At 43.6% G+C, this 72089-nt stretch overlaps 2 protein-coding genes and 1 pseudogene across 6 annotated transcripts; all 3 read left to right on the forward strand.

Moving 5' to 3' along the window:
* Positions 1-46349: 46349 nt before the first annotated feature.
* LOC115159842 (protein phosphatase 1 regulatory subunit 26) lies at positions 46350-55854 on the forward strand. 5 transcript variants are annotated; one of them, XM_029709897.1, is made up of 5 exons: positions 46350-46548; positions 48206-51973; positions 54201-54321; positions 55076-55131; positions 55281-55854. In XM_029709897.1, exons 2-5 carry the CDS (start codon positions 48246-48248, stop codon positions 55303-55305), a joined length of 3930 nt encoding a protein of 1309 aa, XP_029565757.1. In that variant the 5' UTR covers positions 46350-46548; positions 48206-48245; the 3' UTR covers positions 55306-55854. The 5 variants fall into 5 exon arrangements, with proteins under 5 accessions (XP_029565757.1, XP_029565756.1, XP_029565758.1 ...); XM_029709896.1 differs by lacking the exon at positions 46350-46548 and adding an exon at positions 46649-46804; XM_029709898.1 differs by lacking the exon at positions 46350-46548 and adding an exon at positions 46649-46804 and having other exon boundaries at positions 55079-55131.
* Positions 55736-58608, forward strand: mrps2 (mitochondrial ribosomal protein S2). The gene is made up of 4 exons (XM_029709901.1): positions 55736-56025; positions 56320-56433; positions 56570-56699; positions 57181-58608. The coding sequence occupies exons 1-4, from the start codon at positions 56001-56003 to the stop codon at positions 57731-57733; spliced, it is 822 nt and encodes a 273-aa protein (XP_029565761.1). The 5' UTR covers positions 55736-56000; the 3' UTR covers positions 57734-58608.
* Positions 58609-69094: 10486 nt separating this feature from the next.
* On the forward strand, positions 69095-69217 carry LOC115160324 (uncharacterized; annotated as a pseudogene).
* The last annotated feature ends 2872 nt before the right edge of the window (positions 69218-72089 follow it).

Here is a 72089-nt window from a genome sequence, read left to right on the forward strand (position 1 = left end):
AAATTGTCAGAGACTCCCGTCACCCAAGTTATAAACTGTTTTCTCTGCTACTGCACGGCAATCGGTACCGGAGCGCCAAGTCTAGGACCAAAAGGCTCCTCAACAACTTCTACCCCCAAGCCATAAGACTTCTGAACAATTAATAAAATCGCAATCGGACAATTGCACATTGACCCCCCCCCCTTTTGTACACTGCTGCAACTCACTGTTTGTTTGTTACCTATGAATAGTCACTTCACCCCTACCTACATGTACAGATTACCTCAACTAGCCTGTACCCCCGCACACTGACTCGGTACCAGTGCCCCCTGTATATAGCCTTGTTATTGTTATTCTTATTGTGTTACTTTTTCTTATTACTTTTTATTTTAGTCTACTTGGTAAATATGTTCTTCTTCTTGAACTGCGCTGTTGGTTAAGGGCTTGTAAGTAAGCATTTCACGATAAAGCCTACACTTGTTGTATTCAGCGCATGTGACAAATAAAATTTGATTTGATTTGATTTCCTGGTTAATAAAAAGCTATAATTAGAGTGTTTCAATAGTGTTCCAATAATGTTTCAATAATGGCCCAGAGTGTTTCAATAATGAGCTATAGCATGTCACGGTAAAGCCTACACTTGTTGCATTCGGCGCATGTGACAAATACATTTCGATTTGATTTGATCTGATTTGATTTACTGGTCAATTAAAAGCTATAACTAGGGCCCAGAGTGTTTCCTGGTCAATAATAATCTATAACAATGGCCCAGAATGTTTCCTGGTCTATAATAAACTATAACTATGGCCCAGAGTTTTCCTGGTCTATAAAAGCTATAACTAGGGCCCAGGGTGTTTCAATAATGAGCTAAAGCTAGGACCCAGAGTGTTTCCTGGTCAATAATAAGCTATAACTAGGGCCCAGAGTGTTTCCTGGTCAATAATAAGCTATAACTAGGGCCCAGAGTGTTTCCTGGTCAATAATAAGATATATCTAGGGCCCAGAGTGTTTCAATAATAAGCTTTAACTAGCACCAAGAGTGTTTCAATAATTAGCTTCAACTAGGGTCCAGAGTGTTTCCTGGTCTATAATAACCTATAACTAGGGCTCAGAGTCTTTCAATTATAATCTATAGCTAGGGCCCAGAGTTCGTCCTGGTCTATAATAAGTTACAGTATAACTAGATCCCAGAGCGTTTCAATAATAAGCTTTAACTACGTCCAAGAGTGTTTCCTGGTCTATGATAAGCTATAACTAGGGACACGATTGTTTTCTGGTCAATAATAAACTATAACTAGGGCTCAGAGTGTTTGAATAATAATCTATAACTAGGGCCCAGAGTGTTTCAATAATAAGCTATAGCTAGGAACCAGAGTGCTTCCGGGTCTATGAAAAGCTGTAACTAGAGCCCAGAGTGTTTCCTGGTCAATATTAAGCTACTACGGTCCAGAATGTTTCAATAATAATCTATTGTTAGTACCCAGAGAGTTTTTACTGGTCTATAATAAGCTATATCTAGGGCCCAGAGTGTTTCCTGGTTAGGACAAAACTCATGGTCCTAAACTATAGGGCCCAGAGTTTCTGGGTGTATCAAGTCCCTAACTATAATCAACGCCACTCCTTCCTAAGGAGGGAGGTGTCTAAATAGGATGGGGAAATGGCAGGGGGTTGATAGCTGCCTCCATGTCTGAAATAAAGAAGGTAATGATAAGGAAATAGATACATGGAGCCACTCCAGCTCAGCCAATTAGCTTACAGATAGAGCTGTATTAGCCAATGAAAACATAACTCTCCAGGTGACTTAAATGAATGAGTTTCAGTGCCAAGTAGTGAGTAAATTCTGCAGTGAAAGTGTTTTTCCCCTTCCTATCTCTTTCTATGTTACTTATAGGGATGCATTATAGGGATGAATCATAATCTGTGAATAGAGGATGTGTATATTGGGGTAATTGTGTATATTGGTAATGTGCCATTTGCCCTTGAGGGATGGTTATAAAACTAGTTTCTAGTTTCTGAAGTTGGGAAGTGAATCAGTCAGTTGCATTCATATTCAGAAACCTCGGTCTACTCTGTTTTGTTTGTATCGGGGGACTTGATACTGTGTGATATGTGTCAGGGCCAGTAAATGAATGGATTGTCATGGTAATCAAACATGACTCCTCAAATACATCCCAAATGCCTTTCTATTCCTTATATAGTGCAATAGTTTTTACCAGAGCCCCTATGGGCCCTGATCGAAAGTAGTGCACTAAATAGGGAATAGGGTTCCATTTGGGACACATCCCTCATTTCAGTTCCACTCAGCCTGCTCCAGGGAGAGAGAGAAGCCATCCCAGCATCCTCTCTTATTTACATATTTTTTAGATGGATCACTGACACACACCATACCTGTATAACAACTGAGAGAATTCTTAAAATGGATGCTGTACACGCCAGGGCTTGGGTTGGATGTTAACAAAATAATGGAGGTTACTATACTGTAGGTCTAGTTTTAAAGGCACTTTTAAAGGGGAAAAGCTCCATAGGGGGTGTCATGTTTTATGTGTGAGGATAAGAAATGGATGTGAAATGGAGGGATATTCTCCTTTTTTGTTCTTCTGAGATTATAGAAGTATATAAAGCAGGAAGACACATTGATGTACAGTATGCCCCAGAAATTGAGAATCGCTGACAACTTTCAACAATTTCCTACTACTCCTTCGACAGGTCACTGACCTTATTAAATCTAAACAACTTAAGTTTTCCGTTGCATATATCGGTATATTAGGGGATTGTTCCTGCATTATCGTTGTGTATGCAGGCCCTGTGAAATAATTGATGCTTGCAGTAAACACATATAGAATACCACCACTACCATCAATGTTGTCTATCTCAGGATCCCTCTTGGATGCAGACATCAGAACGAAGCCACGGGGCAAAACCCATTAACCTTGTCATTACCCTCTCCTCCTCCCTGAGAGAGAGACAGAGACGGGGGAGAAAGAGAGAGATACGCTCTTCTCTCACAGAACAGAAGAGAGAACACATCATCATTCCATCTGTGGATCGGGGGGCCTTCAGGCCAGAGTAGCCTGAGGGAATGAGAGAGGCAAAGGACGAGAGAGGAGAAGAGATTGAGTACAGAGGAGAGCGAGTAGAAAGAATGAGAAATGTGAAAGGGAGAGATGGGAGCAGAAGTGGTGCAGTAATGATGACCATAACTTCACTATGGTTTTCCATTGTAGATTTCAGTAGTTCCCTTTGAATGGTTACTGCCAATTCCACGGTAACGAAATTGCGCTGAGACTTTGATTTTTCACTTAAAAAGTATACCAAGCAAAAACCATTGATTTCAAAGTTTAAGAAATGATACAATATGCACAAGGACTACTTTTAACAATTTACACAGAAAGTTTTACAAAAACACATTTACTGGAAGAACTGTGCTGATACAGAGTTCTGTAAAATCTCCCTCGGTTTGTTATGTGACCACGTGTTAAATATCTGCTCTGAATGAAGATTGAAACATGTCTGCAAAAAGATTGGGGTGTCAGATGTGACATGAAAACTTGAGTTTGAAAAAATCTATTTTGGTTATTGAAGCACAATAAGTGAAGTGGATTTACACCCGGTTACAGAATTGCGGTAACGGAATATTATCATTGGTCCATGATCTGCACAACTCAGAAATGCATCATGATGGATATGAATATCACAGTCTTCATGGTGAAGTATCCTAAATAGGTTCACACAGGTAGAAATATGCAATATCCTACTTTGCATATTTGGGCATTATTCTACATACTGGCAATTATTTTAATGAGATCCACCACCAAAAAAGACCTAATTTGGTTGGTCCGAACCGGACCAAATCTGAAGCAATCACAGTCTATGTTTTCCAAGTTTGGACATCAAAGTACAGCACAGTAGAGCTCAGTAGAGTAGAGTACAGCACAGCACAGTAGAGTAGAGTTCAGTTAAGTATATTACAGTATAGTTTAGTACAATTAAAGTAAAGTACATTATAGTGTACTCAACTCTAGTGTGCTCTACTGTGTACTGAATTAAACTCTACTCCACTCTATTCTATTCTATTGTGCAGTACACTACAGGACTGTACTGTACTGAACTATACCACCTTTATTTACTGTACTGTACTCTACTGTGCTGTACTGTACTATACTGTACTGAATTATACTCCACTTTTCTTTACTGTACTCTACTCTACTGTACTGTGCTGTACTATACTCTACTGTATTGTACTGAAATATGCTCCACTTTTCTTTACAGTACTGTACTGTAGCGTACTGCAGTGTTTTCTACAAGTACATAGAGTAGCCAGCCAAATAAAAGTCGTCAGCCAGGCACCCCCAGGCCAGGGTTAAACTTTTTTTTACCAAAGGAGCTCTATTTTTGTGGCCTTTAGTACATTCTAACGCCTTGATTCCATCTGAAATAGCGAAATGACTGAGTACTTTATCGAGTTTCCCTCCCAGGTTGGAAAAATGCGTTGTTGTATTGTGTAGTAAGACATGTGTACAATTTAAATTACAGAAAATATATTAATTCAGTGTATTGTTAGTTATTTTGGATATTGTCTAGGTCTAGGCCTATGTGATCAGGACTATTTTCTAAGAGAGCATTATACCTTTAACCTGTCTTCTCTTGAGATTCAATTCTTATTTACTGTTTTAGTGCAAGATATGAATTGCCAAAATTATGTTTGAAGTAAATAGCCCAATGAAGTAAACATTCCACATTATCTTGAAAAAAATTATTTTGTTTTTCCAGGTTTAATTTTTTCAGTTTTTCACACTTTTTTTTAATAGAAAAACAATCAAATGTGATATTCTAAGTTCACAACAATGCTTAAAGGAAAACTCCACCCAAAAACGACATATTTGTTTTTATTTCATTAGTCCATTATTGATATAGTGCCAAAATCTTTTGCATGTCAGCAATCTAGTTTTCAAGAAATATAACTTTTAATATACAGAAATAAAGCCTTTATGATGCATTTTGTCTTTAGGTACTGTAACAATGTACGCTGAGAGTCGGGAAGCAAGTTCAGGGAGTGAGTGTTTTAGTAAATAAACACAACATAATACAAAATAAGAAACACGAACAACGCACAGACATGACACAGGAACAGAAACAATAACGCTTGGGGAAGGAACCAAAGGGAGTGACATATATAGGGAAGGTAATCAGGGAGGTGATGGAGTCCAGGTGAGTCTGGTGACGCGCAGGTGCTCGTAACGATGGTGACAGGTGTGTGCCATAACGAGCAGTCTGGTGACCTAGAGGCCGGAGAGGGAGCACACGTGACAGTACCCCGTCCCCAACCCGCGGCTCCAGCCGCAGAACACCAACCAAAATGATGAACCCGGGGATCAGGAGTGGACCGGGCACCTCTGCTGAGGGGCGGGAAACCTGTCAGTCTGGCTGAGACGTGGGAGCATGGCGACCTAGAGCGCCGGAGAGAGAGCATACGTGACGGTACCTCCTCCCCGGTGCGTTCGGCTCCAGCAGCAGGACGCCAACCAAAGGGATGAACCCGGGGATCAGGAGCGAACCGGTCTCCCCTGCTGATGCGCGGGAACCTGTCGCCAGCTGGGGCGCGGGAACCTGACAGACCGGCTGAGGCAGGGGAGCATGGCGATCCGGCTGAGTCAAGGTAGCCTGACGAGCCGGTGGAAGCAAAGGAGCCTGGCGATCCGGCGAAGGCATGTAAGCCCGACGAGCCGGCTGAGGCAGGGGAGCTTGGCGATCCGACGGAGGCAGGGGAGCCTGGTGCTCTGTCTGAGGCTTGAGAGCCTGTAGCAGTTCCCGGACCCGACGTCATTCCCACCGAGCGTGCATAACTATTCACACCCCCAAAAGTCAATACTTTGTAGAGCCACCTTTTGCAGCAATTACAGCTGCAAGTCTCTTGGGGTATGTCTCTATAAGCTTGGCACATCTATCTACTGGGATTTTTGCCCATTCTTCAAGGCAAAACTGCTCCAGCTCCTTCAAGTTGGATGGGTTCCGCTGATGTACAGCAATCTTTAAGTCATACCACAGATTCTCAATTGGATTGAGGTCTGGACTTTGACTAGGCTATTCCAAAACATTTAAATGTTTCCCCTTAAACCAGTCGAGTGTTGCTTTAGTAGTATGCTTAGGGGCATTGTCCTGCTGGAACCTCCATCCCAGTCTCAAATCTCTGGAAAACTGAAACAGTGTCACGTCCTGACCAGCAGATGGAGCTATTGTTTTAGTTTTGGGGTCAGGACGTGGCAGTTTTGTGTATGGGAATGTTTGTATTGTTAATTGGGACTTCCAATTGAAGGCAGGTGTGTTGAGTTGCCTTTGATTGGAAGTCCTATATAGGTGTGTGTGTTTTTCTTTGGAGTTGTGGGTGGTTGTTTTGCACTGCGTTTGATTAGCCTGCAAACTGTTGCTGTCGTGTTATTTGTTTTGTCAGTGGATACTTTACTACTTTTTTTTTAATTAAATATGAGTATTCACATACCTGCTGCGCCTTGGTCTTCTCTCCATGACAACATATGTTACAGAACCACCCAACAAAGGACCAAGCAGCAGAAGAGGAGGAAGCCACGGGAGAAAAAAATGGAGGAATGGACCTGGCAGGACGAAAGACAATTCTGGGAGGACAAGTTAAGGGAGCTAAGGGAACCCGAGAGGCAGCCCCAAGATTTTTTTTGGGGGGGGCACACGGGTAGCTTGGCCAGGCCAGGGAAGAGCCGTAAGCCAGCTACCCGTGACTACAGGGAGGTGCGTATGAGGTGGAGGGCGCCATGTTACGCTGAGGTACGCACCATCTCGCCTATATGGACGCACAGCCCAGTCCGCCCGGTACCAGCCCCACGCATCAGGAGTCTAGTGCGTCAGCCCAGCCTCGCCAGGCGTAAGACGCCAGAGCTGCCCGCCAGTCAACAGTCACCAGAGCTGCCCGCCAGTCAACAGTCACCAGAGCTGCCCGCCAGTCAACAGTCGCCAGAGCTGCCCGCCAGTCAACAGTCACCAGAGCTGCCCGCCAGTCAACAGTCACCAGAGCTGCCCGCCAGTCAACAGTCACCAGAGCTGCCCGCCAGTCAACAGTCGCCAGAGCTGCCCGTCAGTCGTACGTCGCCAGAGCTGCCCGCCAGTCGTATGTCACCAGAGCTGCCCGCCAGTCAGGAGTCACCAGAGCCGCCCGCTAGTCAGGAGCCGCCAGAGCCGCCCGCTAGTCAGGAGCCGCCAGAGCCGCCCGCTAGTCAGGAGCCGCCAGAGCCGCCCGCTAGTCAGGAGCCGCCAGAGCCGCCCGCTAGTCAGGAGCCGCCAGAGCCGCCCGCTAGTCAGGAGCCGCCAGAGCCGCCCGCTAGTCAGAAGCTGCCAGAGTGGCCCGACTGCCCGGTTCTGCCAGAGTGGCCCGACTTCCCGGTTCTGCCAGAGTGGCCCGACTGCCCTGTTCTGCCAGAGTGGCCCGACTGCCCGGTTCTGCCAGAGTGGCCCGACTGCCCGGTTCTGCCAGAGTGGCCAGACTGCCCGGTTCTGCCAGAGTGGCCAGACTGCCCGGTTCTGCCAGAGTGGCCCGACTGCCCGGTTCTGCCAGAGTGGCCCGACTGCCCGGTTCTGCCAGAGGTGCCCGCCTGCCCGGATCTGCCAGGGTGCCCTGCCTGTCAGGATCTGCCAGTGTGGCCCTCCTGTCCTCCGGTCCAGCCCGAGTGGCCCTCCTGTCCTCCGGCCCAGCCCGAGTGGCCCTCCTGCCCTCCGGCCCAGCCCGAGTGGCCCGACTGCCCTCCGGCCCAGCCCGAGTGGCCCTCCTGCCCTCCGGCCCAGCCCTAGTGGCCCTCCTGCCCAGCCCGAGTGGCCCTCCTGCCCAGCCCGAGTGGCCCTCCTGCCCTCCGGTCCAGCCCGAGTGGCCCTCCTGCCCTCCGGCCCAGCCCGAGTGGCCCTCCTGTCCTCCGGCCCAGCCCGAGTGGCCCGCATGTCTTCCGACCCAGCCCGAGTGGTCCGTCTGCCAGGGTCAGCCCGAGTGGCCCGTCTGCCCGGCGCAGCTGTCGACACTACCAAAGTGGGCGACGCCGAAGGTGGAGCGAGGTCCACGTCCTGCACCTGAGCCACCTCCAGGATAGGTGGGTTGGGGAGGGAGGGTGTAGCACAGTGCCGTCGGTGACGGCAGCCACCCTCCCTTCCCTCCCTTATTGTTTAGGGGTTATTGTTTATGGGGTTTTTGTTGGTGTTTTCTGTTGGTATGTGCATTCCGGGGTCTGCACCTTGAGGGGGGGTACTGTCACGTCCTGACCAGCAGATGGAGCTATTGTTTTAGTTTTGGGGTCAGGACGTGGCAGTTTTGTGCATGGGAATGTTTGTATTGTTGATTGGGACTTCCAATTGAAGGCAGGTGTGTTGAGTTTCCTTTGATTGGAAGTCCTATATAGGTGTGTGTGTTTTTCTTTGGGGTTGTGGGTGGTTGTCTTGCACTACGTTTGATTAGCCTGCAAACTGTTGCTGTCGTGTTTTTTGTTTTGTCAGTGGATACTTTACTACTTTTTTTAAATTAAATTTGAGTATTCACATACCTGCTGCGCCTTGGTCTTCTCTCCATGACAACATACGTTACAAACAGGTTTCCCTCAAGAATTTCCCTGTATTTAGCGCCATCCATCAATCCTTCAATTCTAACCAGTTTCCCAGTCCCTGCCAATGAAAAACATCCCCACAGCATGATGCTGCCACCACCATGCTTCACTGTGGGGATGGTGTTCTCGGGGTGATGAGAGGTGTTGGGTTTGCGACAGACATAGTGTTTTCCTAGATGGCCGAAAAGCTACATTTTAGTCTCATCTAATCAGAGTACCTTCTTCCATGTGTTTGGGGAGTCTCCCACATGCGTTTTTGCGAACACGAAACGTGTTTGCTTATTTTTCTCTTTGCAGCTCCTTCAGGGTTAGCTTTGGTCTCTTTGTTGCCTCTCTGATTAATGCCCTCCTTGCCTGGTCCGTGAGTTTTGGTGGGCGGCCCTCTCTTGGCAGGTTTGTTGTGGTGCCATATTCTTTCCATTTTTTAATAATGGATTTCATGGTGCTCTGTGGGATGTTCAAAGTTTTGGATATTTTTATAACCCAACCCTGATCTGTACTTCTCCACAACTTTATCCCTGACCTGTTTGAAGAACTCTTTGGTCTTCAGGGTGCCTCTTGCTTGGTGGTGGCCCTTGCTTAGTGGTGTTGCAGACTCTGGGGCCTTTCAGAACAGGTGTATATATACTGAGATCATGTGACAGATCATGTGACACTTAGATTGCACACAGGTGGACTTTATTTAACTAATTATGTGACTTCTGAAGGTAATTGGTTGCACCATATCTTATTTAGGGGCTTCATAGCAAAGGGGGTGAATACATATGCACGGACCACTTTTCCGTAATTTTTTTCATTTCACTTCACCAATTTGGACTATTTTGTGTTTGTCCATTACATGAAATCCAAATAAAAATCCATTTAAATTACAGGTTGTAATGCAACAACATAGGAAAAACGCCAAGGGGGATGAATATTTTTGCAAGGCACTGTATCCCAGCAGGGGAAAATCTGATGTTTTTAGATAGAATTCAAGCTATATTAGATCAAATCCAGACAGGAACTATGATTTTAGCATGCAACCTAAATCATACATTCAATAAGATTGATAGACAATAGCAATAAAAAAGGCAAATTCAAAGAACCTTGAAAGATGATGAAATTTGAAATATCTACAAATAATTCCCAACTACAAAAGACTTAATTTGTTTCTTAAAGTAAGAAAAGCTATTCAAGAATTGACTACATTTTTATTTTAATGCTCTCAACAATTCATTGCGTTCAAAAATCCATGACATAGTGATGTTGGATCATTCTATGGTATCATGCTTAATTACGCCAATAGAAAATACACTTAGCGACAGAATATGGAGAATGAACTGAGTGCATCTTCAGGACCCAACATTTATTAAATGCTTCAAAAAATACACTCTACCATTACAGATGTAGACATAGAGGACAGAGAAAAGCCGTCCCCAGATATCATTTGAGATGCTTTTAAGGCTTATGTTAGGGGGATGATAATCTCATACTCTGCAAAAATGTTATCTGAGTTAGAAATTATAACTCAATAAAAATAAATCCCTATTTTAGAAAAAGTCCATAAAAAAAATCTTTACAAGGTAAAGAAGAAAATAAAATGATTGACCAGGAACATTATATTTTCCTTTTGAACAGAGTCAACAACTTTAGGTTAAACTCAAATTAAGCATTCTACTTAACGGCAAATAAATATGGTAAACATCTCGCAGCACTCACAAAAGGAATACACGACAAACCAGTTCTAATTTTAGAAGATAAAGATACAAATACACAAATGACAATTTTAAAGACTTCTATGAAATCAAAATTAAATCAGAATTAAACAAAAATTGGACTGATCCTATAGCCTTGTTAGCCTCAACAACCCTGAGGCAATTATCAGCAGACAAAAAAGAATGACTAAAAACAGAAATATGAGATACTGTTAAAACATTTGTGCAGAGAAAAGCAACAGTAATGGACAGCTTTCCCATATAATTATATTTAACATTTTATGCATATCAATCAAACAGGGTTCACTAAAAATAGACACAAATATAAGAACATTTTCACTAAAAAATAAGATATAGATTTATCAATAATGGTTGTTGATCTCGAAAAGCCTTTTGATCGCCTTAAATGGCCTTTTCTATTCAAAACTGGAAGCTTTCAAATTTCCATCTGAAATAATACATTTAATACAAATATTATAGAAATGTCATGAAGCAAAAATATACACACATAATACATTATCTGAGGAAATTGCTTTAGAAAGAGGCACAAGTCTGGGATTAAAGCTATGATCCCTTATTGAAGGGGAGGAGACAAGTTAAAGAAGGATATTTAAGCCTTCAGACAATGGAGACATGGATTGTGTATCTGTGCCATTCAGGGGGTGAATGGGCAAGACAAAAGATTTACGTGCCTTTGAACGGTGTATTGTAGTAGGAGCCAGGCACACCAGTTTGTGTCAAGAACTGCAACACTGCTGGGTTTTTCACACTCAACAGTTTCCCGTGTGTCTCAAGAATGGTCCACCACCCAAAAGACATCCAGCCGACTTGACACAACCAGCATCCCTGTGGAACGGGGATAATAAGAAAGCAGATCCAATTAAATGGAACGATCTTCCCATAATTTTTACAGGTAGAATAAACCTCTTCAGAATGGCATGGCTCCCAAAGTTTTCATATTTCGTCTCGGTAATACCAATTACCCCACCGAAGACATTAAAAATGTATACTCGGTCCTAACAGACTTTATATGGTTAAACAAAGCTCCTAGAATAAAAATGAACATTTTACGTCTTCCTAAGTCTGATGGTGGTTTTATCAACTCGCCACCCAAGTATTTTGCTTTTACTTGCGACGTATAGTTAACCTTTTACTGCAGTGGGCTAAATCAGGGTCACACAGAGTAGTCTTAAACAAATCTACTTTGAAATCCAGGGTATACACCTTACACACATGGCTATGGGCTTTCAAAAAATTGTTGAAATGTGTTAAATTTTGAGTTTGCATCCCAATATTACACTTTATATACATCACAGAAGACTGAAATATAACAAAACCGTTTGACATAGAAACACAAGATTTTTAAATAATGTTTATTAATGATGAAATTATGAAAAAATATGAATAACATTCCACCCATGAAGCCATTAGTCATTTGACTACAGAAAAGAGGTACATGGACTAAAGAGCAACAATTGGTACATATTCAATTGTCTATTTTCAAGGATAAAGAACATTAAGAACCTCATAGTTAAGAACACTGTAACAATATGGGAGAAAATGAAACGTATTCTACAAGAACCAATATCACTCCCTAAAAACACAACCCATGGAACATTCCTTGTATATGTAGGTGTATATGAAAGGTGATATATATAAAACCTTGCAGAAAGACTATCCAACTGACAATCTCTTATAAAAAAATATAAACTATTGGGACCAAGACTTAAAAATAACTAATATTGGCACAAGATGGAGGGAATGTTGGAACATAACTAACAAATTACAATTATCTGAAATGTATGCTTAATCCAATATAAACTAATGTATGGAATTTATTACACAAGAGACACAATTCTCAAATTTTACAGTACAGTAAAATAACAGTATTTTTATAGATATCATTCTGACCAACCTGTCCTCTAAATACACCTCTGCTGTTTTCAACCAGCATCTCAGCAATCACTGCCTCATTGCCTGCATCCGTAATGGGTCTGCGGTCAAATGACCACCCCTCATCACTGTCAAACGCTCCCTAAAACACTTCAGCGAGCAGGCCGATCTAATCGACCTGGCCAAGGTATCCTGGAAGGATATTGACCTCATCCCGTCAGTAGAGGATAACTGTTTATTCTTTAAAAGTGCTTTCCTCACCATCTTAAATAAGCATGCATAAGACTGTAAAGTCCATGGAGAATAAGAGCACCTCCTCCCAGCTGCCCACTGCACTGAGGCTAGTAAACACTGTCACCACCAATAAATCTACGATAATCGAGAATTTCAATAAGCATTTCTCTACGGCTGGCCTTGCTTTCCACCTGGCTACCCCTACCCCGGCCAACAGCTCTGCACCCCCCACAACAACTTGCCCAAGCCCCCCTACCCCCATTTCTTCTTCACCCAAATCCAGATAGCTGATGTTCTGAAAGAGCTGCAAAATCTGGACCCCTACAAATCAGCTGGGCTAGACAATCTGGACCCTCTCTTTCTAAAATTATCCGCTGCAACAATTGCAACAACCCCTATTACTAGCCTGTTCAACTTCTCTTTCGTATCATCTGAGATCCCTAAAGAATGGAAAGCTGCCGCGGTCATCCCCCTCTTACAGACCCATAGCTATCCTGCCCTGCCTTTCTAAAGTCTTCGAAAGCCAAGTAAACAAACAGATCACTGACCATTTCGAATCCCACCGTACCTTCTCCCCAATGCAATCTAGTTTCCGAGCTGGTCATGGGTGCACCTCAGCAACGCTCAAGGTCCTAAATGATATCATAACCGCCATTGGTAAAAGACAGTACTGTGCAGCCATCTTCATCGACCTGGCCAAGGCTTTCGACTCTGTCAATCACCGCATTCTTATCGGCAGACTCAACATCCTTGGTTTCTCAAATGACTGCCTCGCCTGGTTCACCAACTACTTCTCAGATAGAGTTCAGTGTGTCAAATTGGAGGGCCTGTTGTCCGGACCTCTGCCAGTCTCTATTGGGGTGCCACAGGGTTCAGTTCTCAGGCCGACTCTTTTCTCTGTATATATCAATGATGTCGCTCTTGCTGCTGGTGATTCTCTGATCCACCTCTACGCAGACAACACCATTCTGTATACTTCTGGCCCTTCTTTTGACACTGTGTTAAAACCTGTTGGGGATAGGGGGCAGTATTTGCACGGCCGGATAAAAAACGTACCCGATTTAATCTGGTTACTACACCTGCCCAGTAACTAGAATATGCATATAATTGTTTGATTTGGATAGAAAACACCCTAAAGTTTCTAAAACTGTTTGAATGGTGTCTGTGAGTATAACAGAACTCATATGGCAGTCAAAACCCTGAGACAAATCCTGACAGGAAACTGAAATCTGATGTGTGGATATCACTTCAAACATTTGCCATTGAAACACACAGGGGCTTATGAATTATTTAGCACTTCCTAAGGCTTCCACTAGATGTCCCCAGTCTTTACAAAGTGGTTTGAGTCTCCTATTATCAAAACTGACTGAAAGAGAGGCTGTGGAAAGTGGTCACAGGTGGAGGGCCATTTACCATTATGACGCGGCCGCCCATGGCTACCCTCCCCTTTCGAAACGTTTTGAAAGACAATGCAAACGTCCCCATGGAATATTACTGAAGCTCTGGTTGAAAAAGGCTCTAAAGATTTATGTTATACAACGTTTGACATGTTTGAACGAACTTAAATATTTTTTTTTTGTACATTCGTGACGACCAGTCCTACTCAGCACGGTACATTTTTAGTAGCCTTCGGAGCACGCTAACAATTGGGACATAAATTATTATTTTCGAACAAAACTACATTTGTTATGGACCTGGGATTCCTGGAAGTGCTTTCTGATAAAGATAATCAAAGGTACGGTTTTATTTACAATAGTATTTTTGATGGTTGATCATTCCAAGATGGCTCCAACATGTATAGCCTAGCCTATTTTGCTGGGTATACCACGTCGTTTATTGCAAAGTGTGATTTCCCAGTAAAGTTATTTTTAAATCTGGCAAAGCAGTGGCATTCAAGACATGTTAATCTATAAGTCTTTGAATGACAATATTACATTTTAACAATGTTTTTCGAATAGCAATTTTGTAAATTGTAACGCTGATTCATCGGAAGCATTTGAGGGAAAAGATATTCTGAATGTCACGCGCCGATGTAAAATGCTGTTTTTATATATAAATATGAACTTGATCGAACAAAAAATGCATGTATTGTGTAACATGATGTCCTAAGATTGTCATCTGATGAAGATTGTCGAAGGTTAGTGCTGCATTTAGCTGTGTTTTGGGTATTTGTGATGCATGCTAGTTGCTTTGAAAATGGCTGTGTGATTATTTCTGGCTGGGTTCTCTCCTAACATAATCTAATGTTTTGCTTTTGCTGTAAAGCCTTTTTGAAATCGGACAACGTGGTTCGATTCAGGAGAGGTGTATCTATAAAACGGTGTAAAATAGTCATATGTTTGAGAAATTGAAGTTATAGCATTTATGAGGTTTTGCATTTCGCGCGACACGATTCCACTGGCTGTTGATTAGGGTGGGACGCAAGCGTCCCACTGGCCCAGACAGGTTAACAAACCTCCAAACGAGCTTCAATGCCATGCAACACTCCTTCCGTGGCCTCCAACTGCTCTTAAATGCTAGTAAAACTAAATGCATTCTCTTCAACTGATCGCTGCCCGCACCCGCCAGCCCTACTAGCATCACTACTCTGGACGGTTCTGACTTAGAATATGTGGACAACTACAAATACCTAGGTGTCTGGTTAGACTGTAAACTCTCCTTCCAGACTCACATCAAGCATCTCCAATCCAAAATTAAATCTAGAATCAGCTTCCTATTTTGCAACAAAGCCTCCTTCACTCATGCTGCTAAACATAACCTCGTAAAACGGACTATCCTACCGATCCTTGACTTCAGTGATGTAATTTACAAAATAGCCTCCAACACTCTACTCAGCAAATTGGATGTAGTCTATCACAGTGCCATCCTTTTTGTCACCAAAGCCCCATATTTTACCCACCACTGCGACCTGTATGCTCTCGTCAGCTGGCCCTCGCTTCATAATTGTCGCCAAACCCACTGGCTCCAAGTCATCTATAAGTCTTTGCTAGGTAAAGCCCCGCCTTCTATCAGCTCACTGGTCACCATAGCAACATCCACCCGTAGCATGCGCTCCAGCAGGTATATTTCACTGGTCATCCCCAAAGCCAACAGCTCCTTTGGCCGCCTTTCCTTCCAGTTCTCTGCTGCCGGTGACTGGAACGAATTGCAAAAATCACTGAAGCTGGAGACTCATATCTCCTTCACTAACTTTAAGCATCAGCTGTCAGAGCAGCTTACCGATCCCTGCACCTGTACACAGCCCATCTGTAAATAGCCACCCAACTACCTCATCCACATAATGTTATTTATTTTTGCTCTTTTGCACCCCAGTATCCCTACTTGCACATCATCATCTGCACATCTATCACTCCAGTGTTAAATTGCTAAATTGTAATTATTATCGCCACTATGGCCTATTTATTGCCTTTACCTCCCTAATCTTACTACATTTGCATACACTGTATATAGATTTTTCTTTTGTGTTATTGACTGTATGTTTGTTTACTCCATGTGTAACTCTGTGTTGTTGTTTTTATCGCACTGCTTTGCTTTATCTTGGCCAGGTCGCAGTTGTAAATGAGAACTTGTTCTCAACTGGCCTAACTGGTTAAATAAAGGTGAAATAAAAAAAATTATTTAAAAAAGTACAAAAGCAGCGTCATGTCTTAAGTGTCAAACTAACAATGACTCAATAATCCATGCCTTCTTGGAACGCTATAAAGTCCAAAAGTTATGGGCGGAGTTAGAAAGTTGGCTGTCAAAAGTATTACAATGTATATTAACTTTTAACACATCTGTCTGCACATTGCAAATCAAATCAAATGTTATTGGTTGCATACACATATTTAGCAGTTGTTATTGCAGGTGTAGCGAGATGCTTGTGTTCCTAACTCCAACAGTGCAATAATATCTAACAATACACAACAATACACACAAATCTAAAAGTAAAAGAAAGGCATTAAGAATTATAGAAATATTAGGATGATTGAAAATGTATATATGCCTTAATGTCAGCAACAACAATATAGCATTGTAGCTTTCATTTGACACCCAATGTGTCATGCTCCTATGAACTTCACATGTTTGTGCTCATGGGTCCTTTAACATGGAAATGTTACTACTTTATTTCTGTTTGTGCTCCAATGCTATTCATAAAACCATTCATGGATATCTTGAGCCCATAGCTCTGGTCCAGAGTGTTAGTGCAGCTTGAGCCCAACGTTAGCAAGCTGCACTAACGCCCTGGACCAGAGCTGTTGAGCCAGGTGGTTCACAAACTAGGTTGCATACCCCAATGATCAGCCAGCTCTCTTTCGAGGTACTCCTCGAACTTATGTTTGGGTTTCAATCATGTGTTTTTGTTACGTGTTTATTTGGTCCTCGTCCCCGTGCATCTACACGGCACGCCGTAATTTGGGCTAAATAAAAAACCCTATTACGCATTCCAGCGTCTGTCTCCCGATCCTTCATGCCAACATGACATCGAGTACAGTATATTGCAGGGGTAGAGAATCGTTAATCTGAACAGAAAAGCCCTGCAGGATCAATTGTATCCAAGAACAATTAAAACCGAGAAGCAGTTCACAGTACTGAAGTGGAGTGTTGCTGTACAGCTGCTTAGCTACACAGAGAAAAGGCTTAGAACAGTGTTATTGGAACAGAAGTGCACAGGCAGAAGTCCACTGTGGCTAGTGAACTCTATTGAACTGCGCAAAGGTGTCATCAGCACAGGAGACATATATTTGTCAAGGGGGTATAGATGGAGAGAGCTGGCGTGCCGTGTAGATGCACGGGGACGAGGACCAAACAAACACGTAACAAAAACACATGGTTGAAACCCAAACATAAGTTCGAGGAGTACCTCGAATAAAAAACACTAGCGCACAATGATTAACACATGGGATGAGACCCGTCATCATCTGCGCAATCCAGAAGGGCACAAAAGGCCAAAACACAGGTACTCACACGCACCAACGGACATAGGGGACAGGTGTGCGTGATGAAAATTCCGGAAGGATCCGTGACACTCTACTTCTTACTTGCTAAGCCTGTGACGTAATGCAGTGGATCTTCAAGGGTGTCTTTTTAAGAAAGTACTGCATTCAGTGTAAAAAAATATGTAGATATTAGGTTACACATTAATGTAGAATTTTGACTTCTTCACTAAGTCGTTGAAATAAGTGTCTGTATTTCTATCTGATCGGTGTGTCAGTGAGGACTGTAAATATTTTTACTCAGTGCCACAATTATACATAGTACTAATTATACATACAGTTGAAGTCGGAAGTTTACATACACTTAGGTTGGAGTCATTAAAACTTGTTTTTCAACCACTCCACAAATTTCTCATTAACAAACTATAGTTTTGGCAAGTCGGTTAGGACATCTACTTTGTGCAAGACACAAGTCATTTTTCCAACGATTGTTTACAGACAGATTATTTCACTTATCATTCACTGTATCACAATTCCAGTGGGTCAGAAGTTTACATACACTAAGTTGACTGTGCCTTTAAACAGCTTGGAAAATTCCAGAAAATGATGTAATGGCTATAGAAGCTTCTGATAGGCTAATTAACATCATTTGAATCAATTGGAGGTGTACCTGTGGATGTATTTCAAGGCCTACCTTCAAACTCACTGCCTCTTTGCTTGACATCATGGGAAAATCAAAAGAAATTAGCCAAGACCTCAGAAAAAAAATTGTAGACCTCCACAAGTCTGGTTCATCCTTGGGAGCAATTTCCAAATGTTTGGATGTACACTGTTCATCTGTACAAACAATAGTACGCAAGTATAAACACCATGGGACCACACAGCCGTCATACCCCTCAGGAAGGAGACGCATTCTGCCTCCTAGAGATGAACGAAAAGTGGTGCGAAAAGTGCAAATCAATCCCAGAACAACAGCAAAGGACCTCGTGAAGATGCTGGAGGAAACAGGCACAAAAGTATCAATATCCACAGTAAAACGAGTCCTATATCGACATAAACTGAAAGCCCACTCATTAAGGAAGAAGCCTCTGCTCCAAAACTGCCATAAAAATGCCAGACTACGGTTTGCAACTGCACATGGGGACAAAGATCGTACTTTTGGAGAAATGTCCTCTGGTCTGATGAAACAAAAATAGAACTGTTTGGCCATAATCACCATCGTTATGTTTGGAGGAAAAAGGGGGATGCTTGCAAGCCGAAGAACACCATCCCAACCGTGAAGCACGGGGCTGGCAGCATCATGTTGTGGGGATGCTTGCTGCAGGAGGGACTGGTGCACTTCACAAAATAGATGACATCTTGAGGAAGGAAAACTATGTGGATATATTGAAGCAACATCTCAAGACATCAGTCAAGAAGTTAAAGCTTGGTCACAAATGGGTGTTCCAAATGGACAATGACCCCAAGCATACTTCCAAAGTTGTGGCAAAATGGCTTAAGGACAACAAAGTCAAGGTATTGGAGTGGCCATCACAAAGCCATGACCTCAATCCTATAGAAAATGTGTTGGCAGAACTGAAAAAGTGTGTGCAAGCAAGGAGGCCTACAAACCTGTCTCAGTTACGCCAGCTCTGTCAGGAAGAATTGGCCAAAATTCACCCAGCTTATTGTGGGAAGCTTGTGGAAGGCTACCCGAAACGTTTGACTACCCGAAAGGTTTAACGTTTGGGAATGTGATGAAAGAAATAAAAGCTGAAAGAAATCATTCTCTCTACTATTATTCTGACATTTCACATTCATAAAATAAATTGGTGATCCTAACTGACAGGGAACTTTTACTAGGATTAAATGTCAGTGATTGTGAAACATTTTGTTTAAATGTATTTGGCTAAGGTGTATGTAAACTTCCGACTTCAACTGTAGTACTAATTTCTCCCAATAAGTCTATTTCTAACTGAGAGTTGTGTGAGGCCTAGATGTAGAACACTGTTATATTGTCGATGGGCTAGCCCTATGTGAGCGGTGTGGGGCTCAGAGTAGCAGTAGAATGGGGTCCCTTGCTAGCCCTATGTGAGCGATGTGGGGCTCAGAGTAGCAGTAGGATGGGGTCCCTTGCTAGCCCTATGTGAGCGGTGTGGGGCTCAGAGTAGCGGTAGAATGGGGTCCCTTGCTAGCCCTATGTGAGCGGTGTGGGGCTCAGAGTAGTGGTAGAATGGTGTCCCTTACTAGCCCTATGTGAGCGGTGTGGGGCTCAGAGTAGCGGTAGGATGGTGTCCCTTGCTAGCCCTATGTGAGCGGTGTGGGGCTCAGAGTAGCGGTAGGATGGTGTCCCTTACTAGCCCTATGTGAGCGGTGTGGGGCTCAGAGTAGCGGTAGGATGGTGTCCCTTGCTAGCCCTATGTGAGCGGTGTGGGGCTCAGAGTAGTGGTAGGATGGTGTCCCTTTCGGGGCGCTGTGTTGAGTGCTATCTCTGACAGGGCCATGACAGGTGCAGGCAGGTAACATGCTGCTTTACTCTGCTGTGTTTGACAGCTCAGCCTCCCCCTGACCCCTTCATCAGCAATAAGGCTGCCTCAACTCAGAGAGACACACAGCTTCACACAGACAAGTCATTAAGACACAAACCACTACAATGACATAATGCTGACATATTATACCACAAAAACCCTACTACGCTGAAATATACAGAGATAATACAACACGGGAAATACTATACCACAGTGATAGTTACATACAGGAGTATTATATGGCTAGTGTAAACCCACTAGACTGACATACAATATGGAGGATTATTATACCACAGCCAGGGATAGTGTGGTTCCCGTAGACCAAGCCTGGGCAAAGGCCGGCCCGGGGGCCGTATGTGTCACGGTCGTGATAATGGACAGACCAAGGCGCAGCGTGTGTTGAGTTCCACATCTTTATTTGCAGTGAAACTTCCAAAAAACAATAAACCAACAACGAAACATGACATCAGTGATGCAACATGCACATACACAAAACAATATCCCACAAATGCAGGTGGGAACAGGGACACCTTAAGTATGATCCCCAATTAGAGACAACGATAATAAGCTGCCTCTAATTGGGAACCATACTCAAACCCAAAACTAGAAATTATTGACTAGAACACCCCCTAGTCACGCCCTGACCTAACACACCATAGAGAACCCCGAGGGCTCTCTATGGTCAGGGCATGACAGTACCCCCCCCCCCCCCCCCCCCCCCCCCCCCACAAAGGTGCAGACTCCGGCCGCAAAACCTGAAACCAAATGGGAAGGGCAGGGGGGGTGACTAGTGTCGGTGGCGGCTCCGGTGCGGGTCATAGCCCCCGCCCAGACCACGGATCCACCATGGAGCCGGGCAGAACGCCATGCCCGGACTGGGCATCGGCGCAGAGGAGGGCCCCGGCCATGGAGCTAGGTTGGACTCCCTGCCCGGACTGGGCACCGGCACCTAGGAAGGCTCCAGCCATGGAGCTGAGTTGGCCGCCGTGCCTGGACTGGGCATCGGCACAGAGGAAGGCTCCGGCCATGGAGCTGGGTTGGACGCCATGCCCGGACTGGGCACCGGCGCCGAGGAAGGCTCCGGCCATGGAGCTGGGTTGGACACCGTGCCTGGACTGGGCACCGGCGCAGAGGAAGGCTCCTGCCCTGGAGCGGGACTGGACACCGTGCCTGGACTAGGCACCGGCGCAGAGGAAGGCTCCTGCCATGGAGCGGGACTGGACACCGTGCCTGGACTGGGCACCGGCGCAGAGGAAGACTCCGGGCTGGGGAGGCGCACTGGAGGCCTCTTGCGTGGAGCCGGTACAGGTTTCCTTGGTGTCTCCTTCCAAGGAAGGGTCTCATATCCTCCCAGGATTTCTTCCCATGTCCAACTCACTTTATCCTCCCTGGCACGCTGCTTGGTCCTTGTGTGGTGGGATATTCTGTCACGGTCGTGATAATGGACGGACCAAGGCGCAGCGTGTGTTGAGTTCCACATCTTTATTTGCGGACTCCGGCCGCAAAACCTGAAACCAAATGGGGATGGTCAGGGCGTGACAGTATGGGGCCCGCGTCCTGATTCAATACGGCCCACGGAATCATGCTCAGATCACATGAAGAATATGCGATAGTAAAGTTTTGAAAAACGTATTTGCTAAAAATGAGTTTTTCAAAAATGTCTAAGAAAAGGAAGGTAGACAATGAATGTAGGGTGTTCCAGCAAGAGTGGACAAGAAATATGTCTTTATTGAGATATCAGGGAAAGCTGTGTGCTTAGTGTGCAAAGAGAGCATGGCTGTCTTGAAAGACTACAACTTGTCCCGACACCTCCAGATGAAGCATGCAGGAGAAATATAGGAATATCTCTTCTGAGCAGAGGGTAAGTGCATCGAAAGAGTTGCTTTCTCAGTTGCAAAAGCAGCAAGGACTTTCACAAAACTATATTCAGCAAACAACGGAATTGTGAGAGCTAGCTATGTACTGTTCCACAAAATTGCTAAACATAACAAGCCATTCGCTGAGGGCGAATTCATTAAAGAATGTTTCATTGAGTCTGCAGTAATACTTTGACCTCGACGAGAAAGGGCCGTTTGAAAATGTTTCCCTGTCAAGACGAACAGTGACACGGCGTGTTGAGGACATTGCAGAGAATATGGAACAACAGTTGAAAGACAAGGTAAAGGATTTCACCTATTTCTCCTTGGCCCTGGATGACAGCAGTGATGCATGTGACACGGCGCAGTTGTTGATATTCTTACAAGGCATAACCCCAGACTTTGACATTACAGAGGAGCTTGCTTCAGCACAGTCAATGAAGAGCACAACCACAGGGAAATAATTATTGGAGGAGGTTAATAAGTGTGTTGCAAAGTTGGGACTGAGTTTTGAAAAGTTATCCAGTGTGACCACTGATGGGTGCCCAAACTTGACAGGAAAAAACGTTGGCCTTTTGAAAAGGATACAAGATCAAGTAGCTGGGCTGAACGCAGATCAGAAAAGTATTTTCCTGCATTGCATTATTCATCAGGAGGTGCTCTGTAAATGTGTTCTGAAAATGAGCCATGTTGTGGATACAGTCACTAAAGTGGTAAACTTCATAAGAGCAAAATCTTTAAACCACAGGCTGTTTGTCTCACTGTTGGAAGAGACAGAGTCGGGTCATGCAGATCTCTCCTACCACACAAACATGAGATGGCTGAGTTCGGGGAAAGTGCTTGAAAGGGTGTGGGGCCTGAAGTCGGAGATTGCTGAGTTTTAGCAAATGAAAGGCAAATATGTGGATTTCCCTCAACTGCAAGATAAAGAATGGTTGGCTGATTTTGCCTTCACAGGGGACATCATGGCCCTCATGAATGAACTGAATTCTATACTACAAGGGAAGGGCCTTTTTGCACATCAGATGTACAGCCTTGTCAAAGCTTTCAAGGGAAAATGACTCCCAACCCGCCAAGTAGAAGCCAACAATCTCACGCACCGTCCATACTACTAGTCTGTTTCCTATCAGATGACCAGCGGGAGAAGCATACATCGCTGCTGCGTGCTTTGAACGGTGAGTTTTGTCGTCGTTTTGAGGATTTTAAAAGTGTTGGAAAATGACATGCTGTTGGTTTCCTCTCCTTTCACCTTCAATGTGGATAACGCTCCCACTGACCTGCAACTGACGAGGTTCTATGCATCTCTCGATGAACAAAACTTTCCAAAGACTAGGAGCCATGCTCAGAAGATGTTTGTGCTGTTTGTGTCAACATATGTATGTGAACAGACATTTTCACTGATGAAATATAACAAGTCAAGGCGCAGATCATCTCTTACTGACTCACCTCTCAGCAATCCTGCAGCATAGCGATGTCAGAAACTATACCTGACTTCACTGCTTTAGTCAATGCCCATAAGAGACTTCCCTCCTCACACTGATTGAGCAGTTTAAATGTAATGTTGAGCTCTCTCTGTTTCTTGTGTTTTTGTGCATACCCGTTAACCAGAGTTCTGTCCGTGGTGCTGAATGCACTTTTCCCTCCGTGTAGTTCATTGATGTTTAATAATGAAAATACCTACTAAAAGGAGAACATGGATGTGGTTTATTTCTGTGCATGTTACAAAGTAAAATAAGTAGCATATCTGGACGTGATTTACAGTAGAAATATCTGTCAACACAGTTATACACATGATGTATAATCCTGTAATATGATTCTGGCCCGCGATGGCAAAAATATATTCTAATGTGGCCCTCCATGGAAAATAATTGCCCAGGCCTGCCGTAGATATATATCAGGATGTCAAGGTGAAACTTCTCACAGATTGTACATTTACACAAACCCACTATGCAAAAATGCACAGGAAACACATTCGCATACTACACATATAGTATAGTTGTGTACATATGTCATGAGCATCATGTGGAAAGTACACGTGGCATATGAGAAAGTGCACGTGGCATATGGGCTATTATACTGAACATATGCTGTGCTGTATATTCATGTGGATGTTGTTCTATACATTAGTTCTGCCTCTCACATGACGCCTACACAGCTTCCTTCTGGGACGCTACCGTAAGCCAAGCTCTGCCAGAGGTTGATTAATACATACCTACAGTAAATACACTCGATTTCTGGCTTCTACCTAGCAAGTTCATCATAGACATACATTCCATAGCCGTATTCAGCTCAGTAGATGTTCAGGGACAACGTATAGGTGAATCATTTCCATAAAGGTAAAGCAGCACCAGCAGGCCCCACAGAACTAAACGAGCCCAGATGGTCACAGTCCAGGCACACTCCCTCTGCCTGTCACCACAAAATGAAAAAGGTCATTAGCTCAGAGCTGCTTTTTCACCTCACAAAATGGTGCCACTGCTAGAAAGTCTCCTCTAGCAAGTCCCACCACAGCAGAGGGAACAAGAGGTGCCTTAGAACCATAGAGAGAGAGTGAGTGAGTGAGTGAGTGAGTGAGTGAGTGATTGAGTGAGTGAGTGAGTGAGTGAGTGAGTGAGTGAGTGAGTGAGTGAGTGAGTGAGTGAGTGAGTGAGTGAGTGAGTGAGTGAGTGAGTGAGTGAGTGAGTGAGGAAGAGAGAGACACAGAAGAGGAGTGTCTTAATCCTCTCTCTGTCTTTTGGACATCCCGTACACTGTCTGTTTCACAGGTTTCAATCCTACCACCAAATCCAGGGTTATTACAGTTTTTCGCAATTGTTTACACACCTGAACTGGCCCATGAGGCACAACGACCCAAACCTGTAACTCATTTAGCAGAATCATACACCAAATTTGCAATACTACTAGCACATGTTTTGCTTTACACTCAGATTACAATTCTATAACAAACATTTGGCAAAACACAACACAAAATTCTCTACCTTTGGCACAACCTTCACATCTACAATATCTTGTGTGCAAATTAAAATAAACACTCTTCAACAAGCTAAGCTCAATTACCAACTAATCACTTTCACTCTTCACATGTGCAAACACTAATTGCGTAAATGTTCACTATGAAATCAGACTTTTGGTATGGATAAAAAGGCTATAGGGGAGTACTCCTGTGTTTGAAAAACAATGGAAGCAAACTTAGTAGGGAGAGGTAGAGGTGGAGGTAGAGGTGGAGGTAGAGGTGGAGGTGGAGGTGGAGGTAGAGGTGGAGGTAGAGGTGGAGGTAGACGTGGAGGTGGAGGTAGAGGTAGAGGTAGAGGTGGAGGTAGAGGTGGAGGTGGAGGTAGAGGTGGAGGTAGAGGTAGAGGTAGAGGTGGAGATGGAGGTGGAGGTGGAGGTAGAGGTGGAGGTGGAGGTAGAGGTGGAGGTAGAGGTGGAGGTGGAGGTAGACGTGGAGGTGGAGGTAGAGGTGGAGGTAGAGGTGGAGGTAGAGGTAGAGGTAGAGGTAGAGGTGGAGATGGAGGTGGAGGTAGACGTGGAGGTGGAGGAAGAGGTAGAGGTAGAGGTGGAGGTAGAGGTGGAGGTGGTGGAAGACCAAGTGAGAGTAGTCTCTGATTAAATTTAGGCGACTGTGGTGGACCATGTTGTCAACCATGTTTTGACCTTGAGAGAGGCTGGGCAGAGAGTGCAGCCCAATTTGAGCCGCTTCGTCGTAGCATCCATTATCTGAACGTTCCAAAATTAGAATAGGTATGTACTGCAGACATTGGACCTATCTGCTATTTTTACTACTTGATAGTAGTACAACATAAAGCTCAGTAAAGACTGTAGATTCCAATACATACTGTAAGGGGAAACAAAGTCAATGTTTCATGTATTAATGTATGTATGAAATTGGGAGCTATGTTTATCTTGTATGCTGTATAACTGTAGTGTTTACTGTACTGTATGCTGTTTTGTTTTTGTAGAACTGAAAGACGACCACAACGTGCTGGTAGAACTCGTCTATTTACAGTCGAAAAGGAGGCTGCCATTGTGCAAATGGTAGGTGAAAATAATTCCATAAGACTGCTGGAAATCCAACAACAGATTATTGAAAACCCTGCCATTTTCCATAACATCATAGTGAGCTTATCAATCATAGCCCACATCCTTAAGAAACACCATTTCAGGATGAAGCAAATCTACAAAGTCCCATTTGAAAGGAATTCCCAGAGAGTGAAGGATAAATGATACAAATATGTGCAAGTAAGTAATGTACTAGCGTTACACTCCTAAAACATTAGCAATTGCAGTATTTATTGTCATTTCAGAGACTCATGGAGTTGGATGCAAGTCCCATCCCCCAGGAACTCATATTCATAGATGAGGCTGGATTAAATGTATCGAAGATGAGGAGGAGAGGAATGAACATCATTGGTCAACCCGCCATCATTGAGGTACCAGGCCACATTGGGAGAAATGTCACCATATGTCCAGCTATGAGCCAGAATGGGGTCCTCCACTGCCAATCCACCCTTGGACCATACAACACTGCCAATCTCCTTCATTTCCTGAACACTTTAAATTACAATCTTTTCAGCCAGAGCAGAGAGGGCCAGGTGATCCTGAGCAGCAAATGTATGTTCTAATTTGGGACAACGTGAGTTTCCATCGGGCTGCTCAGGTCCGCAACATGTTCCATGACCATCCCAGGTTTACAATTCTCTATCTCCCACCATATTCCCCATTTCTCAACCCCATTGAGGTGTTCTTTTTATTATGGCAGTGGAACGTATGGCCCTTCTCCAGGCAATGGAGGAGGCCTGTGGTGACATTCCAGCAGGGTCCTGTCAGGGGTGGACGCGTCATGCCAGAAGATATTTCCCCCGCTGTCTGGCCAAGGAGAATACCGCATGTGATGTTGATGAAAATCTGTAGCCGGATCAAAACACAAGACATGACTGATTTGGTTTTCACAATTGAGTATTTGTTTCTTGATTTTACTGTATTTTGACAGTTTCTTTATCTGTTCCGTATAATTAATCTAACATACAGTACTGTAGTACAAATAGGCCTATTTTTCTTCCTTTGCACATGCAAAATATATTTACTGTATGTTTAGATTTTTGCTGTATGTGTGCATACAGTATGCTGTTTGACATGTATTGAGTCATATTGAAATATAAAACATAATTTTTTGCATTTGTGTTCTTTTCTTGTTTGAGTACACACAAACAATATACAGTATAACAACACAATCTTAGTCTTACACTAAAATAGGTTCTGATAGTAGTGTTTTGAATACGTCACATAAGTGTGATCTTGATTGTCACTAAGTTAGATTCATTTGATGTGTGAGTGTATTTCATTTGTATGCGTTGTTTAATTTTGAGCAGGGAGTACATTATTTAGATTTCTGTGTTTCATTTTGCAAGATGTCTGTGGGGTTTGGGGAAATTGGCTAACTGTATTGTGTTTTGTACATTATTTAGAGTTTTGAGTACTTGAGATGTAGTTTCAGCAAATGTGTGTTAACAATTGGGAAAAATTGTAATGAACGAAGCAAAGGCCTTTTTGCAGAGCGAAGGAGTCTGGGGTCGATGGGACCGGCGTGTCGGCTAATCTACACAAGCACTACAAATCAATTTCACTGATGCTCTCGCTCTGCACCCCTCCTCTCTTCCCCTCCTTCCTCACCTCCTAACCCTTCTCAGGTGAGCCCCTTCACCAGAAGCAACAAATCCATTTCAGTGACGCTCTAGCTCGGCACCACCCCAACCCTCTCCCCTCCTCGCTCTCCTTCTCTTCCCCTCCTCCTCTCAGGTGAGCCCAGAGACCCCTCTCCAGAAGCTCATTTCAGTAAATCACCCCAGACTCCCCCCTCCACTCCTCCTTGCCCCCTCCCTTCCTCCCTCCCCTCTCCAGCTAGCCGGGCGCCCTCTCCAGAAGCTCATTTCAGAGAGTCACCCCAGAGCCGTGTCCTTGGCTGGCATGAGTCTTTCTCATTATTGTTGTCTGGTGTGGATAACACATGTACCACTATGTTATTGTGTTGACACAGCTAGTCTGGAGACAATATGCTATTGAATACATGCTATTGGAATACATGCTATTGGACTACATGCTACTGTTGCATAATTCACTGTTGTGCTACAACTAGTGTCTTTGTCTTACTTGTTCTACTGCATTGTTTGAGCTACAGTGATGTAATATTAAATTCCAGAAGTACTGCTATACTTTTGGAAATACATTATTTAGGATTATGTATGGGGTAAAAATGAACTGTCATACTTTTTTTTTAGCAATGACTGGAGTGAGGTTAAATCGTCTTTGTTCACAGATGAGGAAACATTATAACAAGAGAGAGAGGAGAATAGGAGAAATGAAAAAAGAGAAGAAAAGATAGAAGGGATAGAAGAAGAGAGGCAAGGGTAATTCAGTACACAATGAGGGCAACATGAGAGACAGACCACTACTGTCCCCATCTGGCTGAGATCTGAACTGCTGTGACACAATAGACCTGGCAAATCTCATATCTTTCATTTTATTTCGTTTTTTTAGCATTTCTTTTTTTATATATATAGAAGAACTTATCTTACAATAACCCAGCCTGTCTGTCAGCCTGCAACTCTTCTCTCTATTCATTATTTACTCACTCAATCTTCTCTTTACATCTCCATCTTTTAGCCTAAAACTCTTCTTCTCTTCTTTTTCTCAAACTACTAACCAAATGTTCATATGTTCAGGTGTAAAATCTAAATAACACAGAAATAAATTACATTTTCTTGAATCAAATAATGTTATTGTGGTAAATTCCCTGAAGCCCTCCTCAAATAAGCATCCAGCGGCTGCACATATTTGACGGAAAGCTTGCAGCTCAATTTTGGAATCAGTCCTTACAATACAACATTCAGACTTCTAGCTATACATCCCCCAGTGAAGTCAGGAGGACTCCAGACCGATACACCAGACCGATACAAAGTAGATCCTAGAGCTACCTGTGGCCCTGTAGTCTCTTAGCAACCATGGTAAGGCACAGCTACAGCTACAGCTTCCACAAACAAGACTTCCCTAGTAGAATGATTTAGTCTGGAATGGTGAAATAGGTGTGCCCCTAGAATCCCTGCTGGCAAGCAATTACAAAATCTTGTTCTGTTTGTGGCAATACCTTAAAAAGTAACATTTTACCATTTTTGTTTCTCTCTTTGGGTTTGTTGTAAGTTCTGTTTCTGAGAAAATTGGGTTGCTGGCAGTGGCACAATCCTACTATGGGTTCAATAATGGATTATCTGATAGGGTACAGTCTGCTGGTTTCTGTTGACACATTTGTTTAGCAGTCAAAAGGATATAATAGAGGCATTCAATTCCCCCTCCAATTGCAGACATGAACTTGTTTCTCATGGCCAGATAGAGAATACAAAAGGAAAATGGATTTGTCAGCATAAAAGCATTTTCTGTATGTACTGCACGTGGCCTACTACTCCACTCTTCTTTATCTCTTTAGCTCCCTCTCTCTCCCCTCTCCTCCATCCCCCTCTCTCTCTCTCTCTCTCGCCCTCTCGCTGCCTCTCTCACTCTGCCTCTCTCTCTCTCTGCCTCTCCCCCCACCCCTCTCTCTCCCCCTGTCTAATACAATTCTACAATCATAAGTATTCTTACAACCATTACTCTTTCCTTGTAGATTCTATTATATTTGCATTTTCATTTCCCCTGTATGTTACCACTTTGTCAAATCGTGAGAGCCACAGATTTGTGTTTCAAGTCAAGTCAGATTAGGATCTCTCCTTTTCCCTGTAAGAACCTTCCTGTCAGTGATGTTTGGGGTTCTGCTAAAAGACTGTGTTATATTGTAGTTCCAGGGGCCAATTATAGATTACAGAAGCAGTAGGCTCTCAGGAAGTGCAACCCTGAAAGCCCTTTTAAAGCAGTGTCATAGCATAACTTGGAAGTTATTGAGGTCCCCTCTCCCCTCACACACACGCTAATACATACACTTTTAGAAACACACACACACTCAGACCCCCTCCTCCCCACACACTCAGACCCCCCCCACACACACACACACTCACTCTACCTCAACCCCTCCCTCCCGTAGCATGCATATTTTATAGACAACCTTTCACTCTGATCTCATCTCTTAACCCCATGGGTTACTCTGGGTAAAAGTCACATTGACTAGGCAAACATTTTTTTCCTGGCTGCCAAGAACACAGCAGGATCTGCCATAAGCTCCCATCAATGTTAATCCTGCCATTTATACACTGTCATAAAGGAGGTATTGGACCATCGCTGGGTGTGAAATGCCACACCAGCAGAGGGTTGATATTCTCACTGACTTCTGAAATTGAATATTGACCTTGAGATGTCAATCAACATGGGAAAATGAGGAAAGATTGAAAGAAAGAGAGTTTTATAGTGCAGCTATGAAACTAGCTATGAAACTAGTTGGAGGGAGTTTTAGAAACTAGTTGGAGGGAGTTTTAGAAACTGGAGCGAGGGGAGTTTTGTAATTTATGAAGTTTTTTATCACCCCTTGACCTCCCAATCCAGATATTGGATGCTTTTCTCTCTTGAACAATAAGAGAGGGATGGGACAAATATGTATGTAATAAAGGAGACAGGTGAGATCTGAGGACACACACACTACACACACTACACACTACACACAGAAAAGGGCTGCCGCAGGCTAAGAGAAGCTACAGACTATAGCCTACTACAGTGGAGATGACTGAAACAGGTGTGCGTGTGCTTCACCTGGAGTAGGAATGGAGTGGATGTAAGCTGCTGATGCTTGACAAGCTGCAACACACTCTGCTGACAGAAACTTCGCCTTCCCTTCTTCTCCAACTCCACTCTTCCTCTCTGTTAAACCACGGCATTGTTGAATACTATATTCTGACTGGCTAGAAGGCCATTGGACCACCTCTTAAGAAGTTCCAACAATAAGTGCCTTAATACTGTTCAAAATCACTGCCGCAAGTGGACGTCATACTTGCTAGTGACGAAACTAAACCATCAACCTGTCACGTCCTGACCCTAGTAAGATGTCATTTTCTATAGTAGTGTAGGGCAGGGCGTGACAGGGGGTGTTTTTGGTTTATCTATGTTTTCTATTTCTATGTTTAGGTTCTAGTTTGTCTATTTCTATGTTGGGATTGTTTGGGGTTGATCTCTAATTGGAGGCAGCTGATCCTCATTGCCTCTGATTAGAGATCATATTTAAGTAGGGGTTTTTCTCATTGTGGTTTGTGGGTTATTGTCTTTAGAGTAGTGTGTTGTCCTCGCTGTGTCACGGTTTGTTGGTTTCCCTATTTTTCAAGTTATTAGTGTATTGCATTGAGTTTCACTTTTAATAAACATGTGGAACTAAGAAAACGCTGCATCTTGGTCCGCTCCTTCAAACAGCCGTGACACAACCACACAAACTGAAATTGGATACATTGAAAACGCTGGAAAACATAGCTATCTAAACGCAGGAAAAATCTAGCAAACATTCATTTATTTTAGCAGAGATGACTTTTTTGCAGCATCTGATGTTTCAGTCTAAACACAAGTAGTTCTAGTGCTGTCAAATCCCACATTTCTCCTTTGACCAGTTGTTTTCGGCAAATAGTATTGGTTATATTTTGTTGTCATATTGGCAGATTCCTCACAATCTCTTACTTTCAGGGCCAAGGCTTGGATATCCCTATACCAGATTCTAATTGGTTATTAGTATGGTGGCCAACCAAGAGTACATTGTGTGGAGTGAGACAAGGAAGATAATCATCATGGGTCATCCCATGCCTCTGTTCTTCTCTGAAACTCTTTCCTACCACGAACCTGAGGAGAGGGGGTGGAAGGATGCCTGGTGTTCAGGAAACATCAATGTTTCCCTGTAAGATGGTGTTTTGACATATATTTTGGCATTTTAGTCATTTAGCAGACATTCTTATCCAGAGAAATTAGGGTTAAGTTCCTTGCACAAGGGCACATCAACAGACTTTTCCCCTAGTTGACTCTGGGATTCAAACAAGTGACGTTTCGGTTACGGGCCAAACACTCTTAACCGCTAGGCTACCTGCTGCCCCTGTGTAGAACAGAGGCCTCAGACTGCCATTGTGAGTCACAGAGGACGAGGATGCTACAGTATCTTTGTATCTAAAGAGCTATCTATTGCAGCGCAAACTCAAACTGACAAAATATGTTTGTTTGTGAGGGAACGTTTATGGATCTTCAACATTTAAAAAAACTTGTGATTAAACTACTACTAGTCACCCAAAATAACCAGGCTACTACTACTAATTATAAACAGAAGCCGACAGATGCTTTTTCATAAGTACTACTTTACAACTGCCACGTGTTTGACAACAGACATTTCTTGTCTACCTCAGCTGTGAGCAGAGGACAGGATCCCCTAGAGGGCAACTATAACTCTAACTCTCCAGGGTTTTCAGGTGTTCCACAAAGAAACTATAGAGGCACAGAAATGACCCTCGGTGATGTCATCCTCTTTCTCTAATGAGGTATGATGTTCCAGCTGGAACCCTGGGGAGAGGGGTTGCCAGGGGAAAGGGGTTGCCAAGGACATGTGGGGGACATATGAGGGCCAAAGCCCCGCTGGGAACCCTGTTTCTGGGCTTTGGAAACTCACAAACACTCCCACAGGCACTGAGAGACAACTGTTATGCAAAGCTCTAAGGACTAAGTGTACTTTTAAGTTTTCTCACTTTTCTTTTAAATTAAGCACCTAATAATTATATATCTGATATTAAATTATGTGTCTATCTAGGTGTTACTACTGATGCACATCAGGAATGAACATTTCCCTGCAAAGGCTCTTGATAAGGTTACTTATCATGTAGTAAAGTGCTTTGAGAGCACTAGTTGACGTAAAGCAATGCAGAGGATTAATTATAAGCATAATATGCTCGAGCCTGTTATTTTAGTTATTGACAGCATCTGGATGACATCTTGGATACACTCCAAAGTGCATATTTTTCTGACAAAACCCCATCAACTCAATAGTCCCTTTGGAGAGCAGAGGTTAGAGAGGGCATCTCTCTCTCTTTCTTTCGCTCTCTCTTTCCCTCTCGCCCTCCCTCTCTCTCTCTCTCTCCTTCCCTCTATCTCTATCTATCTCTCCCCTTCTCTCTCCCTCTCACACACACACTACCCCCTTTCTCTCTCTCTATTGCTCTCTCTTTCTTTCTCCCTCCCTCCCTCTCCATCCCTCTTTCACTCTCTCTCCCTCTTTCTCTGTAATATTCCATTAAAATAAGTCAAACTGAGGCCTCAAGGACATTTGTCCACAGCAGCCAACCTGCTGCGGGAGATATTAAATGGATTTCTTCTACAATCAATATCACATTGTGGGGCAGGGAGAGGACCGAAGAGGAACAGCAAGGAGAGGACCGTGGGGTGAAACTGCCCTCTTGTCTCTAACATGACACTGTCCTCACAGCCAGCCAAGGGTCACTTTGTGTGCGTGTGTGCGGTAATTTGTTTCTGCAAACTTTGACCAAATAAAGGGAACTTCACTAAATCAGCCCTTCTCACATCTGTCTCTAGGTGACCTACAACGAAGTCATCTGTCCACCAGAGAGGAAAATAAATGTATATTTTTTTGCTCGATGTGCGAACTCATTAATTCACTCACTAATGGCCATCAAGCCTCTTCAAGGACGTCCTTGTCAACGAAAGATGATAAGTCCACAGCAGCAAGAATTGTATCATTAATCATTATGTCACTTATACTTTGAATGAATAAATGATTCATTAATTATTAATACTGGAGGCATGCGATCATAGTAAATATTCTTCCTGTGGTGTCACACTAACAAAGAATAGAAGTCAGAACAATTTGTGTGTTGCATTCTTATAAACACTGCAACTTAGCTGCTTTCAGCGTTATGAACATGCTTTTCAGTATTGGCAACAGTGCCATCCTGATCTATTGTTCTGTTTATATTGAAAGGAAAATTATGAACTAGAGCACACCAAGGATCTTTCCTTGACATCTTAACCCTACAAACTTTGACATTTCCTCCAAGGCTCCACTCCTACTCAAGGCCCCACTCTCATTCCCACACTCCATCTCTCCCCTGCCCTTCACACTTCTTCCTCTTCTTATATCACATCTCTCTCTCTCCCCCTCTCCATTCTCTCTCTCTATCTCTCTCTCTCTCTATCAGTTTGTGACATATCTTCCCCCTCCCTCCAAAGGTTCTCGCCATCATATCTCTCTTTCCCTCTTTCCATCCTCCCTCTATCCCCACCCCTCTCAGGCTGTTGTCTCTCCCTCTCTCCCCTCTCCTCCCTCGCTTCCGTGTGTTCTCATTACATGTCATTCTCTTGGCTCCACCACCAGCCAACCACAGCCAACCTTGAGACAGAGCCATATTATTCACAACGTTACAACTGAAAACACAGTTATTAGCATGTACAGACTGTAGTGACCGACTGACTCCTTACAACCTCATCTCCACAGCCAGAGCAGGGGAAAATTCTAATTTGACTCAAATCATCATCGTGCTGCTCGAGGTGCAAGAAAGCAAGGCCTTTATATCCTGGCCAAAGACAACTATCAATTATGAATTCATATAAGTTGCCAAACAAAACACATTTGTTTGAATAGTGAAGACTGAGCATCTGTTCCTATTCTGTGTAACTGTCAGGCAATAAAAATAGAAATACACTTTGCAGCAATGTTTGCAGATATTTTGATTGTGAGAAAAGACGTGTATGAAAATGTATGGTCACACCAATTAATTAGATGTTTAGGCCAAACTTTTGTTAGCGGCTCCAGACTAATTACTGTTCCATATATGCATGTGTTAATTGACATTATAACTACAAAGTGTATTAATAAGGAAAGTGATAATGTTTAAGAATTAACGCTAAAGTTAAGCTAAAGAAATGTGAATGCTTACTTTATTTGTCCTAATTATTGAGGTGTTTTCATGTTTCCTGGTTGGAGATTTTTTAAACTGTTTAGTGGTTCGTACACCTGTTAATTGTCCCAGGGCCAGGGGGAGAATAATTGGAAAATATTGAAATGTGTAACTATTAGGGGAACCCTGGACCCGCTGATTAGGCCAATTTATGGGGGCTTGCTCCTCAAGAAATGCTGGCGGCCATGACAGAAGCCAAACGTGAGTTGGATTGGGGGTGTGGTTTAATGTGTGTTTCTTGCGTCTGTCCTTGCCACCATCAAGACACCCCCATCTGTCAGAACCTTGCCCTCAACTGTTTCCCCCCACCCAGCCACAACAAACAAACCTTGTGCAGGTTGAGTTCAATAACTACAGGCAGATGTAATGTGAGATGACGATGGAAGCTTTGAATAGGTCAGTAGCCTACAGAGTAATATGAGAAGAATGCAATTGCTGAATTTATGTAGATATTCTAAACTAAGTGTTTTGATAACTTTCATGTCAGAGTGGTCATACCTTCCTGTGTGGTGTCCCGTATACAACAGGATTTCCTTTATCCTGGTGCAGAATACACTGTGTTTCTCCCTCCCCATATTGACTGATAACATTCAATTCAATAATAAAAAAGGCAATACAATTAAAAGCTTTGTCTAGTAAAATGTTAATGCCGAGTTCCATGTCTCTCTCCATTCAGAGACATCCGTATCAAGCCCGTCTATCATTCTGGACTTCATCACATCATCTTGCAATCTCCATGTGCTGGCTCCATACATGTTTCTGTGAACACATACACACATAGTCACTATTCTATTACCAATGGCAGTTAGGATAGGTAATATCTGAAACACAAATAGGTACTATGTTGAAGTTTGAATAGATCAGACAAAACCTACCCAATCATGGTCTCCCCATTAAACGACTGAGGCTGCCGTCTGGCAAAAGCATCTCCAGTCATTCTGTAGAAACAGGCAGAGTTGAGGCAGAGCTCATCAGTGACACATGGAATGAAAAGGTTGTTGCTATTACTGGACATTTGTGCGGTACTGTATTATAGGTACTCACTTCATTGTGGATGTGTTGAGTGGATGTGTTGAGTGGATGTGTTGAGTGCCAGGTCTCTCATATCATGCATCGGGGAACACATACTCACAGTCACTGTTATATTAGCAATGGCAGTTGGTATTTGACCCACAAACATATACTATGTTGAAGTTTGAACAAGTCAGATTAAACCTACCTAATTCTGTTCTCCCCATCGACAACCATTGGTGAGCAGGCAGGAGGTGGGGCTGGAGGTGAGGTCTTTGCCAGAGCCCCATTGATGGGCATAGCAGTATAGATCAGCTCCTGGCCCCTCATCAAAGATACTGGTCGGTCACACATAAACACACATAAACACACACACACACACAGCCCAAATCCTAACCCCATCCATTTTTGACAACAGGCTGCGTACATTTAAATGAAAAATACCAAGACCAGATCTTGATTTAAAATCAGAGGGGGTTTGGAGACATTGCATATCAGGGCCAGGGTTAGGCTGCACGTTACCTGATATCAACAATAAAATAATAACTAGGCACCTCTGTTTAATAACGTTGCACGGCTTCTCTTTTTTAAGAGACCTACTGCAAGCGAAGTCCACAAGTGAGTTTCCAGACAATACAAAACAGTCATTTAAAACCATTAGACTTTGGTAGTGACACAAATTCGTAATGTTCACATCATGCCACAAATACATCGGCACTTGGACGAGTGGAACGAGTGAAAAAGAGCGAGTTCCGGCAAACAAAATGTCCAATGGACGGGAGAGCACATTGTCAGATGTACTCACCCAGCGACAATGTTCGTTTTCTCCAGATCTCGTTAAAGTCAGTGCACAAAGCAATACCACGAAAATTGTAATTTTCTCTGACAAATGTAAATAATAGAGCCCAATGAAGGTAAGGGGAGAGAGGGACAGCGTATATGTAAGTCTGAATGTGTGTATTTCACGTGTGAGTAGATTGGGTGTCGAGGTCGATTGAGAGAGCGGGTTGGGGATTGTTGAGCTGCCACTGACAGCCAGACGAAGAGCAAAAAGGAGCGGCTTAGACGAGACACTCCGTGGATGAAGAAGGAACTCAGGCCAGCCAGAGATGGGGTTACTTTGGTAAACTTCAATGCCGAGTTGAAGTGCCAAGTTGCGGAAGACCCGTAATCTTTACAGCAGCCAAAATAACATTAGTTTGCACTACACAACAAGGAAGTTACTCAGCCATAAATAAATAGGTTATTAGTAGGTTAAAATGTACTAGTCACAGACAAACGACTTGACATGCTACCATCTTGGATGCCATCTACCATCTGATTACATTATCAATGGTGGTTATGATTAGGCTGGTGGAACCAACCCAATCACTGATTCACCTTTCTATTTCACTTCAGATATCATAAAATGTGACGTGAAATAGAGTGGTGAACAAAGCGATTGGACTGGTTCCACCAGGCTAGGTTATGCCCTGGACATTATATGCATCTAAGAAGTAGAAAATAAACAACAAATGTCAGTTGTATCAAAGTAATGAAGTTGGTTACCTTCTGTATTTGTACTAATGACGAACCTGTGAAAGCTGTTGCCGGCGATAGGTGAAGGTTGCTGGTCGGATACTTGCCAAGATGTAGCTGACTGTTCCATTCATAGGAATACTCACAGCGAGGGCATGTCTGCATGATGCTGAGAAGGGCCCCCTTGCTGGTATTCTCTATATTGCATGTTTGGTTGCAAACTGGACATCTCTCGAACAATTGCAGCAGGCAATCTTATGAGGTGGTGTTGATTGGGAGGCCCTGTGACAGGGTGATACAATTGACAGGCAAGTGGTAAATTGCATTTTCTTCTCAAGAAAGGAGAAAGGATTTTGCTAATGCACTTCTCAACCAACATGACTCTACTAGTTGTATCTGCTTGGCTGGGGAATAAGCCTACTAGTTTATCAAGCCAGGTATTTTTTCACACAACACACATTACCTGTCATTGTTGATGAAGCCATCTGTGTCCTCAGGGCAGTAACTTGGGTCACTATCAGAGGCCTCATGATGGTGTGTCCTTTTCATTGGAGTCGAGGGAGATTGTGTCAACAACGGAGGTGTCACAAGGGTACCTGTGTCGCATGACACACCTTTATTCTGAGGTCTTGCCTGACAAGCTGTGAAAATAGCAAGTGAACTGTGAATGAAATTATTTTTGTAGGTCGCTAAACATGTTATGATACCCACCTTTGCTCCTACTGGTAGGTCCTGGCATCCATTCACAACCAGGGGATCAGTCTGGCAACCAGGGGATCAGTCTGACAACCAGGGGATCAGTCTGACAACCAGGGGATCAGTCTGACAACCAGGGGATCAGTCTGACAACCAGGGGATCAGTCTGGCACCCAACTGCACACTTTATCAAACAGAAAAACAGGGTCAACGATCGTCATCATCCCGTTTGGAATCAAATGTTATGCTTTAGAGATGTAAACTGACTGGCTCCAGATTGGATTTGATTCAGGTCGGTGACAGTTACACTATGCAACTGGACAATCTGGACCCTCTCTTTCTAAAATTATCCGCCGCCATTGTTGCAACCCCTATTACTAGTCTGTTCAACCTCTCTTTCATATCGCCCAAGATTCCCAAAGATTGGAAAGCTACCGCGGTCATCCCCGGTCATCCCCCTCTCCAAACTGTTACAGACCTATATCCCTCCTGCCCTGCCTTTCTAAAGTCTTCGAAAGTCTTCGAAAGCCAAGTTAACAAACAGATCACTGACCATTTCGAATCCCACCGTGACTTCTCTGCTGTGCAATCCCGCTTTCGACTCTGTCAATCACCACATTCATATCGGCAGACTCAACAGCCTTGGTTTCTCAAATGACTGCCTGCCTGGTTCACCAACTACTTCTCAGATAGAGTTCAGTGTGTCAAATCGGAGGGCCTGTTGTCCGGACCTCTGGCAGTCTCTATGGGGGTGCCACAGGGTTCAATTCTCAGGCCGACTGTTTTCTCTGTATATATCAACAATGTCGCTCTTGTTGCAGGTGATTCCTTGATCCACCTCTACGCAGACGACACCATTCTGTATACTTCTGGCCCTTCTTTGGACACTGTGTTAACAAACCTCCAAACGAGCTTCAATGCCATTCAACACTCCTGCCGTGGCCTCCAACTGCTCTTAAACGCTAGTAAAATGAAATGCATGGTTTTCAACCGATCGCTGCCCACACCCGCCCGCCCTACTAGCATAACTACTCTGGACGGTCCTGACTTAGAATATGTGGACAACTACAAATACCTAGGTGTCTGGCTAGACTGTAAACTCTCCTTCCAGACTTACATTAAGCATCTCCAATCCAAAATTAAATCTAGAATCGGCTTCCTATTTCGCAACAAAGCCTCCTTCACTCATGCTGCCAAACATACCCTCGTAAAACTGACTATCCTTCCGATCCTCGACTTTGGCGATGTCATTTACAAAATAGCCTCCAACACTCTACTCAGCAAACTGGATGCAGTCTATCACAGTGCCATCCGTTTTGTCACCAAAGCCCCATATACCACCCACCACTGCGACCTGTATACTCTCGTTGGCTGGCCCTCGTTACATATTCATCGCCAGACCCACTGGCTCCAGGTCATCTATAAGTCTTTGCTAGGTAAAGCTCCGCCTTATCTCAGCTCACTGGTCACGATAACAACACCCACCCGTAGCACGCACTCCAGCAGGTATATCTCACTGGTCATCCCCAATGCCAACAGCTCCTTTGGCCGCCGTTCCTTCCAGTTCTCTGCTGCCAATGACTGGAACGAATTGCAAAATCGCTGAAGTTGGAGACATATCTCACTCACTAACTTTAAGCGTCAGCTGTCAGAACAGCTTACAGATCGCTGCAGCTGTACACAGCCCATCTGTAAATAGCCCATCCAACTACCTACCTCATCCCCATGTTTTTATTTACTTTTTTTGCTCTTTTGCACACCAGTATTTCTACTTGCACATCATCATCTGCACATCTATCACTCCAGTGTTAATTTGCTAAATTGTAATTAATTCGCTACTATGGCCTATTTATTGCCTTACCTCCTTACACCATTTGCACACACTGTATATAGATTTTCCAATTGTGTTATTGACTGTACTTTTGTTTATCCCACGTGTAACTCTGTGTTGTTGTTTTATGTCGCGCTGCTTTGCTTTATCTTGGCCAGGTTGCAGTTGTAAATGAGAACTTGTTCTCAACTGGCCTACCTGGTTAAATAAAGGTGAAATAAAAATAAATAAGTAAATAAATAACTATGACATGTTTTGCTATGGCCCTGGGTTGGTTTGAGTTTGTTTCCGCTAGTTAGTAGACTGTTGTAGGCAGACATGAGTTAGCTAGTACCACCATAGCTGCATACAATATTTAAGCAAATAATTAATACGAAACAACTTTGCCATATTATGATGTAGTAAAATGAACCTTGGGAGAAGGCAATGTTGCCATTACTGTTACAAGCGAAGTTTGTAAAAAATAGCTAGAAATGCTAATGTTAGCCTGCTAAAATTTGGGGTTTCCCTCAATCTTAGTTAGCTGGCTAAAGTTATAATGAATATTTTTATAACTAACCCAACATAGACCACAGCCTTTCATTTACAATTGGAGCAAATTAATCATAGTGGGCAGAACTAACAAGGAGGTGGGCAGAGCCAAGCACGGGCTAGCGAGATCTTGTTGGCACGTTCTAGCACGTATTTGCATATTTCCGTTAGAAAAGCGTACTCTATGTAGTGCGCATCTGTAATAACTCAATTCGTCCTAACCCTTGCATTCCTTCTAAACAATGCAATTGTTTGAAACTTTGGCAAAGGGTAAAGTCTACAAAAAGTTATGATCCTTTGAACGTGTATGGGGCGATGAAACAATGGAACCCCATTAAATGAAATGAAGCAAAGTGGGCTGAGGGGTGATTTGCATGTGGAGCTTGGCAAAAGGGGGCACGATTTGTTGACATAATTGTAATCCAAACCTAACCTTCATTTACTCGTTGTGACAAACAGAGGTTCCAAACTCCGTTTTAGATGAGACCGACTTTATGAGCAAAATGATCCTACTTCGTAGTCAATTTTAACACTAGAAAAAATGTTTCTGACTCGTATCGATACCACATAGCTCGTTTCAAAAGGGATGAGCTGGTTTTTAGGGGCAGTCGCTCTTTAAGGCATTGTTTTGCACCTTGATGGAAGTGTGTGCTATCGGTAAAATGTTTATTGCCCGAATATGTGCCAGTCATGCTCTTTATGGTGTTAATTGCTCATTCATGTCTAATGGGATATCCCATGGTGAAATGCATTATGTGTCAAATGAATTATTAAGGTTAGGTCAGTGCTTTTACTTATCTTGCTCTTTGTCCTGTTTATTAATTTGTAAATATTGTAAGTATCCTACTTTTGGTGCCTATTTATTCTCCACTTTTGCTAAAAACAGTAGATGTTTAAATTTTTATATCCTTCTCTGCCTCCTCACTGCTACATCCAATGTGATGGCCTACCTCACATTGTATTTGTCACGTCCTGACCAGTAAAGGGGTCATTTTGTTATTGTAGTTAGTCAGGACGTGGCAGGGGTGTGTTTGTTTTTTTGTGTTTTGGGGTTTTTGGTTTATTTTCTATGTTTTCCATTTCTATGTGGGTTTTCTAGTTTGTCTATTTCTATGTTCGTTTTGGGAACGACCTCCAATTAGAAGCAGCTGGTTGTCGTTGCTTCTAATTGGAGGCCATATTTAAGTGGGTTTATGTTCTCTTGTGTTTGTGGGTGTTTTTTTGTTTTTTTGTGTATAGCTGTGTAGCATTACAGGACTGTTGTTCGTTTTCTTGTTGTGTTTAGTGTTCACGTTTAAAAAGTATAAGTATGGACACTTACCACGCTGCGTATGGGTCCGATATTTCTTACTCCTCAGAAGACGAAGATTATGACAGTATTGATGCAGCCCTCAATAACAAATGGGTATTCTAACACTAAGGCTCATTCTCCTGAACCTCAATGTTTTCGGGATGGAGTTCACACACATAGTTAGGGGAAATATAAAGGGGGGGGGGGTTGGTGCAGTTATAGACATTGAGAAGTTTGTCATGACTGCATGTGCTGACAGTGAAACTTTTTTATTTTATTTAACCTTTATTTAACTAGGCAAGTCAGTTAATTAAGAACAAATGACGACCTTACAATGACTTGCTTACAATGACGACCTACCCAGGCCAAACCCTAACCCAGATGAAGCTGGGCCAATTGTGCACCGCCCTATTCTTTGGACACTGTGTTAACAAACCTCCAAATGAGCTTCAATGCCATACAACACTCCTTCATGGATGGATCCCGGTTTCAACTGTACTAGGCAGATGTCAGACAGTGTGTATGGCATTGTGTGGGCGAGCAGTTAACTGATGTCAACGTTGTGAACAGAGTGCCCCATGGTGGGGGTGGGGTTACGGTATGGGCAGGCATAAACTACGGACAATGAACACAATTGCATTTTATTGATGGCAATTTGAATGCACAGAGATACCGTGAGGAGATCCTGAGGCCCATTGTCATGCCATTCATCCGCCGCCATCACCTCATATTTTAGCATGATAATGCACGGGCCCCATGGATCTGTACACAATTCCTGGATCTGTACACAAAGTTCTGTACACAAGCTGAAAATGTCCCAGTTCTTCCATAGCCTGTATACTCCCCAGTCATGTCACCTATTGAGCATGTTTGGGATGCTCTCGATCGACGATAACCAGCAACTTCACACAGCCATTGAGGAGTGGAACAACATTTCACAATCAACAGCCTGATCAACTCTACGCAAAGGAGATACTTTGTGCTGCATGAGGAAAATAGTGGTCACACCAGATAGTGACTGGTTTTCTGATCCATGCCCCTACCTTTTTTTAAGGGTATATGTGACCAACAGATGCATATCTGTATTCCCAGTCATGTGAAGTCCATAGATTAGGGACTAATGTATTTATTTCAATTGACTTATTTTCTTATATGAGCTGTAACTCAGTAACATTTTTGAAATTGTTGCATGTTGAGTTTATATGTTTGTTCAGTTAGATGTTCAATGTTTCTTTAAAAATATATATATTTTAAAAGGAATAGTTTCACCATATTAAATGAGAGATATGTTCACATAACAGGGTTGACCTTAAAATGAGGGACAGACGTAAATGAACCACTAATCACATTAAATAAATACTAATTTTCAAAAAAGACTTTGTCAAAGCAACAAAATAACTAGGTCTTCACAATGATGGTGAAACTTTTGGGATTCAATTTGTTAAAATCTTTCTAGAAATGACACAAGGTTGATCGATGGGGCATGTCAAAATGCTGAAATTGTGTATTTTAGAAAGCTTTTTTTCATATTCAAAATCTAATTTATTGAATTATCTATGTGGTCTGTATTAAAAGGCACTTCATAACAGGCTTCAAAATGCAATATTGGTGTACAATTTCTACTTAAATATCAAAGAGACACAAAATACACTAATTTCGTGGAAAGACCCATGGAATAGGGTTCCATTTGGGACACAGGCACTCACTACTGTGATAGAATGTTGTCAATAGAGCTGCAATCTGGGATTCATGTTTCAACCAAATGGCAGCCCCTCCATTTGTTTTGGTAGTCATTTAAGGGAAGGGGCTCAGGGGGAAATGAGACCCCTCTCAAATTCATAGACAGTGCTCTAGATCCAAGGGCAGTGCAAGCTCATGAGTCATGAGGCATGTTATATTATTGAAGAATTTAAAAGACCATTAAACAGATTCCCATAACCCAGACTGTAGCTTTAAGATATTTTAAGCCTGTGTGTGAGATAGTGTCTATATCCCAAATGGCACCCTATTCCCTACAAAGTGCACTACTTGATCAGAGGGCTAGGTAGTGCACTTTGTAGGGAATAGGGTCTCATTTTGGACACAGCCATCATCTCACACACAGGCTTAACATATCTTAAAGTTACAGTCTGGGATATAGGAGTCTAATGGTCTTTTAAATTAATTAGAGAGAAAGAGAGAAATGAACTGACTCCACTGAGAAGCACTGTGATAGAAGCCTGTTAGGGTGAATCATAATAAAGATGGAGGGAGGAAGGAGACAGGGGGAGAGAAGGTTTGTGTCCCCATAACTACTTCTATCCCCATAATATCTATTTTCTCCTGAAGTTTGCACTTGTTCACTTCCCTTGAAAGGAAATGACTGGCATGGGAAACTTCCTCTAGCCCATGCCTACACCAATCCAAGTTGAAGAAATTGAGACAAAAAGTATCAGTATTTTGAACCTGGGGTGTAACTGCACCTGAGGGAAAGAGAGAAAAGAGGTGATGAGAGGGGAAAGAGGGTGAGAGAAGAGGGAGAGGTTAGGAAATGAGAAAAGAGATGGTTTGTGTTTGCATACAGCATCATCTTGTGGTATTTGAAACAACTACAGATACAGCATATGTAGTATAGCTCACTTTATGTATAGTATTTATATTGCTACTGTCACGTTCACCAACCTACAGTAAATGCATGGAACATAGTAGACAATTGGTGTCCATTTTTAAGTGAATTCCCATTACTTTCTATAAGGCTACTATTAATAATTTGAGCTGCACTACATGTATATTTGTAACTGCATTGTCTGGACCTGTAGCTTTGTATTAAACATATTTGTTGGAATAAGTGGCATCAACTTATAATACTATTATGGTTATTTACTTGCAACTCATTTAAGGTCTAATTATTGCAATATGTCATTAGGCCTCAATATTTCATAATATGTAATGACATGTGTAATATTATTTCTATCATAGGCTACTTTAAAATAATTAGGCCTGATTTCTAATATGCCTGGCTGTCCATATCAATATTTTATTCATATAAAATGATTTGTAGGTTAGTTTTTTCCAACTGCTTACACGTTTTCAAAACTCTCCTTTTTCGAAACTCTACACACAAAATGCAAGATGCCACATCTCCTTCAAAGTGTAACACTGCATTCAAAATGCCATAAACACATGTCAGAATTAAGCATTTGCATCAAATGGCAAACACTGCTTTCATAATAGTACATTTTTGGATATACCATGTAAACACTGTTGTTCTAAATCTAAAGCTCTTTGGTCTTTCATAGGCTCATATCTTCATTTCAATACAATGTTCTACTTTGAAAGTAATCTGCTGAGAGGGGTAACAAAGGTGAATATGAGGGTAGGTACAAAACTACAAATTGTGGATGGGTGGCAAACCAGTTTTGGGCCAGAAGAGCCCGTTGAAAACGAACATTGTCCCATAAAACCACAAATCTAGCAGGCTCCTGATCTGGATCAGGGACAAGCATTGTTTAAATTGCATCCAGAAAAGTGAGCATATGGCCAGTGTGGCATTGTGATGGAGGACCCCGTTTTGAGTGATGGCAGCACAGTTATATTACCCCCACGCTGTCCAGGGACATTGGTAATTGCCCTCTGTCCTATTACATTTCTTCCGCAGCGCCTGGTTTTGGTGAGGTTGAAGCCAACCTCATCCACATAAATAAATTAATGGCGAATTACATGGGCATCCAGCTCCAATACTCTCTGTAACAGACAAAAGGATATACAGATGAGTAAATATGGTATGCCTGAAGTACTGGAAGTGGTGTTGCATCTACAAAGTCATGTCGCATATTCTTGACTCTGTCAGAGTTTCTCTCAAATGGCACCTTGTAAAGTTGTTTCATCGTCACTCGGTGCCGTTGGAGGATGCGTTGTATGGTCGACAGGCTTACAAAATTGATGTTGTTAAATATGGTGTTATTATTCAAGATATGCTCTCTTATCTCTCGAATCCTAATTGCATTGTTGGCCAAAACCATATTTAATTGCAGTCTCTTGTACATCTGTAAAGAAGCGTCCTCGTCCTCCATGATGTCTTTGCCTTTCCACGTTGTACAGAATTCAAACACAGTATGTGTTCAGCATAGGAACTGTAAACAATGTACAAAAAAAAGGTAGTACAGCATGATAACCAACCTTATTCATTCAATGCAGTGCAGTAAATGGATGGCTTAGAGTTACAAGTGTTTATGCAATCATACGTATTTTACAGTACATTACTGTAATGCTAAAATAGTCATTAGATAGTTGCACGCCTGTTCTCATTTCTGAAGGTTTGAATTATGGATGCCACTGTAAATCGACTCAAGTTGGGCTGGACTCTCAGTCCAGCCTCTCTCATGGTCAAACCGTGGTTGATCACATGATCAACAAGTGTTGCCCTAATCTCATCAGAGATGGCTCTCCTTCCTTCACTTCTTTGTCCTTGTACTCCTCCAACTCTCCGTCTTTGAATTTGTCCTCGTTGTTGTTGTTGCCCCCCCTGCCTCTCCCTCCTACTCCTCCTCTTGCTCTCTATCCATTGTTCGCATCCATTGTTCAAAACAGGTAATCTGACCTTTGACCTATTTATAGGCCTGTACTACAGTAAAGCAGTGATTGGTTAGTGATCAGTTAAGCAATTAGTGTTTGCACATGTGAGGAGTGTGTGTGTGTGACCTGGTGAGTAAGTGTAGCATTTTGATTGGTTGTGTTTGGAAAAGGAAAGCAAGTCACTTCCTGTTAGATTTTTGTGTTTTAGGTAGAGAATTATGTGTAGTGTTTTGAAAAAAGTGTTTTATGCAATTGACAACTGAGTCAAAGGCTGAGAAATAGCTTATGGTTTTGGATATTTGGTGTGTAGTTTTGCACTTTAAGTGAGAGGTTTCAAAAAGATTTTGTGTGTAAGCAGTTGGAAAAAACCTCCTCCTTGTATTACAGTTAACATCAGGAGGAGCTGTTACACAAAGCTAACATAGTCCTTACTGAAAGTCAGTGGTGGTCAACTTTGAGAGAGTCTATATGATATTTTACTGTTCCTTTAAAGAAGATGGCCAATGTGTCGCACGGACAACTGGTAAAGTATGCCAAAATATAATTGTATTCAACATTCTGGCATGTAGAGGTCGTGAGAGAATTTTCCTGATTCAAACGCTAATTTCGCCCTGAAAGAATTCAATGCAATTTAATACCGCGTTTCCTGTCAAGCGGAGGTGCTCGACATCGTGCACTGTTTGCGCGTGTCTGTTCTGTGTGTGGATGTTAAAATCTGAAGAATTGCCAGGGAAATTAAGTTAACGTGTAGGCCCTACGAGTAATTCAACCATAACCAGGTAAATTGAACTAAGTAGATATGCCGATATGTCTTGTGCCGTGTGTATGAATATTTAGAGATTGTCGAGGTACACAATACAAATGTTTTCTTCGCAGAAAAATGCCTGTTCTACAGCAGGCCCGCCACTATCTTATTTCTCAATACAGCGAATAGGTTCAGTGGGATATCCCTTATTCCGCCTATACCTTTCTATTAATATCGTTATTAGTGAGAAAAATGTTGTCGAATTACCGGTGTCCTTTGAGAATAGGACAACGTAAAGAGAGGGTTTGATGGAGCAGTGGCCAAGTAGCGGAGGAACATGGTTGCTCTGCGGTGTCTCCTAGTGACACACACCGGGCATAAGTGCAGCCCGAGCCGCTAGAGGGATACGGGCCTGCCGGGGGTGGCGTTGCGACAACCAGGGCATTGAGGTTCGGAGACAATGTCCTCAACATACGATTTTGTTGGAAAGCAAACGTTCCTATTTATCAGCTATAGCCATATGCAGACGATGTTACTGTTACCACAGGTAAAGTTAAATGTTTGTATGGATGGTAACAAATTATTTTTGGATTCAGTGTTAAAAGTCGTTCTCGGCTATTATGTATGATGACGGCAAATCGCGTTTGGACATGGATTGTCGTCTATTTTAACTGGCTATACAGTAAGTTACATTGACTCATCTGTCCACGTTGTATTCGTGACCAAATGATATCTGCGTTTTTGTGGTATATTATTTGATTAAACAGTAGCCTAGGCTTGGTCTTCTCTGGGCTTTTAGCCCTCCCTTCTTTCTCATCTGACTACTGCAGCCTGGGATGTCGGCAACGTTGTTTATCCCTCTACTTGGTTGGTATAGAATGGCGGGTTTGAGTATCGCGCTACACATGACCGCCCCTTACACCTGCTACTTTGATGCAGTGCATTCGTGCATGACGTAGTCTTTGTAGAATACCCTAATTTGGTTGAGTGTTAAATTAATAAAACGTTCATATTCTGGCAGATTTTGTCTTTTTTTTAACCAATTTAGGCCAATGCCCTTACTGCATTGCTGTAGCTATACCCTGTACCTATACCCTGGTCTCAATTGGGATTCCCTGTATAAATAGAGGTTAAATTAAAGCATTGTAATTATCATGATACTCAGTAAAGGACCATTTCAGCAGTAATGTCATGTACTTTTCGAAGGTTTTCTATTCCTTTCTAGGTGCATAATCAGAAATACAAGACCAATATGAGGCATTGTGCCCATAGGGGGCACACATTTTTCAAACACCTGAAACATCCCAAAATTCTCCAACTTACTTTGTGCCCTCTCATCCTTTGTGCCTACAGTAAAAATCTGAACAATAAAAAGAATGTATGATATGAATACAAAAGCTGTATTTTGACTCTCTTGTTTCCTTTTTTGTTTCAGATGTAAAGATGTGAGTGTGGTCTGAGGCAGCTGTGATCCCATGCTCCAGCCCCCACACCCACCCCAGCACCACACTAGAATGTACTTGAACTTGCCTCCAGTCGCGGCTTTGCACACAGAATGGAGGTCATCGTGCGGTGGTCTGCCCAGAGGCTTTAGCGGTCTGCCCCTGTGCTTCAATGACTCTGACAGCGACTTGTCCACCACTGGAACACCCATCTCAGAGAAGGTCCAGATGATCATAGAGAGCCTAAGGAGCACCCAGTCCTCACTCAACATGGGCGACGAGACAGAGGGGAACCAAGTGCTATCAGGGCAACCGGTACAGGAGGCTGGAGCCCGGGGCTCCCAGGGCCAAGGCTTCAAGGTCCGGAGGGGGCCTCCTGTGGTTATGGGACCCAAGCCCAAATTCAGAGGCCCTCTTCCTCTCACTCACACTGATAACTTGCTGGCACTGCCAGAAGTTTCCTATAATGTTGATTCGGAGAGTTCTGACGGCGATGACTCTGTAGATAGAGGCATCGAGGAGGCCATTCAGGAGTACCTGAAGGAAAAGGATGACCACAAACGCAAGGCTGAACCAGAACCAGCCACTAATATTTTACAGCCACCCAAGATTCCCCGGAGGGAGGCTGCGCCAACCTTTCCAGAACCTACTAAACAACATTCCGACAGCAATAAGGTTTTAACTGCCAGCAACCAGGTTCCGAGAAGTGTCAAAACAGAGACACACAACACTGCACTACCCATGAAAAAATGTTTGAAAAGTAAGATACCCACCTGTAAAGAGAATCCCTTTAAGAAACTGGACACAATAAGTAACGCAGCGGTGATAAAAAAACGATCTTCTTCGGAACAGAAGAGAGGCCCCTCTAATTCCAACCCTCTCTCTGACAAACGGAAGAGTCCTGTACTGAAAGCATTGAAGTTGGAGGAACACTTGTCTGACAGTGACAGCAGCAGCAGTAGTGATGACGGTATTGAGGAGGCTATTCAACGCTACCAGCAGGAGAAGAAGAAAGAGAGACATGAAGGAGGCAGACAGTCCTCCAAACCCCTTCTCATCCTCAAAGAGGAGTCCGACTCCAGCAGCAGTGATGACGGAATAGAGGAGGCCATCCGCCACTACCAGCTGGAGAAGCAGAAAGAGAAGGGTGTACCTAAGATCTCTCTATTTCTACCCAAACAAAAGCAAGTGGGTAAAGCAGCGGCTCCCCTGCACTGTCCAGAGAGCACAAGCACTCAGGCAGCGGCCATGAAAAAACACAAACTGTCTAAAAAGAAGAAACCTGAGACTAGGGATTTAAAATCATCTCTACCTTCTCAAACTCCTGGTTCCTCACTCTCTCTTATCAAGAAGAGATTAGCAGCTAGCAGCCCCAAAGGGAATGGCCTCCTCCTGTCGACTAAAGTGGAGCCGCTGCGAGAGAGGGGGCAAGAGCAGTACACCACCCCATTCCCAGCCACTCTGAAGGTGAACACCACCACCACAGCTGAGCTGATGTGTGCTGAGGCCATTCTGGACATTTCTAAAGCTGTCATTAAAATGCCAGGGGCCTTTAACCCTAACATAGCATCAGCAGGCCATATCAATATTAACAGTAGCTCCACGGAGTCCACCGCCACCACTTCTCTTCTCATCTCCACAAACTGCCATGATGATGATAATAATAATACAAGTGATGATGAGAGCTCCATTGATAGTGAGGATGGGATCGAACAGGAAATCCGGAAGTTTCTTGAGGAGAAAGCCCAAATGCACAAACTGCCACCTGGGCCCGGCTCAGATGTTGGTACTACAAGTCCAGGTGGAACCAACACAATAACAGAACCAGAGAAAAACACCAAACTGAATCCGGCCCAGAAGAAAACACTGAGGCTGTCTGTGACGCAGAAAAGAAAGCGCATAGAGGAAGGTGGCAGCAGGAGGGGTTCCAAGGAAGGAGAAAGTGATCTCAAAATGAAAGAAGAGGCACTCCCAAAGCATTTGACCAAGTATGACTCAAGATCATCTGTTTCCTCCCTGAAAAAAGCCCCACTGAAATCAGTGAGGGGCTCAGAGAGGAGGGGGGAACCTAAGAGTGGAGACAAGAGTAGCTCACTGGACAGTGACGAAGACCTGGACACTGCAATAAAAGACTTGCTCAAGACTAAGAAGAAGTTGAAAAAGAAGACTAGAGATGTGAAGTTGAAGTCAAGGAAGGGCCTTGAGGATGAGGAGCCTTTGTCTAGAAAAACAGAGTTAAAGAAGCTGGGTATGGACCATGTGCCCAAGACTACCAGTCTTTTGAAAACGAGCCTTAAAGTCACTACTACTACTGCCCAGAGTAGTAACAACAACAGAAAAAAAGGCACATTTAGTAAGCATGTGTCACAGTATCCACAGAGCAATGAGAAGAAAGAGCCCCTCAACCAGACAGATGAGATGGACCGATCTCAAGGGAACAGGGATGTAGAAGGCCTGTCAAGAGAGACTAACCCAGTTGTGGTTCAGATCAAGGAAGAGAGCAGTTCAGTGGACAGCGACGACAGCATCGAACAGGAGATCAGAAAGTTCCTGGCAGAAAAGGCCAAGGTTTCTACTACCACAGTGAAAACAGATGATCGAGAGGAGATCAGGAATGGCAAGGGCAAAACTACAGTCCCTCTCACTGAGAAATGCATCAAATTGGAAAATCAGCTGGCTGAAATTCCAAGGATAGACGTTACTCAATTCCCTGACCTGCCTCGTCAGAGCAGTTGTGAGCAGAGAGGAGTTCCGGACAGAGGAATCTTTCCAAACACCCCCCCTATCCAGCCAGTGCCAGGAAACCACACCCCAGAAACAGCCAGTGGGTCGTGCCTCCTCTCAGCCCTCACCCCCAGCTCCTATCCTCCAGTGCTGGAGCCTGCCAATGGCACTGTGTCTGGGGCTGCCAGATCAGAGAAGAGGAGGAGCTCTAGTTCAGATTCAGGAAGCGGTGATACCCACCAGAGTGCCAACTCTGAGATGGCAATGGGTCACAGCTACAGGTCATTTCCCAGCACCAGCTACCCCTTGCCCAGGACTGACTCGGAGCAGTGGTGTAAGAGCCAAGTGATCCCCACCACTGAGACAAAAGAGAAGATCCATAACAGGAACCCATTCCAGTACAGCTCACCTAGTTTCGGTGAGAAGACAGCCACCACTCCAGCGTATCAGTGTGTAGTACCAGCCAGTATCTATCCGCGTAGGAGGAATATTGAGCCTGCACCGGATACACCTGTCTCCACCCGTCCTGCTGCTGTACGGACTGGGAGCAGCATCAGATCACCACTGGTTCCATTCCACCGCCCCTCCTCAGAGACCACATCGACATCGACTGCCGTCTTCAGCTCCCCGTTCCCCAGCCTGACCAGGAGACCTACGGAGACAGGACCATCAGGGAGGTACTTCCTTCAGGGTCATGAGTCAGGCAGCCGCTGGGGTCAATCCCCAACCCTGACCCCGGGGCTGACGGAGAGCAGCGTGGTACACGTGGCCAAGGACAAGACAATGTTTGTTGAACTGTCCACGAACAAGACCAACCACGTTCAGGTCAGAAGCAGGGAGGTGAAAGTGAGTGAGGGAAAGGAGGAAAGGAGGAGAGACTTGCCAGGAGGAGAGAGTGAGAGAGAAAGGGAGTGCAGGAAGACAGAGGAGAGAGGAGAAGAGCAGATAGGAAGACGAGGAGAGGAGTGTGTAGATGAGACCGACGTCAGCGAGTCAGATGAGAGGTCGAGCCCAGAGCAGCAGGGCTTTCCCACTTTGTAAGTGCAGGCTTTTTCCTTGTTTGTTAGGTCACATAGCAGCATCACATAACCTTTTTTTTATGTTAGTTAGCCTATTGAGTGAGCCCTCCTTCCTGGATGTCATGTCAATTCAAGTACATTTGTTAGTTTGTAGGTTCCAATGGATTGTTTGTTGTTAATACACACACAAAGCCTCTTTTTATATGTTTGTACATTTTATACATCTATTTAAATACTGTAACGCAATGTCATTGAGAATTTAAGACTAAAATGTTCCTTTTTTAATTTGTGCTCTTAGATTATTATTTTAAATTCTTATCATTGAAACCCTTAAAAGCAATATCAGCCACTGCCCTGAAACATCAAGCAGAGTGCATGAATGTTAGTACCACCCAATGCACAGCTGTGTGTCTGGTTGTTTCTTACAGGAAATAAGATGGTTATTTTTGTCTCACCAATGTTTCACTGACTGTTTTTGTAAAGATACAACATATGAAAACCCTATCAAAGCCCTCTAAAGTTATCAGGCCAAAGATATAGGCCTAACCACCCAAATATACTATATGAGTAATTGGTACAATAACATATTGGGTCAAAAATGAACAATTGAAGACGTCATTTTACAGGGAGCAGTGAGTTAGTGTTTTGAAGCTCTATGGATGAGTGACTGAAGGGACTTATTTTTATCATGCAAATACGTCAGACTGTATTCAACTAATATGCTTGTGTGTGTGTTTGTTCCCTTACCCTCCTTGTAATTTGTCCATTGGCCAAAATCTTCCCTTTGCATTCTAATATAGTCTTCCTCTTTTTTTAGTGGCATTAACACATTTAAACAAAAAAGTATCATATTGTATTCTCATGACAAGCCAGTTTAAACCTTGTCATAAAGGAGGCATATATTTATGTTTGTTCTCTTTCAAGGGTTCTGTCAGCAGTGGTTAAAATAGCAAAAGCAACTAACCCCAGTCACAAATGCTGTTTTTACGTGTGGTTTTTGTATATTTGCTCTGTTCTAACGCTGAAAATATACAAATACTTTTTGAAACATGAAGAGATTTTCCTCTACAATCATAGGCACATTGCCCATATCAATGGTTGATTTCCCTCTGACAAACTGTCAAAAGCACACAAATCATCAAGGCTCTTTGTATTTCTTGACTTGCAGTTTGGTTGTTTTTTTGTTTGATGTTCTAGTAGTTTTCTTGAATTTTGTTATGTGAAAATATTATTTATTTTTGTTTATGGAAAAAAGGAGGAAAAAAAGAATTGTACTGAACATGCTGTGCATTGCCAGTTTCATAAATATTTAGCAAAAATTAAACTTTCTCCTTTTTCGCCCGTCAAAGGAAAAAACAACTTTGACTGTATCTTTTAAAGTGCAACCGTGTAATAAAGAGTGAATTTCATCAATAGTGATGCATCTCTTATCTAATTCAATTCAAATGTATCCTCAACAATATTATAAACACCTTGATATTCCTCAACAAAGATGGGCCGTACATACATCACAGCTCTTCAAGGTGTTCTTATCAGCTGCTACTCTTCAGAAGGACACTTGCCACTGGAGAAATGTGCATTTCTGTTAAACAACTGTCTAACTCTTGATATATTATCCCTGTATATGACTCATTTAGCTAACGTTAAAGGCCTTCGTGTCCTCTGACCTCATCATATTACCAAATCAGAATTACTCAGCAGTGAGGGGTTCAGCAGTACCTTGGGCCACAATACATGGCTTCTCTCTCCTTGATCTCTCAACATCTCCCTCTGGTAACCGCATGTAAAAGTCTGGTCTGCGGCCAGCCGGCCCACACCATTTACATTTCTCTACTGTTGAGAGTGATATGATCGTACTGGCTTCATGGTTATCATGATGTTCATAATGTCTAGTGCATAAGCAGAGTGAGGATAGGAGTCTGTGTTCGACATCAATTTTGCTCAGTCGCTGATTGCCGACCCCAAATTATAGGGCGTGTTCCTCTGTCCAGGCTTAGCTGACGCATGCCAGATCTTACAATGCCTGGATAGGTATTTTACAGCATGTGAACCACATGTTATAGCTATCTGGTGTATGACGGAACAGTCGATGACGTGGCATGCAACCGTTGGTTGATGCATGCAACGTCTGAGCAGGGGAATGCGACCATAATGAGTAGTCATTCATAATGCAAGGTGATGTGTAGATCAGTCTGACTACATAAACATGCACTGATGTTTCCTCCCCTACTCTGCCTTGCCCCAGGTCTCTGTCCAGCTCCATTGACCCTGGTATCACCCTCAGCCCTTACATAGCATTGAACACAGAGGAAAGGAGCAAGAGGTTCAGATGGATGTGTAAAGCTGTTGCTGTAAATCAGCCAAAGGTACAGTGACGTACAGGGGCCAGTTAAGCACGTTGCGCACTGCCCATACAATGCCAATCAAACACCAACTAAAAACAGATGGATAGGTGTGCCTAGTGCTTAATTTGAGCCAGCACCTCTCTGTTTTGTTCTGGGAGCTGTTTGGCCGGATCCGGTACCTCTCATGGCATGAAAGATAATTGTCACTTTTTACAATATAAGAATTCAAATGAAAGAGATCAAAGTTAATTTGAGTTACCTCTTTGTTTATTGTCCTGCCCCAACCCACCCAAAAAAACGTAATGTGAAAAAGTAGATTTTCAGCCTGGGCCTGATATTCTAAGAGTTGATTCGGGTTGGGCCAACCCAGACTTATGGTTTGCGTAACATTGTAACCTATGTTTGAGACCAATGCATGGCCATGGCTGTGTGAGTAGCACACCTGTATCTCTCACAGAACTAACATTTTCCCAATGTGTAAGTGCCTCTACTCTCCTGCTCTATGCTACTACGCAAATACAATTATTTTTTCTTATGTGTTCCAGTACCTCAGGCACCCCTCTCTCCCGCTCACATTTTGTTCCGGCACCTCCCGATTTACAAATTAAGTACTGGGTGTGCCCCTATGTTTTTGTTGGAGTTTATTAGGCATTGTAATGGGCAGTGTGCAAGGGGCTTTACAGTGTGTTCCAATCTGTCTGGAATAGGTTTGTGATGAATTGGGGTTTGTTGGCTTGGTTTGTTAACAATCGATTCTTTCTGGGCTCTTTTTCAGAAGACCAAGTTTGAGAAACCTGTGAAGAGAAAGCTCCAATTTCTACCTCTATCCAGGTACATTTTGTGGGCAAATCTTGTCATATTTAACCTACTTGATAACACAATAGTACAACACATAGATAAATAAAGGATTAGGCACAGACATGGTTAAATTAGAAGATAAGGAGGGTTCATTGAGTGTAATGAATTGTTTTTCTTTGCAGGAAAAATAAATCAACTGGGAAGTAAAGCAACAGAAGCACAGATGTTTTTTTTACAGGAAGATCTTTCAAGATTTATTATCAAACATTTAAATGAGTATATGCCATTTAGCAAATGCTTATATCCAAAGCAACTTAGTCATGCGGATGAAAACTGTTATTGTTGGTGAAGAGGGTTTGTCTGTTGTATGTGAGTTGTTTGATTCTGAATTATGTTGGTTATGTTGAAATTGCACTTGTTATTGCTCAACAATGTTTTAATTATTTATATTTGTTTCATATTTGGATAACATTTATTTTTAATTAGGCTATGGTTTCTCAATATTCAAATTGACAGTTGTTGAAGAACGTTTTCAATTTCAATACATTTTATAGATTGACTTCTACATCACATTCATATTAATGTTCAAATATCATTTATTGGGAAAAAAACACAATTCTGAAAATCAATATATCCCCAAAAATGTTGATGCTACAGTATTTGGCTAGAATTTGACAATGAATTATGTAGGCTACAAGAATATACAGTATGGTACAGTAACTGTGGTATTACAATTCAATAAAGTTTTTGAATGAGCATTCAACTACATGCGTGCTCCTGGGAGTTGTGGTCCAATGGAAATTATTGACACGTGATCTAGTGCGTACAACACATCCAATGGACTTCAACTACCAGTCGCATATTTCTTTGACCTTCAGTGGGAGGGGACAGCACGAGCAAGCATGGCAGCTGGAGTTCTTACCAAAGGTACATTTTTATTTACATTATACAATCAATTCATATATTTTGGTTATGATTATGACATGAAATATATTTAGCATCTCTTTTGCTACCTTGCAAGACTGTACAACCTATCCTCGTTTTTAATTGTCCGACAATTCAATTGCACAACCATTGCTAACGTTAGCTAGCAGTAGCATCACACATCCAAATCAACTTGGATGGTCAACGTTACAATGTAATGTTTTATATGTTATAGCTAGCTGCTGTCTTTATCGTCTGACTGCTAGCTAACTGACTATGCTGGTGGGTTTCTTGTAGGTTTGTGCGGGTTCCGCCAGCCCCGGATTGTTGCAGCCGGATACTCCTGTAGTGGACCTCTCTATGCAACTGCTACCGCAGTCAAAACACTCCCTTTGCGAACGGACAGCACGGGTAGGCAGAGTTGTCAGTGACACGTACAGTTTGGTATCTTACAGTAGTTAATGCTATGGATATTTAACACGAATTCATAAAGCTTCTCTACAATCACAAAGAACTAACCACTTCTCGATTATTATTTTTTTAATAGCTGTCACTGACACGATCCAGAACTTGCCTCTTGAAACGCCAGATTTCTTTCGCTTGTCAGAACTCTTCTCCTTGAAAGATCTATTCGATGCCAGAGTGCACCTTGGACACAAGAAAGGCTGCAGACACAGGTTGGATGGCTGATTTTCATAGTTCATCTGACAGTTATGTTCTCATTGTAGTTCGTATTGACTTTATCTACCATATTTACTCTTGCATCAGCGTAAAGTAAAACCAGCTGGATTATCTTCATAGGGCAACATTAAAACATATAAAAAAAAAATTATTAACCTTTTATTTAACTAGGCAAGTCAGTTAAGAACAAATTCTTATTTTACAATGACTGCCTACCAGGCAACAGTGGGTTAACTGCCTTGTTCTGGGGCAGAACTACCGATTATTATTATTTTTTAACTTGTCAGCTCAGGGATTCGATCCAGCAACCTTTCGGTTCCTGGCCCAACGCTCTAACCGCTAGGCTACCTGCCATCCCAAAACATGCCTTGCAGATTTCATATACAGAGACAGACAGCATACTGTAGGTATGAACAGGAGCACATTGTCACACAAACATTGATCTTGATTCTCTCTCCCTCCATCCCTCTCTACTAGGCTGATGGAGCCCTATCTGTTTGGCAGTCGTCTGGACCAGGACATCATCGACCTGGACCAGACAATGGAGCACCTCCAGAGCGCCCTGAACTTCACCGCCCACATCGCCTACCGCGGCGGCGTCATCCTCTTCGTCTCCCGCCGCCGACAGTTCGGCCACCTGGTGGAAAGCACGGCAGGGGACTGCGGAGAATATGCCCACACACGCTACTGGCAGGGTGGTCTGCTCACCAATGCCCCAATCCAGTACGGCCCGGGGGTCAGGCTGCCTGACCTCATCGTCTTTCTCTCAACGCTCAACAACGTCTTCCAGCAGCATGTGGGGGTCCGCGATGCGGCCAAGATGAATATACCCACGGTGGGGGTGGTGGACTCTAACTGCAACCCCAGCCTGGTGACATACCCGGTGCCTGGGAACGATGACACACCAGCCGCAATGGAGCTGTACTGCCGCCTCTTCAAGATGACCATCAACAGGGCCAAGGACAAGAGGAGGCAGATAGAGCTGCTCCAGGGTCTATCGCCAGCGGGCCTCACACCGGGCTCCCCGTGAGAGGCACTGGTGGAATTAATGAAGGGCCCCTTTTTGAGTTCTTTGAAAATGCATTCTTCAATTTTACTCCCTTGAAGTTAACCCTGATCTGAAATGATAGGATAGGTGAAATCTCTGCCTTTTGGCGAAGATCAAGTGTAGTATTTGAAAGCAAGTGTTCCACTTCATTGTTTACACCAACATAACAAATTGTTATTTGTCGGGTGTATCGAAATGCATGTGTTCCTAGCTCCAACAGTGCGGTAGTATCTAACAGTTCACTGCAAAACACACATCTCAAAGTAAAATAATGGAATTAAGAACTATATAAATATTATGTTCATGTCAGATTAGGGATTTATACCAAGGAAGGGTGGGTAAAGCATGCATTTAGGTGCGGCAGGTAGCCTTGTGGTTCGTGTTGGGCCAGTAACCGGAAGGTTGCTAGATCAAATCCCCGAGCTGACAAGGTAAAAATCTGTCGTTCTGACCCTGAACTAGGCATTTAACCCACTGTTCCTAGGCCCGTCATTGTAAATAAGAATTTGTTCTTAACTGACTTGCCTAGTTAAATAAAGGTAAAAAAATATGTATATATTCAAACATGGCCAAGGACTGTACTGCTAAAATGCTATATGAAGCACCGTTTTTCAGCAACATATTTGGTGCATTTGTACAGAGTTGTTGCTATTTGTCTAGATTTATCTGTGGAGAAACTGAGGTTTACAAAGTATGTAATTGCAATGTTTGCTCCATCAAACTGATCATGTTTCCAGATTATTTCTAACATTCAGCTTGACATTGTCTGGTCAAATAAAATTAAAAAAAGGTATTTCTGTATCAAATGACATGAATGCACTCATACTATTTGTCAAGTAAACTTTCTTTTCACTAAATATGTGTGGTCTCGTGTGCTTTTTCTACATTCCAACTATTTCCTTGAATTGTACTGGGCTAAAATCTTAGTGTACCCAGTCATGAAAAAGCAATGACTGAATTCGTCTAAAATCCTTATCATTGTAGCAATAAAATACGAAATGGCGCTGGCATGTATAGTGGCTGTTTTATGGTTTCCTGACCAATTATACTATTTTCCACTGATCTTAACTTTTTTTTTTGTACATCATGTTTCTGCCATCGTTTCATATGACCGAAAAGAGCTTCTGGACATCAAAACGGTGATCACACCTCGATTTGGGTGAAGAATTATACTTCAATGACTCAGCCGCTCAAGACATACTGCTCACCCGGGACCAGGTCCTAATCCCCGACACTCGGAAGAGGAAAAGACAGAGATATAGAGGCTGACGTGGGGGCAGCCTGATGAAACTACCTCTACCCCCTGTTCTATTGGCGAATGTACAATCACTGGAGAACAAATGAGACAGGCTCCGTTTGAGAATGTCCTATCAACGGGACCTGAAGAATTGTAATATCCTATGCTTTGTGGAGTCGTGGCTGAACAAGGACATGGTTAATATGAATCTAGCTGTTTTTTCTATACATCGGCAGGACAGAACGTCAGTGTCTCGTAAACTCGAGCAGGGGTGTGTGTCTCTGTTAACAACAGCTGGTGCACAATCTCGAGGTTCTGCTTGCCTGAGTTAGAATACCTCATGATAAGCTGTAGACCATACTATTTACCAAGAGAGTTTTCATCAATATTTTTCGTAGCCGTATACTTACCACCACAAACCGATGCTGGCACTAAGACCGCACTCAACGTACTGTATAGGGCCGTAAGCCAACAAGAAAATGCTCATCCAATGGCAGTGCTCCTAGTTGGCAATGATTTTAATGCAGGAAAACTGAAATCCGTTTTACCTCATTTCTACCAGCATGTCACCTGTGCAACTAGCGGGAAAAAACTAGATCATCTTTACTCCACACACGCATACAAAGCTCTCCCTCACTGTCCATTTGGCAAATCAGACCAGAACTCTATACTCCTGATTCCTGCTTAAGTAAGGATCCGCCCCTTTTTTTCAATTTTTGCCTAAAATGGCCTACCCAAATCTAACTGCCTGAAGCTCAGGCCCTGAAGCAAGGATATGCATATTCTTGGTATCATTTGAAAGGAAACACTGACGTTTGTGGAAATGTGAAAGGAATGTAGGAGAATTTAACACAATAGATCTGGTAAAAGATAATACAAAGAAAAAACTGTTTTATTTGTGTTTTTTTTGGTTCCATCGACTTTGAAATGCAAGAGAAAGGCCATAATGTATTATTCCAGCCAAGGTGCAATTTATATTTTGGCCACTAGATGGCAGCAGTGTATGTGCAAAGTTTTAGTCTGATCCAATGAACAATTGTATTTCTGTTCAAAATGTTGTATCAAGACTGCCCAAATATGCCTCATTTGTTTATTAATAACTTTATGTTCAAAACTGTGCACTCTCCTCAAGCAATAGCATGGTATTCTTTCACTGTAATAGCTACTGTAAATTGGACAGTGCAGTTAGATTAACAATAATTTAAGCTTTCTGCAAGTACCAGATATGTCTATGTCCTGGGAAATGCTCTTGTTACTTACAACCGCATGCTAATCGCATTAACCTACGTTAGCTTAACCGTCGCACAGGGGACCCACCAATCCTGAAGAAATTACCCTGTTTAAAGGTTTTACATCGGCTACGGCCAGCATGATCACACAGTTGTTTGGTTTGTGTCATAGGGCAGCTCGTGGCTGGGTTTCCCTTCGTAATCCATGATAGTTTGCAAGCCCTGCCACATCCAACGAGCGTCAGAGCCAGTGTAGTAGGATTTGACCTTAGTCCTGTAATAACGCTTTGCCTGTTTGATGGTTCGTTTGAGTGCGTAGCGGGATTTCTTATAAGTGTCTGGATTCGTGTCCCGTTCCTTGAAAGCAGCAACTCTATAGCCTTTAGCTCAGTGCGGATGTTGCCTGTATTCCATGGCTTCTTGTTGGAATATATACGTATGGTCACTGTGGGGACGACTTGGTCGATGTGCTTATTAATGAAGCCCAGAACATATTCCAGTCTGTGCAAGCAAAACAGTTTAGCATCCGCTTCATCACACCACTTCCGAATTGAGTGTGTCACCGGTACTTCCTGTTTGAGTTCTTGCTTGTAACATTCACAAGGCCCCAGGGCCAGACATATTACCAGGAAGCGTATTCAGAGCATGCGCTGACCAGCTGGCAAGTGTCTTCAATTACATTTTCAACCTCTCCCTGGCCCAGTCTGTAATACCTACATATTTCAAGCAGACCACCATAGTCCCTGTGCCCAAGAACGCCAAGGTAACCTGTCTAAATGACTATTGCCCCGAATCCATGGCTTACATTAACACCATCATCCCAGAGACCCTGGACCCTTTCCAATTTGCATACCGCTACAACAGATCCACAGATGACGCAATCACTATTGCACTCACTGCCCGTTCTCACTTGGACAAAAGGAACAACAACATGAGAATGCTGTTCATTGACTATAGCTCAGCGTTCAACACCATAGTGCCCTCGAAGATCATCTCTAAGCTAAGCTCCCTGGGACTGAACACCTCCCTCTGCAACTGGATCCTGGACTTCCAAACGGGCCGCCCCCCAGGTGGTGAGGGTAGGCATAAAAGATCTGCCATGCTGACCCTCAACACGGGGGCCCCTTAAGGAGGGGTGCTTAGTCCCCTCCTGTACTCCCTCTTCACCCACGACTGCGTGGCCGCACATAACATAGCGCCAATACAGGACTAAGATCGAATCGTACTACACTGGCAGGGCCTGCAAACTATTACAGACTACAAAGGGAAGCACAGCCAAAAGCTGCCCTGTGACATGAGCCTACCAGACAAGCTAAATAACTTCTATGCTCGCTTCGAGGCAGATAACACTGAAACATGCATGAGAGCATCAGCTGTTCCGGACAACTGAGTGATCACGCTCCCCGCAGCCGATGTGAGAAAGACCTTTAAATAGGTCAACATTCACAAGGCCGCAGGGCCAGACAGATTACCAGGACGTGTACTCCGAGCATGCACTGACCAACTGGCAAGTGTCTTCACTGACGTTTTCAACCTCTCCCTGTCTGAGTCTGTAATACCAACATGTTTCAAGCAGACCATCATCGCCCTTGTGCCCAAGAAAGCGAAGGTAACCTGCCTAAATGACTACCTACACGTAGCACCAACGTCTGTATCCATGAAATGCTTTGAAAGGCTGGTCATGGCTCACATAAACACCATTATCGCAGAAACCCTAGACCCACTCCAATTTGCATACTGCACCAACAGATCCACAGATGATGCAATCTCTAGTGCACTCCACACTGCCCTTTCACACCTGGACAAAAGGAACACCTATGTGAGAATGCTATTCATTGACTACAGCTCAGCGTTCAACACCATAGTGCCCTCAAAGCTCATCAGTAAGCTAAGGACCCTGGGACTAAACACATCCCTCTGCAACTGGATCCTGGACATCCTGACGGGCCGCCCCCAGGTGGTAAGGGTAGGTAACAACACATCCGCCATGCTGATCCTCAACATGGGGGCCCCTCAGGACTGCACGGCCAGGCATGACTCCAACACCATCATTAAGTTTGCTGATGACACAACAGTGGTACTGATCACCGACAATGATGAGACAGCCTATAGGGAGGAGGTCAGAGACCTGGCCGTGTGGTGCAAGCACAATCTCCCTCACCGTGATCAAGACAAAGGAGATGATTGTGGACTACAGGAAAAGGAGGACCAAGCACACCCCCATTCTCATCGACGGGGCTGTAGTGGAGCTTCAAGTTCCTTGGCATCCACATCACCAGCAAACTAACATGGTCCAAGCACACCAAGAAAGTCGTGAACAAAACCTATTCACGCTCAAGAGACTGAAAAGATTTGGCATGGGTCCTCAGATCTTCAAAAGGTTTTACAGCTGCACCATCGAGAGCATCCTGACGGGTTGCATCACTGCCTGGTATGGCAACTGCTCGGCCCCCGACCGCAAGGCACTACAGAGGGCAGTGCGTACGGCCCAGTACATCGCCAGGGCCAAGCTTCCTGCAATCCAGGACCTCTATACCAGGCGGTGTCAGAGGAAGGCCCTAAAAATGGTCAAAGACTCCAGCCACCTTAGTCATAGACTGTTCTCTCTGCTAACGCACGTCAAGCAGTACCGAAGTGCCAAGTCTAGGTCCAAGAGGCTCCTAAATAGCTTCTACCCCCAAGCCATAGACTCCTGAACAGCTGGAACGCTGCTGCTACTCTCTGTTATTATCTATGCATAGTCACTTTAATAACTCTACCTACATGCACATATTACCTCAATTACCTCAACACCAATGCCCCCGCACATTGACTCTGTACTGGTACCCCCTGTATACATCCCAGCTATTGTTATTTACTGCTTGTTTTTAATCATTTGTTATTCTTATCTCTTGTTTTTTGGGGGGTAGTTTCTTAAAACCACATTCTTGGTTAAGGGCTTGTCAGTAAACATTTCACTGTAAGGTATGTATTTGGTCATGGATACCTTTTAAAAAAGTAGGGGCGTGGATAAGAATGTATTTTTATTTTTTATTTAACCTTTATTTAACTAGGCAAGTCAGTTAAGAACAAATTCTTGTTTACAATGACGGCCTACCCCGGCCAATCCCGGATGACGCTGGGCCAATTGTGCACCACCCTATGGGACTCCCAATGACAGCCGGATGTGATGCAGCCTAAGAAAACAAGTCAGTATCTGGTGTGACCACAATTGGCCTTATGCAGCCTGACAACTTTCCTTAGCGTGGAGTTGATCCGCCTGTGGAATGTTGTCCCACCGTTCAATGGCTGTGTGAAGTGGCTGGAATTGGAACTCTGTCATGTTAATCCAGAGCATCCCAAACATGCACAATGGGTGATATGTCTGAGTATGCAAGTCATGGAAGAAATGAGACATTTTCAGCTTCCAGGAATTGTGTACAGAACCTTGCGACAATGGGCCTTGCGATAATATTGTCTCGGTTTCTCTGTGCATTCAAATTGCCAACAAATATAAATGCAATGTGTTGGTTTCATGAGCTGAAATAAAATATCCCAGAAATGTTCTACACGCACAAAGCTTATTCCTCTCATTTGCCAAATTTGTTTACATCCCTGTTAGTGAGCATTTCTCCTATGCCAAGATAATCCATCCACCTGACAAGTGTGGCAAATGTTCACCTTCGATGGCCACTGGCACACTGGAGAAGTGTGCTCTTCACGGATGAATCCCGGTTTCAACTGTACCGGTGTAACGGCTGTCTGAAGGAGTAGACCAAGGCGCAGCGTGTTGAGTTCTCATATTTAATTGTAATCGAGACACTTTGAACAAAACAAGAAAATGACAGCCAAACAGTTCTGTCAGGTATAACAAAACACTAAACAGAAATTAACCACCCACAAAACCCAAAGGAAAACAGGCTGCCTAAGTATGGCTCCCAATCAGCCATACCCGGCCATACCCGGCCGAAACAAAGAAATACCAAACATAGAAAAAATGACATAGAATGCCCACCCCAACTCACGCCCTGACCAACCAAAATAGAGACATAAAAGGATCTCTAAGGTCAGGGCGTGACAACCGGGTAGATGGCAGACAAGGTGTATGGTGTTGTGTGGGCACGGTGTGGTTTGGGCCGGCATAAGCTATGGACAACATCCAAATTAATTTTATCGATGGCAATTTGAATGCACAGATATCTTGAGATCCTGAGGCCCATTGTCGTGCCATTCATCCCCCGCCATCACCTCATGTTTCAGCATGATAATGCACAGCCCCATGTCGCAAGGACCTGTACACAATTCCTGGAAGCTGAAAATGTCCCAGGTCTTCCATGGCCTGCATACTCACCATACATGTCACCCATTGAGCATGTTTGAGATGCTCTTGATCAATGTGTACGACAGTGCGTTCCAGTTCCCGCCAATACCCAGTAACTTCACAAAACAATTGAAGAGTGGGAGAACATTGCACAGGCCACAATCAACAGGCTGATCAACTCCATGCTAAGATGTCACGCTGCATCAGGCAAATGGTCACAACAGATACTGACTGGTTTTCTGATCCACGCCCCACCTTTTATTGACACTATCTGTGATCAATCTGATACATTTGTATTCTCAGTCATGTGAAATATATAGGTTAGGCCCTAATTAATTTATTTCAATTTACTGATTTCCTTATATGAACTAACTCACTAAAATCCTAATTGTTGCGTTTTTATTTTTGGTCAGTGTATATAAAATGTTGAGGGTAAATAATTACTGGTATTCATGTCAGTCATATCTCAAATTTTTTATTTTCTCTAACTGTCACGTCCTGACCAGCAGAGGGAGTAATTGTATTATATTTGGTCAGGACGTGGCAGAGGGGTATTTGTTTCATATGGTTCGGGTTGTGTGTGTTATTTAAGGGGTGTTTGATTTATGTAGTCTGGGGTTTAAGCTTTGTTCTAGTGTTGGTTTTCTATGGTTTATCTAGTTGTTCTGTTTCTTAATTAGTCTGTGTGGCTCCCGATCAGGAACAGCTGTATGTCGTTGTTCCTGATTGGGAGTCATATATTAGGAGTGTGTTTTTCACCTGGGGTATGTGGGTTGTTTCGTTAGCACTGCTATTTTTATAAGTATAGCCTGTTAACCTGTCTTCGGTCGTTCTTTGTTTATTGTTTTTCTCGTGTTCACATTTATTTAATAAATTAATATGATGAGCACGCAACCCGCTGCGCCTTGGTCCTCTCTACCCAACGACAGCCGTTACAGAACAACCCACCAAACACGGACCAAGCAGCGGAGGAGGGAGCAACAGATGGACTATCGTGAGACATGGGCAGAACTGAGGATAAACATTTCCAGGGCTATGGAGGAGTTAAGGGAGTCTGAGAGGCAGCCCCAATAATTTTTTTGGGGGGGCACACGGGTAGTTTGGCTGGGCGAGGATTGAGCCCCAGGCCAAATCCCCGTACCTTTTTTGGGTAACATATGACTGGACAGGTCCCGTGCTTTGGGGTGATGGGTGCTGTGGCAAGGCCGGGTATTTTCAGGCCGGTATGCGCAGTACCAGCGCCCCGCATGTGCCAGGGGAAAGTGGGCATCCAGCCAGTAGGGGTGATGCCAGTTCTGCGCTCGAGACCGCCAGTGCGCCTCTACGGTCCAGTGTTTCCCGCTACACGCACTAGCCTTGAGGTGCGTGTCTCCAGGCTGGCATGTCCAGTACCAGCACCACGCATCAGGCTTCCAGTGCGTCAGCCCACTCTAACTCAGCCTGTTCCCGCTCCTCGCACTAGCCCTGAGGTGCGTGTCCCCAGGCTGGTACCTCCACTACCAGCCCCACGCATCAGGCTTCCAGTGCCTCGTCCAGAGTATCCGGCAACAGTGCCTCGTCCAGAGTATCCGGCAACAGTGCCTCGTCCAGAGCGTCCGGCAACAGTGCCTCGTCCAGAGCGTCCGGCAACAGTGCCTCGTCCAGAGCGTCCGGCAGCAGTGCCTCGTCCAGAGTGTCCGGCAACAGTGCCTCGTCCAGAGCGTCCGGCAACAGTGCCTCGTCCAGAGCGTCTGGCAACAGTGCCTCGTCCAGAGCGTCCGGCAACAGTGCCTTGTCCAGAGTGTCCGGCAACAGTGCCTCGTCCACAGTGTCCGGAACCAGGTGAGACGGCCCACTGTCCGGAACCAGGTGAGACGGCCCACTGTCCGGAACTGGGTGAGTCTGCTACCAGTCCGGAGCCGCCAGAGTCGCCCACCAGTCCGGAGTCGCCAGAGCCGCCCATCAGTCCAGAGCCGCCCGCCAGTCCGGAGCCGCCAGAGCCGCCCGCCAGTCCGGAGCCGCCAGAGCCACCCGCCAGTCCGGAGCCACCAGAGCCGCCCGCCAGTCCAGAGTCGCCCGCCAGTCCGGCCAGTCCGGAGTCGCCCGCCAGTCCGGAGCCGCCAGAGCCGCCCGTCAGTCCAGAGCCGCCCGCCAGTCCGGAGCCGCCAGAGCCGCCCGCCAGTCCGGAGCCGCCAGAGCCACCCGCCAGTCCGGAGCCGCCAGAGCCGCCCGCCAGTCCGGAGCTGCCAGAGCCGCCCGTCAGTCCAGAGCCACCTAAGTGGGCGAAGCCTAGGGTGGAGCGGAGTCCACTTCCCGAACCTAAGCCACCTCCATATAGGTTGGTATAGGTTGGTTGGGGGGGGGGCGTAGCACTAGTGCCGTCGTTGACGGCAGCCACCCTCCCTTCCCTCCCTTTTTGTTTAGGGGGTATTTGGGTTTTGTTTTGTTGTTGTTGTTTTGGGGGGGATTTTGGTTTTTCTTTTTAGGTGCATTCCGGGGTCTGCACCTTTAGGGGGGGTACTGTCACGTCCTGACCAGCAGAGGGAGTAATTGTATTATATTTGGTCAGGACGTGGCAGAGGGGTATTTGTTTCATATGGTTCGGGTTGTGTGTGTTATTTAAGGGGTGTTTGATTTATGTAGCCTGGGGTTTAAGTTTTGTTCTAGTGTTGGTTTTCCATGGTTTATCTAGTTGTTCTGTTTCTTTGTTAGTCTGTGTGGCTCCCGATCAGGAACAGCTGTATGTCGTTGCTCCTGATTGGGAGTCATATATTAGGAGTGTGTTTTTCACCTGGGGTTTGTGGGTTGTTTCGTTAGCACTGCTATTTTTATAAGTATAGCCTGTTAACCTGTCTTCGGTCGTTCTTTGTTTATTGTTTTTCTCGTGTTCACATTTATTTAATAAATTAATATGATGAGCACGCAACCCGCTGCGCCTTGGTCCTCTCTACCCAACGACAGCCGTTACACTAGCCCCTCGGCTGGGAAGCGTCCAATGAGGAACATTGGTTACCACCATGATCAATTGGGTCCCACTGGCCAAGCTGAAAATAACAGTGAGGCCTGTCGTTCCTCCCTGAAAGAATGGTGTGCACACCTAATGGTAAGCAACGTGTGGCCTTAATTCAGTCTGCATGAAATATATAGGTCTGTGATGAGAAATCATGCACCATGCTGAACTTGTGATGGACAACCTCTACCACATTATCTGAGACCTGCACAGCCACATACAAATGCATGCTCACAAGGCTGTTTTGAATGGTCTGTCTGCGGCCTGTAATAACAGTTCATGGGTTCTAACTGTTTCTTCTGGAACTGGTAAGACTAATAGTCTCTGGGTTATTTCCTCCCTTCAGATGTAACTGTGGTGCCAATGCCACGGTTGTGCAATGACCAGGCAGACAAACTGACACATGATGGCTCTACTGCCCTGTTCAGCGGGTACGGAACTGGGCAAGATAGACCCTGACCCTCACCAGAATGGCAGGGTATGTCTAACCTATAGACTGGTTGTTTAGCAACAACCAATGTGTGTCAACTATGGGGCAAAACACATGGGTTTGGCTTAGATGATTGACAACATTTGAACTTTCGTCTCAATGTTTATTGAAAACATAAATACATCTGCACAATGCCGCAAGAGCTCTCTTCACAGTCCCCAAATCCAGAACAGACTATGGGAGGCACACAGTACTACATAGAGACATGACTACATGGAACTCTATTCCACATCAAGTAACTGACACAAGCAGTAAAATTGTATTTAAAAAGCAGATTAAAAAACACCTTATGGAACAGTGGGGACTGTGAAGCAACACAAACATTGGCACAGACACATGCATACACACACACACACACACACACACTATACATACACATGGATTTAGTACTGTAGATATGTGGTAGTGGTGGAGTAGGGGCCTGAGGGCACACAGTGTCTTGTGAAATCTGTGAATGTATTGTAATATTTTTAAGATTGTGTAAACTGTCTTACTTTTGCTGGACCCCAGGAAGAGTAGCTGATCCATAATAAATACAAATACAAAATGAGCACTTGTCTCAAATACATTGATAGTTGTTGGCTGGCTGGAAAATTTGAGCCATATTAACATTGACATGAAATCTGTGAAAATGCCTCTAAACAAGACATGGTCTCAACAAGAGAACTAGCTGAGATGTGTCACCTACGATTCCCCACATGACAGCTTCCTGTCATTGTTGATAGCTATCTGACCTTTCAGAATCATGATAACGCAAGCCTTCCGGCCACATCGACGAGTACGTCATTTGTGACATTGTCAGCCAACCAGTCTAATCAAGAATGGTTAATCTTGGTGTAAAATGGATGCTTTAGAACTAGCAGCAATGTACTTGGACTAAGTACTTTATGTACTTTTGACTTTGTTGTCTTAATCAGTTTCCTTGTGGCTCTTCAAACCTAACCTATAGTCTTTTGGATGTTAATTTCAGATGAAGAGCAGTCTGGAGGTGCAGCCGTAGCGACTGTGGTCGTAGCGGGGGATGACCAAGCCATAAGCCATGGTAATTACACTCCTCACTGGGTAATGTACTGGCTAAGTGTATTGGTCTCTGAGCAATCCGCCCCTCGAGGCGTTGCAGTCTGACTGTACGTGTTGAGCCTGTGTGATGAGGGGCAGAGAGTGAAATATAGATGTATATGCTGAGGACCCAGAACGGTGGGTACTTGAAATTATCATAGCTCTGACATTTGGCCACCAAGGAAGCATTTAGACCCTCTGAAAAAGGTTCTTATTGTACAGGAAGTGTTTGAACAGGAGTGAGCCAGTTAAAGAAAAACTCTTTTGGTATTTATTGCTTTAGTCCATTGGTGACATAGTCCAATTTTTTTTTACTTATGTCAACAATGGAACAAACACCAAAAATTGGGGAGGACTTTAGGTGGTAGAGAAAGGATTGTGCAGGCCACACTCTTGTCTGTTTATGGTGACATCTTCTATAGCGTAGGGCCCTGTTTTGTGTTTTGCTGCATTAATATGTAATCTAAGGGATTACATTTTATTATAGTCCTACAGATCTACACAACCTACTCCATATCTTTAACGTTAAAGTTATAGAAAATGTAACAAATTAAACACTGAAATATCATAATTTGGATAAGTCTCCACCCTCGACTTAGTACTTGGAAGCACCTTTGGCAACCATTAGTTCTGAATCATTTGGAATACGATTCTACCAACTTTGCACAACTCTTACGGCAACAAGCACTGTGTACAAAACATTAGGAATACCTGCTCTTTCCATGACATGGCCTGACCAGGTGAAAACTATGATCCCTTGATGTCATGTTAAATCCACTTCAATCAGTGTAAATGAAGGTGAGGAGATGGGTTAAAAGATTTAATACTTGAGACACATGGATTGTGTATGTGTGCCATTCAGAGGGTGAATGGGCAAGATTGAAGAGCCTTTGAACAGGGTATGGTAGTAGCGGCCAGGCGTATCGGTTTGTCAAGAACTGCAATGCTGCTGGGTTTTTCTCGCTCAAGTTTCCCTCGTCTAAAGAATTGTCCACCACCTAAAGGACATCCGGCCAACGGCAGACCTGTGGCCGAAAATGGGTCTTTGACGAAAGACGACAAAGGACCTGACCTGAATTGTGCAGAGCAACAGACCGGCTACAGTTAGTCAACTGACAGACCAGTACAACATTGGTGCCCAAAGACCCAAAAGAATGCACAACTCGTCGTACCTTGACATGAATGGGGTATGGCAGCCGACGAGTTTGGAGTTCCACTTTCAGCACAAAAAAAAAAAATGGGTTGCAGTGGGCTAAGGAACAAACCATAGAGAATTTGAAAAACATTGCCTGGTCTGATGAATTCCAGTTCCTGCTGTTTCACGCTGATGGGAGGACTTGGGTATGGCGAGAACCACATGAGTACATGCATCCATCATGCCGCGTGTCAACATTGCAGGTTGGTGGTGTGGGGTGTTTTCATGGCACACATTGGGCCCCTTGATAAGTGGCACAATGTTTGAATGCCAAGGGATATATAAACATTATTGCCAATCGGGTGCATCCCTTCATGGCAGCAGTGTAGCAATCTGTGAATAGATTTTTTTCCCAGCAGGATAATGCCACAAGGCTTGGATTGTCCAGGAATGGTTCCACGAACTATGCATTCAGCTTACTGCAGTGGCCTGCCCAGTCACCAGATCGCAATCCAATTGAGAATTTGTGGGATGAGATGGAATGAGCTATTCGGTATAGAGATCCACTACCAGCCAATTTGACACAACTGTGGGACGCATTGGAGTCAACATGGGCCAGCATCCCTGTGGAAAGCTTTCTAGACCTTGTGGAGTCCATGGCCCGACAAATTGAGGCTGTTCTGAGGGCAAAATCGGGTGCAACTCGATATTAGGAAGGTATTCCTAATGTTTTGTACACTGTGCATGTTGCTGTAAGAGTTGTGCAAAGTTGGTAGAATCTGATATTTGGGTAGATGGATGATAATTGTTATCTGATCATGTTAACCTCTGGACTGTGTACCCTTTATTTAATTAGGTAGTATTTGGAACCAATTTACTCTGTTGGATTTGAAGAATAAAATTACCTAATGGACCAGATTTTGGTTTTGAGTATCACTTTTATCATGATGCAATTTTCAAGCTAATTCAAATCTCAAGCTGATCTCACTGGTTGAAATGTATTTTCTTATGAGCGTTTCCCTTCAGATGCCGAAACATGTCACTATTACAATGTATCTACTGACACTGGAGACTATTTTAACAAGTACACCTGTAAAATGAATATATTGGTGCCATGGTAAGATGGATGAAAATTGAGGTGAGAACATGGTTGGTTGGAATGTGAATTGTGAAATACTGGCGGGGCGAACTACACAATGGTAAAATACAGCTTTTTTCCCCTTTATAAGTGATAATGCCAGAGAAGCCGGTGTTTGGAGTATATATTGGCACGGGTGTTAGGCCCAAGACTAAGTCAAGGGCCGGCAAACCGTGCCAATATCCTCCACACCGGCTTTGAGTGCATTATCACTTTTATACAACGGTTTACCAACATATTCAAATTATGATTAACATTTTATTGTTTTGATGAATTTGTTCATACTATTTCATTGTTCCACAAGATAGTCCCGACACAAATCTAGGGTTGCTACCCAAGCCGGTTGGTGTTTCGGTTGCCAGAGACGTGCCCCAGTCGTTCATACTTAATGTTCCACTGCCATGCTGGCTGGCAACGTTCTTATCCCTTGCTTGCTAGCTAGCCAACTACGGCTAACTTATTCACGTCAAACAGTGCAGCCTGAATAGCTGCATTTGTTTAAGCTGTTTTGTGACATTTGTTTGGATGCATCATGTTTATTATTTATTTGGATGCATCATAGCAATGAGCTAATGAGGTGCGATATCGCCTGGCATGTCAGACAGACAGCAAGGTTTATACAAGTCTCCGCTGTTAACTAAATGTCTAGATGCCTTTTTGTAGTGGATCAAATTTATAAACATCCTGGCTGGGCTGATGAGACAGTGGATTGCGCAATCAGATGGAACAGAGTAAATAGTCATTTTAATGTAATAATTTAG

This window comes from Salmo trutta, chromosome 23, assembly GCF_901001165.1.
Source record: "Salmo trutta chromosome 23, fSalTru1.1, whole genome shotgun sequence".
NCBI classification, from domain to species: domain Eukaryota; kingdom Metazoa; phylum Chordata; class Actinopteri; order Salmoniformes; family Salmonidae; genus Salmo; species Salmo trutta.

What these genes read in the sequence shown, in the direction of transcription:
- LOC115159842 (XM_029709897.1), top strand. Translation starts at nt 48,246, where the DNA reads ATGCTCCAGCCCCCACACCCACCCCAGCACCACACTAGAATGTACTTG. An exon ending in CAGCAGGGCTTTCCCACTTT is followed by an intron (nt 51,974 to 54,200) that starts GTAAGTGCAGGC and finishes GCCTTGCCCCAG; the next exon opens with GTCTCTGTCCAGCTCCATTG. An exon ending in CAATTTCTACCTCTATCCAG is followed by an intron (nt 55,132 to 55,280) that starts GTACATTTTGTG and finishes TTTTCTTTGCAG; the next exon opens with GAAAAATAAATCAACTGGGA.
- mrps2 (XM_029709901.1), top strand. Translation starts at nt 56,001, where the DNA reads ATGGCAGCTGGAGTTCTTACCAAAG. An exon ending in AGCTGGAGTTCTTACCAAAG is followed by an intron (nt 56,026 to 56,319) that starts GTACATTTTTAT and finishes GGTTTCTTGTAG; the next exon opens with GTTTGTGCGGGTTCCGCCAG. An exon ending in TTTGCGAACGGACAGCACGG is followed by an intron (nt 56,434 to 56,569) that starts GTAGGCAGAGTT and finishes TTTTTTTAATAG; the next exon opens with CTGTCACTGACACGATCCAG.